Source organism: Vulpes lagopus, chromosome X, assembly GCF_018345385.1.
Source record: "Vulpes lagopus strain Blue_001 chromosome X, ASM1834538v1, whole genome shotgun sequence".
NCBI lineage: Eukaryota > Metazoa > Chordata > Mammalia > Carnivora > Canidae > Vulpes > Vulpes lagopus.
Window position 1 is genome coordinate 33,731,068 of NC_054848.1, and position 72,089 is coordinate 33,803,156.

At 46.7% G+C, this 72,089-nt stretch overlaps 1 long non-coding RNA gene across 1 annotated transcript; it reads left to right on the forward strand.

The window, feature by feature from the left end:
* Positions 1–502: 502 nt before the first annotated feature.
* On the forward strand, positions 503–29,644 carry LOC121483585. The gene is made up of 3 exons (XR_005985749.1): positions 503–628; positions 21,403–22,852; positions 29,489–29,644. It is a non-coding gene; the product is annotated as an uncharacterized LOC121483585 (long non-coding RNA).
* Positions 29,645–72,089: the final 42,445 nt, after the last annotated feature.

A 72,089-nucleotide genomic window follows, 5' to 3' on the forward strand; every position in this document is an offset into this window, starting at 1 on the left:
ACTATGGTTATGCATTGAAATCTCTCGAGGTCTCCTCTGGTGCTGCCCCTGGGAGAGGGCCTTTAGAGATGATTGTTTCTGTTCACATAAGTATCCTTTCCTCATTGGAAAATTTATATTATTCCCTACTCAGGGCACCGCTGCTTTTTCCATTCCCAGGCCCACAAAGACAGCCATTGACAAGTGTTGCTTCATTGTGCCTTAATGCACCCATTGTCTCCAACATTTCATACCGTGCTTTATTTGAAACAAACAAACCCAAATCTGAAAAGGAAATTTGAAAAAGGCAAACTGAGCAAGTGGACTCCCTATTAACTGAATGCTATTTAACAGATATAAAAAAATAATTTAAACATGGAGATTTGGGTGGGTTCAATGAGTATAATTATACCAAAATCCAATAAGATTTGGAGACAGCGTTAGTTCCCAGCCTCAGCATGTTGTTATTCCAAATGACCTTTCCTCCCTTCCCATTCACCCCCTTCAGACTTGGAGGGTGGCTTTCATAACGCCAGCTGAGCTCAGGGGTGGAGTGGGCTCTCACTTGGGGCTGCGTAACCACAGCGTCTACTCTCCAGCCTGGGTTATTGCTAGTTACCATTTAATGCCGGTCAACAGAAGACAGATGGTAAGCAATTACTTTCTGATGACTTGTTCAGAAATAATCATTATATTTAAAATTTTAATCTATTATGGATTTTTTTTCCTAATTAAGCCTAGATCCTTGATCAGAAGGATTTACAGATTTTGATCAAGGACGTGATAGTGGCCAAAACAAAGGTACATTAAAATGTAATACTGGGCAAGCTTTCGAATGAATAAGGTGGTGTCAGACAGCATAGGAGGCGCTGTTAATGAAATGCAGATGAGCGCAGGGTTTGGTTGTGCTCTGTATAGTTTGTATGCAGTATTCAAGGCGTCTGAATAATGGTCATTGGGAAAGCAAGCCCCTGTCTTAGTGTGCTTGGGCTGCTATAACAAAATGCCATCAAGTGTGTGTGTGTGTGGGGGGGGGTGGGGGTGGGGAGGCTTCAACAGCAGGCATTTCTCACAGTTTTGGAGTCTGGAGAAAGGGATCTGGTCTCTTTCTCCTCTTATAAGAGCATGAATGTCATCATGAGGGTTCTACTCCCACAACCTCATCTAAACCTAATTTTCCCCCAACGGCGCCCCCCCCAGCTCCAAATACCATCGTGTTGGGGATTAGGGTTGCAACAGGCATATTTGGGGAGACACAAACATTCAGTCTTTAACACCCTCAAAGGCAGGTCTTTATTGAGTGTCCACTAGCAAGGGTCTTGCCAGATTCCTGCCCACCAGCTAACTTCTCTGGTGCTGTGAACAGCCTTGAGCACACAAAGCCACTCTGTGCAAGTGAACCCAGACTGCCTCATATTCCTCTGGAAGAATTGTGTGGAAACTTCCAAACTCAAGTTACAGAACAAAAAAATGTCTATTGATAACAACAGTGGCCTTCTTAGGAGGGTGGGTCTCACTGAACCAGAACCAGGGCTGCTGTGGTGGCTTCTTACTTTTCTTTTATTGTAGTAAAATTTACATAAAATTCTCCATTTTGAACCCGGGTTTCTTCATCTTTTTTTGTGCCACGGTTCCCTTGGGCAGTCTAGTAAAATCTGTGGACCCCTTCTCAGAGCCATGTTTTTATTTATTTTTTTTAAGACATTTATTTATTTGTGAGAGACAAACAGAGAGAGGCAGAGACAGACAGAGGGAGAAGCAGGCTCCATGCAGGGAGCCCGACATGGGACTTGATCCTGGGACTCCAGGATCATAGCCTGGGCCGAAGGCAGGCACTAAATCGCTGAGCCACCCAGGCTGCCCAGAACCATGTTTTTAAATGTTTGAAATAAAATATGCTTGACCCCTGAACAATGTGGGGGTTGGGAGACCTACTTCCCAGGCAGTTGAAAATCCATGTACAACTTTTGAGTCTCCAAAAATGTAACTACTAAGAGCCTACTGTTGACTGGACGCCTTTCTGATAGCATAAACAAACGATGAACACCTATTTTGTATTTTATTTTATTTTAGTTCTTAAAGATTTTATTTATTCATGAGAGACACAGAAAGAGAGGCAGAGACACAGGCAGAGGGAGAAGCAGGCTCCCTGCAGGGAGCCTGATGTGGGACTCAATCCCAGGGCCTGGGGATCATGCCCTGAGCCGAAGGCAGATGCTCAACAATTGAGCCACCCAGGTGCACCCCCCCATTTTGTATTTTATATTTATCATACACTGTATTCTTATAAGAAAGTAAGCTAGAGAAGAGAAATGTTAAAAGAGAAAATACATTTCCAGACCTGTACTATATTTGTAAAAAAAAAAAATCTGTCTAGAAGTGGGCCTACACAGTTCAAACCCGGGTTTTTCAAGTGTTAACTATATGTAGACTCTCAAAGAAAGCCGGTTCCTTTGAATTTTTATTGTGAAATGTTTAAGGATCAAATATGCAGTCCAGTAATATATGTGTTTCTTAATTAATGCATGAATAGCAAGACCTAGCAGGCAGGACTGTAACTGGTATAATTCCTCTCGGGGGCAACGGTCTCAGGTACAGATTGATAACAGAAGCAAATCCTGACTGTTAGCTAGAAGGTAGTGAAAGTAAAGAGGTAACATTTTTCTCTCCATGCTCACCAGCAGGGCAAAAATAAGTGGCCTTGGGCCTTCGGGGAAGTTTTGGACTTCAGCTGCACATGCAGCTTAGCTTTACCTAGACTCCCAAGGAACAGAGGGGGTGTCAGCTAAAATCCAGGTATCCTCGGTTTCTACAGCACAGTCAGAACTACAGGAGGCATGAGTCTGGCCGATGGGACCCAGCACCCTCTTTCCCTCTTCAGCTGACTGCTGAAGCCTGGAGGTGCCCTGCTTTGTCATGGAGCCAACGGGTAGCAAGGAGGATTCTGACCGAGTAGCAGCACCTCATCTGTGCTGATCTTATGCTGGAGTTACCACTGGCCCTGCTATTTGCATCACTCTGATGACATTTGCTTGCCATCCCCTGTCACCGTATCGCAGACATGCCTGCAGATGAGAAAGATGGCGAAGCCACAAGTGCAGCTTTGCCATGGTTGGAGGGCCTGAGTGAGGTGCTGTGGGGGCAGTGGGCAAGCATTTGAACCCTCGTTCTGCTACTAACCTTGGGCAAGCCTGCTGACCCCTCCAAACAACAATCCTCTCTTACCTTAAGTGACGAAATCAGCCATGTGTGATTCATGTGGCTTGGGCGAAGGTTCAATCCAAGAAGGTGTGTAATATTTTTAGCGTGGTCTCTGACATATTAATAATGTAGTTATCATCATCATTATTATCGCTATTATTATATCAAGCTTCTCTTCATAAGGGAGGTCAGTCCTAGTTTTTAAAAAGAAATTTAGTAAACAATGAAGAAAGTCTTTCCATAAAGGCTTTAAATATTCACAACGATGCCATCTCTATTACCTATACGTATCGGCTCCATCATTTCACTTGACCTTCTACTCTTTGCTTTCCTTTGGGATAATACAGGTTAATTTTTTTTTTTTCAGAAGAATGGAAGATTCCTTGAGAAAGTATCCTCACCCTTTGCCCTCTACTTGCTACCACTGTAAACACACGCACGCACACACACACACACACACACACACACACACACACACACGCTCAGTCCTCTCTTTCTTCCTGCAGTAAGAGAATCAAATCCAGGCCTCCTGCCTGGAACTGTGGAACATTACCATCAGGCTGGTCCATTAAATATCATTTGAAAGTCAATTTTATCCCAGAGTGGTAAGTAGTATGCGTGCTTATGTCTTCATCTACCTTAATTAGGAAAAGCAATTTGCTGCACATTTCTTAAAAAAAGAAAAAAAAAGCTGATCAAATTTGAGCTCCTGATAGATTGAAACACATCGTATGTTGTGGTGGTGGTAAGAAGATGTGAAACCACTTCCCACATCTAAATTATGGCTTGGGTCTAAAAACAGTCCAGCCTTATGACTCGCATGTTTCCTAAGTAACTTGTACAATTGCCCGTAATTATGGAAATAGGGGCTGTCTCCTGAAAGGCAGCCCCTCCTCATTTTGTTTCTCGACCCAGAATAGAAAACTCCATTTTGAGTCTATCTGGAGATGTTTCCATCCCATCATATTTTCTGTGATTCTGTATCATTAACAATCTCAAGACCATTTTCGCACATCTCCTTTTGCCAAAATGGTTGGAGCGTCTGAGAAACTACAGCTCTGTTGAATGTAGGTGTCTGCTTTTCTAATTTCTTTTAACTAGGCCAGACCAATTTTAACTCTCATGGGTGCCTCCAAGTTGAGTCCTCCTGATACGCCGGTGGGGTGCCAATGACATCCGAGCTAGCACTCAGATACCCTGGGAGTGTCTGGAGGGGTGCAGAGATCAGCCCTTCAGAAGTCGTTGTGTTTGAGGAACTAAGGAGCCTCCTAAGAGGGCACAAGCCCTAAGAGAAGGATGAGCCAGGGAAGAAGCAGCCAGGCCTAAGAAGCTTGATCCAGTAAGAGAGCTCTGCACTTTAGAAGACAGTGTGACTATAAGTATCTGCCCTGTGGTCGTTGGCATTCAAAGCTGACCACTTGTGTACCTCTAAACTCACGTCTGGGTCTTGGCAAGAGGTGAGCTATCATTCTTGCCACTCCTCACCCTTGAATATTCCATTTGCCATACAGCAGCCAGACAAGTATTTTCAAATCATCTATCAGATCATGCCCTCCTCTGCTTGAAAATCTTCCATGGCTTTCCAGTCTGCAGAGTGGTAAATAAAAATCTCCTTCTGAGAACCTACAGGATCCTACCCGAGCAACTTTTGCCTGCTTCTCCTATCTCATCTTGTAATTCTCTCCCTTTTATCTATTTCAACCATGGGGCCGTCTTTCTCACCCTGAGCCTGGTCCAATCTTGCTCTACTGCCTTTATATCTGCTATTCCTCTGTTCCAAATACTCTTTCCTGGAGGACATCTTGTCCTCCAGCTCTCAATTTAAATATCACCTCCTTAAATCATCCTTTTCTGATCCCCCTGTCTAAAGTGGATACTCTTCTCATGCCTCATAAAACACTCTCATATCACCATATTTTGTTTTATTCCTAGAACTTATCCCAGGCTGACATGATCCTGTTTGGTTGCTAGTTTATTGTCTCTTTCCCTCTTAAGGACAGGGTCTGTCTTAGTTTGGCTTCTCTTTCGAAGGCAGAGCCTGAGACAAGGGTTTAGTACTAATAGTTTATGTTGGAAGACAGAGCTCTTCCAAGTATTATAGTGATGAAGAGGTTTAAAATAGGAATCAGAGCTTGCACAAATATGAGAAGATGTAAGAGAATGAAGGTCAAGAAGATTGATGCTGGAAGATCAGAGAATCACTGATGATCTCAGCCTGGAGCAAAGCGCTGGAATGGCTGGTTCTTAAAAGTTCACTGGGAAATTGTATCATGTCTAGCTCCTATAAATTCCCATAAGTAATCATCTCTTCCAATTTCTTCCTTTCCAATCTCACATAAATTCTTCTCCTTGGCAAATTATAGCCTGTACCCAGGCAGGTAAAATGGGATGAAGCCTGTGTGGAACTGTTCACTGTAGCCATGGCTGGGATCAACAATGAGGCTGAATGGATAAAAGGTGCCCGACACTGGAAAGCTCCGTGTCTTTTTATTTCTTTGTCTCAGACCCTGGAATATGCCTGGTATATCAAAGTTGTTCAATAAGAGCTTCTTGAGTGAGTGCATTGCAAAAGGGCTGTAAGAAAAAACTAACAGAGTTGTGACACCCAATTTGGGAACCCAGCAGCACATAAACCACATTGTTATGGGATCAAACTAGTAGAAGGTACCTCAAAAATCTGAGTGCATTCTCCGTCGATTGGTCAGAACGGCTGGGCTCCACCAGCATCTCAAGTTTCCAGGCTTTAATGGTGGTGCTCAGTGGGAAGTAATAGAAAAACAATAAGGCTCCCACCAAGGACCAGTGGATAGACACAGGGATATCTGAGCAAACCTGTCCAGGAGCACGTGTGAGACACCCCTGGGGCCTCCTAAGACTACTACAGATAAGGACAGGGGTGAGCGAAACCTTTGCTATTATTTGTGATATAAATCCATTAGTACCACTGACTTGGCTGGGGGGGATGCACATAATATCTGCAAGGAAACGTATCATGAACAAAGCACCCAAGGATGGGGCACATCACTTAAATGTTCAGAAGCTCCTAGAATAGGTTGGCTACCCATGGGATTCCATTAGCCAGTGAGAAATTGTACTGGCCAGGAGGAGAAAGGAGGATATGAATTTGTTTTAATAGTGTCATTCCTGTGTCTGTTGATAACACAGCCATAGAAGTCAGCATGAGTCCGTAGGCCTAGGGACTGGAAGAAATTAAGTGGTGGAGAGATGAATTAGAATTTAAATCAAACAAGCAAACCAAAGCACGGGTGGTGTACAGGGCAGTGCATTAAAAACCCCTATACCTCTACTCAGTCAGTATGAGCCTGCTGAGGTCTGGGGATTAGTTGATGAGGTAGATGAGTGCTGGTCCATGAATTCAATAATGGAAATAGATGCTGTCCCAGAAGGCATTCAGATAAGATTTTTTTATAAACATCTATGTAGCATATAGATAGTCTAATTCACAGCTTTCATTTGAGTCTTTCCAGGCATGAAGACCGGTCTTTATGGCTTTGAATAGGCTGCTTTTATGTTCATTCATTCAACAAGTATTTATTGAGATCTTACCGTGTGCCAAGCAATGAGCTAAGTGCTAAGAATATAAGCAAACAAAATGAAACACATTACACATTTATCCAAAGGAAACGAAGGTGTACATCCACACAAAGACCAGTATGCAAATGTTCATTGTGGCTTTATCCATAATGGACAAAAACGACCCAAATGTGGATCAACTGGAGAAGGAATCAACGAATACTCCGCATTTGAAGTGATACTCAGCAATAAAAAGGAACAAACTATCAATACCCACACCTCATGGGTGTATCTCAGGAGGTTTGATGTTAAGAGAAAGGAGGCATCCACAAAAGTTTACTTCATTTGCAGCATATCATCCTGGAATAGGCATATCATAAGCACAGAAAGCGGATAGGTTGCTGCCAGAGTCTATAGGGCTCCATCTGCAAAGAGGCGCAAAGAGACTTTTAGGGGTATCAGAATGTTTTATATTTTCACTGTAGTGGTAGCTATCTGACTGAATACTGTGGCCAAAACCATTGAGTTCTACCCTTGAAAAGGCTAGATATTACTAAATAGTACCTTTAAAAACTTGATTTAAAAAATAACAACAGCTTGGGGCACCTGGGTGGCTCAGTTAGGCATCTGCCTTCAGCTCAGGTCATGATCTCAGGGTCCTGGGATTAAGCCCAGCATTGGGCTCCCTGCCCGACGGGGAGTCTGCTTCTCTCTCTCCCTCTGCCACTCCTCCCTGCTCCTTCTCTCTCTCTTTGTCTCTCTGTCTCTGTCTCTGTCTCTCTTTCAAATAAATAAATAAAATCTTAAAACAAAACAATCCCAGCTCATATCCTAGTGGGGCAGCAGATATTAGTGAATAAATATAGCAAATAGAGCAGCCCCTTTTGGTACCCTACAACATTTCCTGTCAGCCCTCCTCTGATTTCACCTGCTGCTTCAGGGGACAGTTCCTTGTAAGCTCATTTTTCCCCCATGACACAGCGTCTCTTCTCAAGTGTGCACTCTACGTTTTTATTATTTTTGTTTTTTATTTTCTTCTCAAGTTTCTCCAATACCTTAGAACTTTTCAGCCCTCAAGTATATCCCCTGGCTATGTGGGGAAGTTAATTCTCAGGGGCACACTCAGTGCCTTGAGCCAAAAATTCTGGGAGGCATTCTGTATACTTCTCAGGGGGTCTCAATGAAACTGAGACCAAATGACCCCAGACCACAGTGGGCTGGATGGCAACCTTGATAGAGCACCTTTACATTGATTTTTCCTTCTCTTCCGTGTCTTGTTGTCCCTGTCATCTCACTCCTGCCTTGTGGGATGATCTCCTAAATAAACTACTTGTGCTGGATCCTTTGTCTCAGGCTCTGCTTTTGAGGGAACCAAAGTGAGACAGAATATAATGTCAGATGATATGAAGCAAAATAAAGCAAATAGGGGGGTGAGGAGATGGATTGTGACTGTGGATAAGGTTAGGAGAGATTTCTATGATGTGAGGACCTCTGAGTAGACATCTGGACTCAGCAAAGGAATGAGCCATGTGGCTATTTAGGGGAAGAGAATTTGGGGCTGGAGAAACAGTAAGCCTAAATATGGAATATTCTAGAAACGGCAAGGGGTTCAGTGTAGCTGGAACTGAGTGAGGAAAGATAAAGGCCTAGAGGTAGTAGGGCAGGCCACGTAGGATCATGTAGGCTACAGACAGGACCATGAGTTTCATTCCAAATGAAAGAGACCACTGGAGGATTTTGAGCAGAGGAATGAAATGATCTGAATTATGTGTTTAAAAGGACAACTCTGGCTTTGTGTTGAGATCAGAGTATAAGGATCAGTGATGGAAATAGGGAGAACAACCAGGAGCCTGTTGAACCATGCAGCCAAAAAAATGATGGCAAATGGATTCCTTGTGGTAGTGGTGATTTATGCTGAGGAGTGGTTAGATTTTGAATCTATTTTGCAGATATAACTAACAGGATTTACAGGTGGATTGAATGTAGGATATAAGAAAAAGGAGAAGATTTAGGGTTGACATCAAGAATTTTGTCCTGAGCTATTTGAAGAATGGTGTTACTGCCCTGGGGAAGACCCCAGGAGGAGCAAGGTTGGGTGAAGGGAACAGAGATTCTGGTTTAAGCTATGTTAAATCTGAGAAGCCTAATCGACATTCAAATTAGAGATGTTGAGAAAGCAATGGGACATATAAGCCTACTGTGTACAGGAGTGCACAAGGCTAGAGATTTAAATTTGGGAGTGGTCAGCAAGAGGATGATGCTTATGGTCCTGAGATCCAAGATGGGAGCACCTAGGGAGTCAGTGTAGATGGAGAAGAGAAGTCCAAGCACTGAATGCCAGTTTACCCCAACATTTAGAGGTCAGGAAGATGAAGAGCAACCAGCCGAAGAGACAGAAAGAACATCAAGAAAGGTTGGAAGAGATCCAAGAAGGTGTAGTATCTGTGAGGTCTAGAGAAGAAACTGTTTCCAGAAGGAGAATGGTACTGATGGGTCAAGTTAGGCTGAGGTCTGAGAATTGGTCTTGGACTTGATTGCAGGGGTCACTGGTGACCCTTTACAAGATCAGTTTCAGGAGATTGTGAGGATGAATGCCTTGCTATAACAAGCTTGAGAGAGAGAGAAGAGAAAGTAAACAAGTAGAAATAACTCAAGTTTTGCTATAGGGAGGAGTGTAGAAATGGGACAGTACTTGGAAAGGGATGTAGGGTTCTGGGTTTTGTTTAGATTCCTGACATCTGAGGAGGCTTGTGTGCAGATGGGGATGCTCTAGTTGGGTGGGCTAGCTTAATAATGCAGGAAAGGGCAGGAGGCAAGTCTTGAGTAGGCTGTAGCTGGGGTATCCAGTGCACATAGGTGCTGTTTTGGCTTCATACAGGAGCATGGATAGCTCCTCTACTGTGGCAGGAGAGAAATTAGAGGATCTGATCACAGTTGCAGAGAAGCTGGGAAAATCGGCACGGGTTCTGGAAGTTGACTTCGAATTACTTCTATTTTCTCTGTGAAGTAAGCAAGACCATCAGCCGAGAGTGAAGATGAAAAAGGGACTGTTAAAAAAAAGAAAAGAAAAGAAAAGGGGAGTGTTGCAGACTTGAGGAGAGATGAAAAAGAGCGGCATCATTGTTGCAGAAGACTAGAAGAGACTAAGTAGGAAAATGTCAAAAGATGCTAGCAGCCTTACAGACCTACTCGGAATTCATGGTCATGAATTGAACTCAAGACCAGTCATCATGGAGCTGCCTCAGATCCTCATGTGCGGGCGCCAGGCAAGTGGAGAGGTGGAATTACCCAGCACCAAGATGTGAAGGCAGGACAGATGGGTGAGGGACTGGGGTGGTTGAAGTGCTGAGAAAGGGAGTAGGAGTTATGATAGGATCAAAGCAGGTGAGGAGAGGAGTGAGGCTACAGGGTACTGATGGGAGTGAAGAGCTGGTAGGATCAGTGGATAAGAACTCCCAGGGAGATCCCAAAATTGCTTCACTCGAGCGATTCGAGAGGGTGATGTGGAAGAGTAGGAGGTAGCAGTTAGAGAACAGAACACTTAAAATTGGGGTTATGTTGGGGACACAGCCATGGGTAATGACCAGGTCTAGGGTGTGACAAGTCTAGGCATCTGAGACAGGACAGAGACACAATTGGCCAAGGAGAAGAAGTCCAAGATCTGAGAAGCTAGAGTTGGAAGGATTATCTATGTTGGACATTGAAATCATCAAGAGTGACACTCATTGCAGTGGTGGAGAGGTGAGCCAGGTGATAAAATATTCAGGAAATGAGAAGAGGGTGATGAGGTAACGTGCAACTTGGCGACAGCCAAAAGGCATTTTTTACGTTCTATGTGTGCCGCTCACTCTTTCGTGCACTCTTCTCATTCAACCTTTCCCTGCCCTCTTCCCAACTAAGGATGGAAAGGGAAAACCCATGTTGTTATTGGTTTCGTGGCTAAGCTGGTGCTTAGCCTAAAGATCCTGCTCACTTGATTGACAGAGAGAGCAAGATCTGTTTTCCCCAGTCCTGTTCTAGAATTTCTGAGATGCCAGATGGATGTCCAGATGCGTTGCAGCCCCGGTAGTAACTGCACTTGGAAGGACAGTACAAGCAAGTCCACATCCTGCTACCGGTCACGCTTGGGGCTCAGTCAGGGTCGGTGTCCAGGTTGAGGACATGGCTTCTTCAACTCTACACACACCTGGACCAAAGGCTGGGCCTGAGGGAAAGTGGGAAGCAATCAACGCTGTTTCTGATGCATCTTCATTTCAATGTGAATCGTCGCACCCGGGGCCCCACACTGGGGATCTGACCACTGCGTCACCTTGTTTAATTCCCGCTCAAGCAGTGCGTTTTGAACTGAGCTGGATCACGATCACACTGGGGAAGCACGAAAACCATTAAGTTCTGGTCCTTGCCCTAATGAATGGAGCCAGAGGCAAGGCCCAGGAATCAGCCTTTCCGATATTTGTCAGGTGCTTCCAGCGGCTCCAGTGGTGCTCGGCAAGTCCGACCTTTCCCAGGTGTTGTCAACAGGTGACCTCTTTTTTTTTTTAACAGGTGACCTCTTTAATGGGAGACCCCTCTGCAGCCCAAAGGAGCAGAATGCTAACGGGCGAATCTGGGGTGCCTGTCAGGATCCTAGTAAGAAGCAGAGGGCTCGTCTGTGGTGGTCTCATTTCGCCAGTCAAGCTAAAGAAGGTGATGCTACCAGGTGCAGTCAGGTTTTCCTAGTCTAATGGTTCTCAAAATCATGTGGTCTCCAGAGCAGCTACAGGAGTATCACCTGGAAACGTGTGAGAAATTCAGATTCTCAGGCCTCTCTCCATGCCTATTGAATTGGAAACTTGGGGAGGGGTGAGGCAGGGTTCTGTGTTTTCACAAACCCAACAGATGACTCTGATGCCCACTCACATTGGAGCACCATGCTTCTTCCAACCTGTGGAGCCCAAGCCACCACTTCCCACGTGACCCGACTCAACGTAGGCTGCACTCATTCACTCTCTGGATCCAGTGGCTCCCTATGTCTGGAGCTCTGGGGTGTTCCCAGTGTGGGAGGTGCTTTGCTCAGATGACCTATGCTAAGGCATGTGGCAGCAAGGACGTCTGTGTATTCTCTGATACCACCCTGAGTATTGTGGGATAAAGATCTTTGCATAGGGGACAGGTCTTCCTCTCCTGCAAACACCCTAAACTCTCCTCAAGGGGTGGTCATGCCATGTTTGTTCTCAAAGCAGGTCTCGGGTAACACCTTCTGCTGTGTCTATACAGCAAACCATTTGTTTCTACAAGGGTGGGAGTGTGCATTCTGATGAGCTTTGTGAATGCTTACCTCTTGGTTTGGATTTCCATGCTAAAGGCCAGTGGCTAACACCTCCCAGGTATCGCCCTGGCTCTCCTGGCACAGCCATCCTTTGCTTAAAGGAACTCAGTACTTGAAACAGACTCTTTAAGGAACACAGAAGTAGGAGTGTCCATCTTATGCAAAGTCACATACAAATGAGGTGGAATCACCTCTCTCACTGCCTCCTTCATTAGCCCAGAAAATAAGGGTTCGATTGAATTATACAGGAGCCTTACATTGGCTGTTGATTATTTTTAAACTTGTTCTATTATTTAAGAGTAATAGAGATTGTACAGTTTTATATGATCTGATTATTATTCAGATTTGAAAGTCATTCACGTCAAATTAAAATTCCTTTGGGCCCTTTAAAATGCCTTAAATTAAAGTTTATGATTTAATAACTAAAGGGTACAGAGGGAATGCGAACTGACTTTCTGAATCTTCAGTGATATGGAAATTTCCAGAAGATTCACAGTCTCTCCAAATTAACGTTTCCTGTGTTTAGCAGACGTGGTGGCGATGGGGGAGGATCTGGGACTGTGAGCCAAGATACCTGGGTGTCAGGCGAGGCTTTGCTGAAAGTGAGTTTAGTGCAGAGAAAAGAGCTAGAACACTTGGTCACTGTCTTTGAAGGACTTGGAAAAACCAGAAGGCAAACACAGCGGGAAAGGGGGAAGAAATCGGTATAGAAAAGGCTGGTAGTATCAAGCAAGTCACGGTGAACACAAACACAGTAACACAAATGATGCCCAATTCTAGGGGAAAGAGATTCCTATTTTTCTTTCCTGATCCTCTCCTTCCTTTCCTTCTCCCTCTCTTCACCCTTTCACGTTCCTTCCTCTCCCGCTCTTTTATCGAGCAACCCATATAACAGAGCAAGAGTTCATTAAACATCTCTTGGTCCCAGATGTATAGGAATTACCATCCACCCTTAGACCAGCGCCAGAGGGATGCCTGCCCTGGGTCCTCGGGCTTTAGACCCCTGCTACTCAGAGTGTGGTCCACAGACCAGCAGCATCACCGGGGTGCTTGTTAAAAGTGAGAACTTTTGGGGGTCTGGATGGCTCAGTGGTTGAGCGTCTGCCTTTGGCTCATGTCATGATCCCCAGGTGTTAGGATGGAGTCCCCGTAGGGCTCCCTGCTCAGCAGGAATCTGCTTCTCCTTTTCCCTCCACCTCTCCTCCTCGTTCATGTTCTCTCTCTCAAATAAATACATAAAATCTTAAAAAGAAAAAAAAAGAAAAAGAAGTGAGATCTCTTGGGCACTGCTCCAGACTTAAGGAACTAGGATCTGCATTTTCACCAACTCCCCAGGGGATGCGGGTGGGCATTAAAGTTTGAGAAACCCTGTTTAAGAGATTCTCTCCTCTGGCTCCTTCCCTCTCCCCCAAGCAAGATTCTGAAGGGCAAAGGGGATGTGTCCACTCAGGACTTGCCCTCCTAGAACACTCTCCGGATTCCTGGACTCCGGAATTCCCTGCTCAAAAGTCCTGAGGCTGCTTCCAGGGCCCACACAGGGCTGCCCGCACAGCCAGTATGCGTTGCTCTAGGCTGGAGGGGTGGCCAGGTGTGGCTGTTTAGAAGGTGGAAACAAGGAGGTCTGTAGAAGAAGCTTGGCGAGGTGGCTGAAACATCCACATCCATGTACCCACACTGTGGGTGGGGAAAGCAGGTGGGTGGCTGAGCTCCAGCTGTCTCGCTCTGCCCCCACCAAATTCCAGTGTAGAAGTCTAACGAGCCCCAGATTCTGAATTCACAGCTGGCCTTCCAAGTTGTCATGCGAGTTTGTCAAGATAGGAGGGAAGAAGCTTTTCAATGTAAACATTTGTTAGCTTGGTATATAACTTTCGAACATTCAGGCATATGGTATGTGGACCTCCATTTGTATGCTTGGCTCAGTCGTGTAGATGTTAGGGGCGAGCCTCCTGGCGACAGGGTGAAGGGGCATCTGAGCTTTTCCAGAGCAGTGTGCCCTCCTTGCCATCCGGGGATAAAGTCAGAGCACTACATTTGCGTAGCTCTCTCCCTAAAGCTGCACTCCATTGTGCACTTCCAGACTCTTCCTAAACCTGGAGGCCTTCTAGTTAGGGGATTTCCTTGGGAGCTCTGTGCCTGTCATTTAATCAAGCTTTCCTCTGGCCTCTCTTCAATCTCTCTCTCTCTCTGTCTCTCTCCCTCTCTTTAAAAAAAAGTAAATACAACGCCTTTGTTTGGCATTGGGTATCTCGACATTGGTTCATTACAGTTCCTTAGAAAACAACCCCTCAAAATCAGAATGAATTAATGAAAAATAAAGATCAAATGGTCCAATTTACTAGAATAGAGATAACCCAGGCTTCTCCCATGATTGCACGCCCCCTGGGAGACAGGTAAGGGGTTACTAAACTTTGGGGAGTACAGGGGACAGGTTCCACATTCCAGCAATTTTAAAACCACCCCCTCATGAAGTAAGGAAGTCTCATATGGACAGTGGGTCAGCGAGAGTGTGGTTGGCAGCTTTATTTTTCTTCTCGGGATGTTTCAGAAAATAACCCTGCATTTGGGAATGGACAGTGTCTTAGGTTCAATGAGATGTGCACTTTTTAGGTTCAAGCTTGTAACAGAAGTAGCATTTTCTCAAAAGTACCTGCCCAGGGCAGGGTATAGAGTATAGGTCTTCTTATTTAGCACCCACCATGAGGGGCTCTATCCCCTAAATTCTTATTTCCTAAGGGTGGGGGCACAGGGATCTGATTTTTAACAAATGCCCTGGTAATTCTGATGCAGTGGTTGGCAGGCCATACTTTGAGAAATCTTGGTATGGAAAGAAGGCGGCCTTACAGTCCCTATGTGGCCTAGTTCCATTTATATCCTGGGTCAGGCCTGTCAATTAGCTGTGTGGACGCCGGTGACTCACGAGTGGCTTGGAGCTCATGAAATCCCTGCATTCAATTTAACAAACATTTATTAGGGCAGCAGCTCTGCACGGAGGAATATAATGGGCCCTGGGAACCCACCAAACTATAGGACACAGCTCCGATCATGAGGAGCTTGGACTCCTCTCTATTTACATCAAGTCAAGACTATCATTAGTATAACTTAGGAATATCTTTCGTTTAGTGGGTAGAGTCCTGCGTCAGATTGGAAATGGGCACAGAACAGAATGCAAATGAATGACACGGCATGTTTTTATTTTAATTTTTTAAAGATTTTATTTGTTTGAGAGACACACAGAGAGAGAGAGAGAGAGAGAGAGAGAGAGAGAGCACGAGCAGGGGGAGGGCGGGAGGCAGAGGGAGAAGCAGTCTCTTCCCTGGGTGGGGAGCCCGACTTGGGGCTCAATCCCAGGTCCCTGGGACCAAAGCCGAAGGCAGATGCTTAACCAACTGAGCTATCCAGGCACCCCTGGGTTAAACAACATCTATTTGGTTAAGCATAGTGTATTGAATGTATCTATAATTACAAAAGAAAGCATTGGAACCATCGCAACTACAATAACAATAGATCTTGTCTTAATCCAAACCCATCAGTTTAAAGCCTACGGGGGGTGGGGGGGTGGGGGGGGTGGGAATTAAGCCACCGAATATGAAGTTTGGAGCTCATGTGGAAGAATGTTTTTTCATGCGTAAGAATTTATAAAAGGCACTGAAAGAGTCTGTATTGCTACAATGATGGCAAATGGAAAACTATCCATTTAGGCTGTATTTATTTGGATAAAAGAGGAAAGCCATTTCTCTTTTTTTAGCCTAGAACTATCCAACTCAATTATCTGCATGGTCTCCAAGATTCAGGGTAATCGTTTGGCCTTGGCTTTCTTTGATCTAGTTGGGTATGGATTACAGGTGTAAATTCCACATGAGGCTCGGAGGTCTAGTAGGCTGGCTGACATCCCTGGATGGAGCAGAGCGATAAACCCACCAGGACACTGTGGTCAAGGATTCTCTGACAGTTCACTGTGGAAGCTGTGAGCCTCTGAGGAAGGATTTGTGAATTAAAAATCTTTCAGTCATGGGACACCTGGGTGGCTCAGTTGGTTAAGTGTCCAACTCTTGGTTTCAGCTCAGGTCATGATCTCAGGGTTGTGGGATCGAGCCCTGCATCCGGCTCTGCGCTCAGCACAGAGTCCGCTTCAGATTCTCCCTTTTCCTCTGCCCCTCCCCCAGCTCTCTCTCTCTCTAATACATAAAATCTTTAAAAATAATAAATGCCTTTTAGTCATAAGGTTTAATAAGACCACTTTTAAGATGTATTTAGGGAATTAATAGAATATCTATCTTGTTTTCAAACTCTCCCCCGACACACACACACACACACACACACACACACACACCCCAGTCCCCAACTTCTTTCAGAAAACACAAAGCTGTGTTTGTGATTTATTATCAACCTGAAGCTAATGATTAAAAACCCCTCCCAGGGTGAAGTCTGGGGAGGAGGGACTCCGCCCTTGCTCACTAGGAGGGGAGGATGAATTTCTCATTTACAGAAATGTGCCTCAATTGTGGAAGATCTTTCACCCTTGACTGACACTCCCTACCTCCTGTCCTGCTGCTTTCCTCACCTCTATTCACCACCCACAAGAGACTCAAGTGACCTCAAGTTGAAATTCAGGGCCGCCAAAGCGATTCCAGAAAGCGCACCATCTTGTTTTGGAGATTTCAAGATAAAACTACCCTCGGCCCCTCCCACACAGGGGGCCTCTCTCTTGAACTCTCTGGAATTCGGGCCCTCATCACACCCAGCAGATTCTGTGGGACTTCAAGGGTGTGGAGTGAAGGCAGTCCCAGGGCTGGTGTTTCTCTGCTCTTTCCTTGACAGGGATCACCGTTGCGTCCTCGCTCTCCAGCCAGGAAGCCCCATCCTCAGGCTTCCAGGCTTGGCACGTGAACTCCCTGCACACAGCCTGGGCCTGACTCAGGGACAGGTGAGGCTGGTCTTCACTTGGCACCGCAGGTGGCCTTTTCTGGTTCACACCTGCCAACAAGGCAGCCAAGGGGGTGGTTTAGGAAGTAGAGAAAAGGTGAAAAGGCAGCAGTAAGCCAGCTGTCCCCTTTTTTTCCCTGCCCTTGATGACTTGCATTTTCTCCCAGACAGCGGCCATTTTGGTCTACCTACCACTCTTGAGATTAGAAGTGCAGCTTTGGCTAGGGCAACTTCTCTGGCATGGCAGAGGTGAGGGGAGATGAAAGGGGTGCTGGGGCCAAGTGCTGCCTCTCTAAGCAGTCATTCAACCCTGTGGTGTGAGTGGGGAGGGGTGTGGGGTTTGGGGGAAAGGTCCCATCAAAATGACCCAAAGTCAACATAAACCCTATTTTTCTTCCCTCGACTTTTATACTCCTTCTTTTCTTAGGTTGTGTATTATCTGTGTGCACACACATGCACACACACGTACACACACCACCATCACCTCCTCCCCTCCACACACACACTTTCCAGTGGAGGAATTCTCTCCACAATTCCATGATGCCCCTTGGCTATGGCCATTCAGACCCTGCCTTAAACGCTTCCAGTAATGGATATCTCGTTCCCTTGCACACTTGCCTGTTACGGTGCACTCTGCAGTAACTCAGGGATATTTGTAGACTTGTAGCGAATACGTTTAGTTGTGAGCTCAGCCATCCCGGCCCCTGTGAGGACCACAGGCTTGGGCCAGAAAGCCTTTGGCCTTTAAGATGAAATAAATGGTAAGCCCACTTGTCCTCCCGGTCTGCCTCTCTCTGGCCTCTGATAGCTGTTCATTCTCAGGGGGCCTGATCCTAGGACCTCCGTGTGTGTAACGGCAAAGACTCTATTGCACTTCAAGTTCTATTACAACCACATTTGGTTCTTATCTTTGCTCAAAGTTGTGTTCTCCTGGTCTTTTTGGGGGTCCAACTAGCCAAGGTGGGAAACCTTTAAGTACCTCTGAACAAGAAGGCTTATTTTTTTAAAGATTGTATTTATTTATTTATTTATTTTTTATATTTTATTTATTCATGAGAAACACACACACACACACACACACACACACACACACACACAGAGGCAGAGACACAGGCAGAGGGAGAAGCAGGCTCCATGCAGGGAGACTGATGTGGGACGCGATCCTGGGTCTTCAGGATCACGCCCTGGGCGGAAGGCGGCGCTAAACCGCTGAGCCACCGGGCTGCCCCAAGATTGTATTTATTTATTCATGAGAAACACAGAGGGAGAAAGGCAGAGACATAGGCATAGGGAGAAGCAGGCTCCATGCAGGGAGCTCGATGCGGGACTCGATCCCAGGACCCCGGGATCATGACCTGAGCCAAAGGCAGATGCTCAACCACTGAGCCACCCAGGTGCCCCAAGGAGGCACATTTTCAAAGGAAGGCATGTGGAAGCTGCAGTCATAGGAAGGACATTTAAATTGGATTTTCCTGGAGAGTCTTGGAGACAGTAACATCATGTTCCATGATTTCTGGTGAATTTTCCTCAGGCATTTGGTCTGCTCTGTTCTCGCCTAGGTTTTCTCAGCTATTTTTCACTAATGGTTCCAAGGACACTTCTGTTGCAAGGATTTAGGGGCTAGGACTCTTTCCAAGTGTCAAAAACCCCAACTTCTACTGTCTTAAGGGACAATTAGAGAAAGTGTGCTGGTTCACATCACAGGGTAATTCAGGGTCCGGGCTGGCTTTGGGGGAGGCTTGATTTCAGAGAGACTCTGGTGCATCACGAGACTCATTTCTCTCCCACTGGAGACTCTGGCCAGCTCTTCTCCAACCTCTGGCTTGATCCTCAGATCTCACATGGGGGGGGGGTAGGATACTGGCAGTGGCTTCTCATTATTTCCTCACTTCCAAATCTTGCTACTCCACTCAGGGGAAAGCTTGAGACTTTTACAGGAACTACCAGAAGGTGACCCCTTTTCTCTTTCTGTTTTCTACAGCCTGGTGTAGGGCGTGGAGCCTCACCTAGACCATTTGTGCTTAGGCTGGAGGGAGGGATCCCCGCCTGAGCAGAAATCTGGGGTGTTGCTGCAAGAGGGGGGCTAACAGCTACTGGGAGGCAAAACCAGACGTGTCTATAATGTGGATCCCTATCAATTTTCTTCTTGGAGGCTTCCACCCCATCAGTGGGACTCATATGTCCATATACTCAGGAAACAGCCAGCCATTGGCAGCTGCAGCCTCAAACACAAGAGGGATAAAACAGGAGCTCTCTTGGAATAGAACACCGAGTAGAGTTTTGCAATCAGGGCCAATATAAGGAGGGTGACAGAGGGAATTCCGCTCTGTGTGGTGGGAGAGGAGGGAAATAAGGAGACTCGGAGGGCACAGTGTGAAAGCAGTTTGGCCACAGGATCCTCTAAAACCATATAATAATAATAATACTTTGCAATAATGTATATTGAGTATAATGCCAGACATTATCTAGGCACTTTACAGGATAGCAGAGCTAGTAAGTGGCAGATGGAGAATTTAGACTCTAAAAGCACTTAACCCCCATATAGTGTCTCCAAGTGAATACACAGAAAGGGTGACACCCTTATGGCTCTAGAGACAGGAATGCGGCCGAGGGAGCGGCTAAGCCATTCCCTAGTGCTGGCAGCCTGGAGGCCATAGGGGAAGGACAGACGAAGGAGAGATGGACAACCTCATGTCTTCAGGACAGAGGTGCGAGGGAGTAACTGTGCCCGGCACGGTGCAAGGAAGCACCAGGGGTGCTGTATCTGAGGGGAAGTGCAGGGAGCGGCGGAGCTCTGGGCTTTTGCCAGGTGAACCACTAACTCGCAGTGTGACTGGGTACAGGTCACTTCACCTCTCCGTGCTTCAGTTTCCTCTTCTGTGAAATAAAGATGACTGCACCTTGTGTCCCCTGTAGTACCATTACAGAGATTAGACCAAACAATGTGAGATGAAACACTTTGTATAGAGAACTCTCAGCCATAATTATGCTTTCTATAGGCACTTAAAAGCTTATTTGCAATAATTTACAGCATTGTCGCTGAGGTACTGTTATTAGAGGAGAGCCTGTTTTTCTAAAGAGTATCAGGCAGTCCCTTCTAGAAATAACTTATATTTTAAAAATTACACGTTCAATGTAGATAATTTACAAAACAAAAATGAATCTGGGAAGAACACAATAAAATCTCCCAGAAAAATCTACTAGGTATTTTCATTAATATTTTTTTCAGTTGGCTTTCTATGCCCCTCTGTGCTTTCTTTTGAGCTAATAGTGTTTCGATTTAATATTTTATCTTACATACACACACCGTCTTTACTCTCACAACCCACTTCTTTCCATTTAATTTATTATGAGGCTATTTCCTAGTCATTAATCTTGTACAACAGTGATTTCCAATTTTTTTACTCCGATCCATAGTAAAAAATTTATTTACATCACTACTGAGTAAACACATATACACACATACATACAACTGCCCAATATTGTCCTTACTATATATTGTGCACTCTGATATTTTGTAGTCCACGTTATAATGAAATAGCACATAATAGAATACACTATTTCATGATTCAATAGTTGATTACGCGATCCACATAAAGATCACAATTTGTGGTTTGAAAAACACTAAGCCATGACATCAGTGTTAGTGGATAGACGGCAGCCCATTTGTAGAGATATACCATAATTTTTTCACATATCTTCAATGGTTGGACTTCTATATTATTCCTAATATTTTGCCATTTATTCTTCTGTTTATTAAAATTTTCAAGAAATATGTATCGAGTGTGTACTAGGAATATGGCAGTGACCTAGAAAGATGAGGTGCTCATGTTATTGCTCTTATATTCTTTGGGGGCAGGGAAACAGGCAATCCACATATCTATAGAGCAGGAAATATCGAGATAATGTGATGGGGAGGGATGAGGGTGGGAGCTCTCTTAAGCTATGGTCAGGAAAGTTCTCTCTGAGGGTTGGCATCTCAGCTGGTATTTCAACAACAAGAAGATATTGTTGAACTACTTCCCGAGAAGACTTGCGGTAAGAGAATCTGGGTTGGGAAGACAGTTAACAGAAAGGTCCTAAGGTGGTCAAGAGCTTGGCATATTTGTGGGACACCTGGGTGGCTCAGTGATTGAGTGTCTGCCTTCAGCTCAGGTCATGATCCCGGGGTCCTGGGATCGAGTCCCACATTGGGTTCCCTGTAGGGAGTCTGCTTCTCCCTCTGCCCATGTCCCTACTTCTCTCTGTGTGTCTCTCATGAATAAATAAATAAAATCTTTAAAACAAAAAAGAGCTTGGCACATTTGAAGATCAGAAAGATGCCCAGTGTGACCCTAGTACAATGAGCAAGGTAGAAGGGTGAGAGTCATAAGAGATGAGGTTAAAGAGGTTGAGGGGGTTCAGATCATCTAGAACCTTCTATCACAAACATGCTCCATCTTTGCTTACACCTCCAGGTATGTCTCAAGGGAAAATCTTGAGAAGCATTCTTGAGCAGCAGCAGCTGTGACCTTGGAACCGTGAGTTGATGGGGAGAGTAAGAAGTGGCATATTTTTTTGAAAGAAGGCTTCTGTGCTAAAGAAGATCCAAGTTTTGTTGGAGGAGCATGGCCCTGGCACAGCACCTGGTTGTGTTGCAAATAGATCTTTCGTAAGGGACTTTAAGGTCCCAGAAGATAGGATCTTTGTCTAATTCACTGCCATCTCCTCAGCATCTAGCACAATGCTTGACTCAAAGGAGATGTTCAAGAGATGTTTGCAAAGCAAACGACTAATAAGTGGACATCAACCCTAGCCTGTAGGCAAAGGAGAGATGTAATTTGCAACAAATCATTAGCGTACATTTACGTTTTCTTAAATGTGACCCTCTATCCCCATGCTAACAGAGAGAAAGGCCTTCCGTGTACTGAAGGGAGAGTATTTCTTTAGTAGCTTCTCTCTAGTGAAGTCGTAAATAATCTCTCAGAAGGCATTACTTATTTTACTCGGTCTTTTTTTTTTTTTTTTTAAATGAAATGGCATGACAACTCACCAGCTGCTTTTTGCAATGAAAAAAGATAACACATCACGATTGCCAGAAACAGATGTTGAAGAGGCCTAGAAATCTGATTTTTCCACATCAGGGACCCTGTTGTGTACTGAAATAAATTGACAGGGTTATTGGAAGCTAGACTGTTGGTTTCTTTGTGGTTACTCGCTCATTGTGTGGAAGAAGGGGTGGTAGAGAACATCACTGGAATGCGCTGGCCCTGGAGGGGGCACCAGAGGTGGCCCTCGTCGGCCAGAAGCTCTTGCTGCTTTGGTGCTGACTGGCTCCATGTAACACAGCCTTCTCCTGCCTGCTGATTTGTCACCACCACCAACCCATGCCCTGGCTGATCATGGATGGGCCCAGACATTTCATTCTAGTGGTTACTGAATGCCTCTATGGACTGCTTTCTGGTTCCTGGCTAAATGAGCTCCTAGGCTCAGTGCTTTGCAATACAGAGAACATTCTAGAAACCAATGTGGAGCAGAATATGAAGAGTAAGGAGAGATCTCTGAAGAGTAACTTAAAACCTCCCTCCAGAATTTGAACTTATAAGTGTGATCACTGGGTAGGAAAACTGCTTTAGTCCTCACTGAAATAATTCTTCTGGGGGAAAAAAAAAAAACAGCCCATCTATGGGAATTGAGCAGGAGGAGGCTTTCTCTCTCTTAACAAAATTGTCTTTTCTCATGTTCTTAGCTTTTTACTGAGATATATAGTATTCCTCCAGGAAGTACACAAGTCGCCCGTGTACAGTTTGGTGGATTTGCATCCAGTCAACACACAAATGAAACCAGCACCCAGATGGTGAAACAGAACGTGACCGGCACTCCAGAAGACACCCTCATGCCCCCTTCTGGGCACCTCCCTCACCAAAGGTAACTACTACTTTGTCTTCTAACACAATAGATCAATTTCACCTGTTGTTTTTCTTTTTTTAAGATTTTATTTATTCATGAGAGACACACAGAAAGCAGCAGAGACATAGGCAGGCTCCCCACAGAAGCCGCATGTAGGACTCGATCCCACGACCCCAGCATCACGCCCTGAGCCAAAGGCAGATGCTCAACCACTGAGCCACCCCAGCGTCCCAAGTTTGGTCTGGCTTTGAGCTTCATGTAAATGGAATCTTGCAGTATCTGCTCTTGTGGCTTCTGTTGTTCAATGTCACATGTGTGAGGGTCTTCCATATTTGTCTCTGTAGCTAGAGTTCTATGGGTCCCACTGCCACAGAGCTGTCCATTGTGCGCATCGACCCCAATTCATTTTTCCTTTCTACTTTCAATGTGCACTTGGGTAGTTTGCAGGGTTTGGCTATCACAGCAATGCTGCTTTGTTAAACATGTCTTTTGGGGGATCTCCTTTCTATTGCTGCAGCCCCACCCTATCCCCCCACTTTAGGTAACTCTCCGCAGCCAGCCACCACGGCGATTATGTGAAAGTGTGCTTTGACAGAATTTCACTTAGAAAGGGCTGTGCTCTGGAGCTTCTTTCCGACTCTCCCTTAAGTAGGATACTTTCTGTAGCCACAGCGGTGCAGACCGCTCAGCATCTGCTCAAGTATGAAATTAATCTTTACATAATGCTGGCTGGGATCGGAAGGCAGGGTGGGCGGTAGGTAGCAACTAGAGGAAACCATTCGGGTTATTGAGATTTGTTTTTCAGGATGATAGTTTCACAATGTCCCCGATTCCCTGGATATTAAAGCTTACAGAAGGAAAGAGGGAAAGCTGAACTTGCTTTCTGAACAGGAACACAAGCGGGTGTTAAAGAGAGGTATGAGAGTCAGCGTGGATTGCAATCGTGGTTGGACCAGCTGGGTTCGAATCTGACTCCATCGCTTACAGTGTGATGACACTGGGCAAACTGCTTGACACCTCTGTGCCTCAGTTGTCTCAGCTGCCAAGTGGAGATGTTGGTCACCTCGGCCTCACAGGGGTAGACTTGTAAGGACTCAATGGGATAATACACATGAAGCACTTAGAACTCCTGGCACGTGGCACGTGCCATGTGTGCGGTGGTTGTATTAGTGCCTCTCTTAAGTCTTGAACCCTAGAGGCAGTGCCTGAGACAGAGGTTCTTCCTCAAGTTCATTGGGACAGTATTCTCCAGAGATGGAGAGGGCAGGAAGCTAGACAAGGCAGGAGGAGCTAAGCGAGGACGTGGTCCAGCTGGAGTCCAGCGTTAGCCTACTTCCAAAGTGACTCTTGGAGTAGAAATGACACCAGAGCTGTCCCGCCTTGAAGCAAGGGGGTCAGCTTTTTATGCCCCCATTTTCAGTTGGTTATTGACTGTGGGCTGCCCGGGGTGGGGCCGGTGCTCCAGTTGGCTGGAGCCAGTCCTCCCAGCCCACAGCAGGGGATCCGAGCGGGGACACCTCTACTGTGTAGCATTCCTAACCAGCTTGCGTTTGTAATCATGTCAGAAGAGCCACAAAAGCAGCGGGGAAGAAAGCCTTTCAGAGGTAAGGCAGGTAGCTTCCTGAACATTCTTTGGCAGGAACAGGATGCCCATGTACCTGGGAGCTCTAGAAGTCTGTGCCTGCATGAGTGATGAGTGTGTGTATGTGTGTGTGTGTGTGTGTGTGTGTGCACTCCCACACCAGCAGTTGCCTGGGTACAGGCTTGAAGCATTAAGGCTGCCCTTGGAATCTGCCCCCGGGGGTCAGCCGGCCCCTCCCTCAGCCCGGCTTCTTGGGACACTCGCCATTCTAGACCACCACTTTTCATCTGAGTTTTTCCCTGCCTTCTGGCCATCTCTGTCCCTGTGGGAGAAATGAAAAGAAAGGTACAGAATGAAAAGAAATGTCATCTCTTTGAGGCTCCCTGGATCTGTGGAGCTTCAGAGTGAAATGTCGCCATACCAACAGCTCATGACTTCATCAGCATTTAGATAATCTGCCCCTCTCCGTGGGAGATGGGAACGAGTGAGCTCTGCCAGATGTGTGTTTGGTTTCTAGGAGGCGGCTCTGCCAGCCGAGGCTCTCGCAGCCAGATTTCCACTCGCACGGGACGAGGCAACATTAAGGGGAGATGAATCACCGTGTGGACGGGATAGGAGGCCGCTTGCCTCCCTGACTCTGCACCCGGGGAATTGCAAGGGGAGCCTGTGAACACCCCTGGGCGGATGGGGTGGGGCGTGAGGTCCCCGAGGGACCCCGCCTCACACTAACACTGGCATTTCGTAACCTCAGTCCAGCGGACTAGAGACGTACGTCTCAGCCTGCCGGGGAGGTGAGGTCTAGGAAAGGGGAAGAGAAGTGGAAAGAGACAGATTATACTAAACTGGAATCTGTAACACCTCCCAGCTCCAAGCACTGGTTTGTGAGGGAGTACGTGGTTCATTCATTCTCCATTCATTCATTCGTTCAGCTGGTGTTCATCAAGTGTCCTCTGTGTGCCAGTTTCTGTGCCCCGTGATGGACCAGTCAAGGAACTCGGCCACCGAATTGAATAGTCATAGTCGTGATGAGTGTAAAAGGGCCAAGGCCAGCACAGACTCAGAGTTTTGGCACAGACTGCGAGCTCCAGCACCTTGCTCACCCACCACTACCAGGAGCAGAGCTGGGAAGTCTCTCCAGCATGGGGCCTGCTGCTTCTGACACACGGGAAGCCCACGGGCCAAGCAGAAGGCCAAAGCTGAGAATAAATTAGATTTTGCATCCCAGTGCTGCGGAGGCAATGAACAGCTGCACGGATTCCTACCAGTCCATTCACACATTCATCTGACAGACACCCGAACCTCTCCAGTACACGGCCACTGGACTCATTTCTGACCCTTTGAGATTATTTCCATAATCTGCGTAGGGGCCATTCTGTACAAATCTACCAGAAGACCAGCTGGGACGGTGACAAGTTAAAAGGAAAGCCTGAGGGGCACTTGGGTGGCTCAGTGGCTCAGTGGTTGAGCATCTCTGCCTTCTGCTCAGTTGTGATCCTGGGGTCCCGGGATCGAGTCCCGCATCAGGATCCTCACAGGGGGCCTGCCTCTCCCTCTGGCTATGTCTCTGCCTTTCCCTGTGTGTCTCTGATGAAGGAAAGCCTGATGGAAAAATGAAATGATCCCATCAAGAAAAATTGCTAATTGCGGTTCCTAAGCCTTCCCTCCACCTCAACCCCCACTCCCCGAGGAGATTTTAAAGCAGGTTGTGAATTTTCATGGGCTGCACAGGAGCTTTTGTTGATAGCTTTACCCCCGAGGAATAACAGGGGAGCCTGCCAATGTTCCGTGTGATCGTTGGAAACTCTGTGACTCAGTGGTCAAAACAAAACCCACGGGGCCTGACTGCTGAGGCCCTAGCTTCACCACCAGCTGTAACTTCCTCATTTCTTCTTGTGGCTGGCGAGTTGGGCTCTTTTAGAATGGCAGCCGGTGAAGCTGGTGCAGCCATCGGGTCAGCCCCGGGGACAGACAGAGGCGGAGGCGGCTAAGGCAGCGCGATAACCATAGAAACCGAGATGGGAGGAAGAGGAGCGGGCCCACTAACCGGAGGCACCAGCCCTGCGTCGAGCACTTGTCTGATCAGCCCATTCCATCGTCCCAGCAGCTCCCAGTTGGAGGTTCTGGCATTGGGCTCCCGCCAGGCCCGCTCACTTGCCCGGGGTCACGGCCGTTTAAGTGGGAGACCCCGTCCGGCGGGAATCTAGGTCTAACTCTGCACCACCCATTCTCTTAAATATTTTGCTTACCTGTCTCTCAAGAAAGGGAGCTTTGGCATAAGAGAAAAATAAAGCTGCCAGTTAAAGCTCCCTGACCGTTGGTTGGCAGGGGCCTGCTTAACCACTTTGCCCTTTGAATTTCTTCCCTGGAAGATGTGCCCAGCCCAGAGGGGCTGTTGCCAGGATTGAGTGGGATTAATTAATTTCAAGTCTCTGGCACACAGTAGGCACTCAATAAATGAGAATTCCCTTTCTCTCTGCGACAGTCACTTGGATTCCTTGGCTGGATGAAAATCGGGGGAGCATGAACTCCAGGGGAAGCTTCCCAGAGGCCTGCAACTAACACTGCCTGAGTTTCCCAACCCCGGGAGGGAGGCATCTCCGAGCCCTCAGCCTGGTGCCACTCCTGACCCCTGATGGGACGTGGTGGCAGGGGACCACTGTTGTTAAATGGAGTAACCTGTGTGAAAATCCAAGCTGGTAGAGAGCCATGAAGATTTTATTCCACAACCATCTGATACTGTAGTTACTTTCAGAGAAGGGAGCTAAAAAAAAAAAAAAAAAAAAAAAAAAAAAGCTTTTGATGAAAGAGCCCCTGGCAGTTGGAGGGACTCCTTCCTTGATTGTTGAAGCTTCCAGAAAGTGAGCCCGGTGACCTCTGGGGTGCTGTGTTATTACTGGGCACCAAGTCACACTGCCACCCCCACCCCTGGCCCCCTATGGTACTCCCCAAGTGGCCTTCCCACCTGCTGGTCACATCCCCACAGAGCTGCCAAGGGTGGGCTGCACACAATAGCCGAGGCCCCTGAAGGAGGCTGAGGTCAAAGCCCGGGTTTAGGTCCAGACTCTGCCGCTGCTTCAAAGAACTGCCTTGGGCTTTGTAGAGAGTTTCTCCATTGTATGCAAATGTTCTTTTGATTGTCTTTACAATTTCCTTCCTTTGACTGGGACTTTAATTTGCTGTGTTTTCCCATCTTGAGATGAATTACCGACTTTCAGTTTTAATTTTTAGTTTATGAATTTGAGGCTATGAATTTCCACATAAAGCCTGGCTCTCGCTGTGTCCTACAACTTTTGCTATGAAATATCTTCATTCATTGTCACTTGGGCCAAAGTATTTTCGAATTTTTACTGTGATTTCTCCTTTTTACGTAAGCTTTATTTAGAAGTCTAATATTTAATTTCCAAGTATTTGATGATTTTCTAGTTATACATATTTTTATTTTTGTAAATATTTATTTGAGAGAGAGGGAGAGGGAGGAGGGGTGAAAGGAGAGAATTTTTCTCTTTTTTTGGGGTGGGGAGAGAGACTTTTTCAAGCAGACTCCCTACTAAGTGTAGAGCCCAACCAGCCAGATCCTACAACCCACGAGCCGGATGGGCCAAAACCAAGAGCCAGATGCCTAACTGACTGAACAACTCAGCTGCACATAGTTATACATATTTTAAAATTCACTGCTAGTGGGCAGCCCGGGTGGCTCAGCGGTTTAGTGCCGCCTTCAGCCCAGGGTGTGATCCTGGAGTCCCGGGATCGAGTCCCACGTCGGGCTCCCTGCATGGAGCCTGTTTCTCCCTCTGCCTGTGTCTCTGCCTCTCTCTCTCGCTCTCTGTGTCTCTCATGAATAAGTAAATAAAATCTTTAAAAAAATTCATTTCTAGCTTAATTGAACTATGATCAGGGAACATATTCTAAGTGATTTCAATTGTTTGAAATTTGTATTGATGTGCTTTATGGCCCAGAATTTTTAAATTTTGATAAATATCTCATGTACAGTTATAGTGTATATGTGTGTGTGTGTTACTTTTGTTGTTTGTGTGGTTCAAATCTGCTATATTGTGCCTCATTCTTTTTGCCTGTTTTTTTTCTATCAGTTATGGAGGAAAGTAACTAACAACACAGAAATTATACAAATGATTTAATTTTCCAAATGAACCACTCATGCCCACGTTTTTCATTCCTGGGAATCCCCTTGGATATGATCCCTGCTTGCCAGAACATATGTATTTGGGAAAGGGTGGTCCAGAGGCTTGCTGGTGGCCTTGGATCTTTAAAAATGAGGAAATCAGGTTAAAAGTCCTCACCAAGATTATGGATTTGTCTGTTTCCTCTTTTTTTTTTGTCATTGTTTTGCTTGGTATTTTGAGCTGTGTTATTATATACATGTAGAGTTCTCTTACTTTCCCAGTAGACTGGCCCTTTTTGTCAAATGTCCTTTGTCTTTCATAAGGCTTCTTAGCCTTAAGTCCACTTTATCTGCTATTGTGGTAGCTACGCCAGCTTTCTTTTGGTTAATAACGGTTGCATGGTATACCTTTTCCATCCTTTTGCTTTCAACCTTGCTGTATCTTTACACAGAGAGGAAGGGCACTGTGTCAAATGCCTCAAAGAATGTCGGGCTCACTTTAGTATGTTTCCCTTCTCTCTGAAATCTTGCCCCTCAAGTTCTGGCCTTGTAGGTAGCCCTGAACAGTTAAGTGCTGTCTCCCCAGGATGTGAGACTTCCAGAAGCTTCATGGGCTCTCCGGTGTCTTAGTACTTTGTACTTGGCTTCTTAGACTCTTGGCCTCAAGGGTCTTAGGAGTAAGCAGATGCCTCAAGGGGAGGACTGGGTACAGAATGCCAGATCCTCCTTCGTGTCCTTCCCTTCTCTCTGGGATCCTGGCTGCTACAGATTGTTTGTGTTCCCCCCACCACCACCACCAAATCCATATGCTGAAATCCTAATCCCCGATGTGATGACATTAGGAGGTTGGGGCCTTTGGGAGATGATTAAGTCTTAAGGGCAAAACCTTTGGGAATGGGATTAGTGTCTTTATAAAAGAGACCTCAGTGAGAACCCTCCCCTTTCACTATAGGAGGTTGCAGTGAGAAGATGGCCATCCACGAACAGGAAGTAGGTCGGACACCTCACCAGACACCAAATCTGTTGTTGCTCTGATGTTAGAATTCCCGGTCTCCAGGACTGTGAGAAAGAAACGTTTGTTGTTTAAACCACCTACCACTGGTTTTTGCTATGGTAGCCCAAGAGGACTAAGGTACTGGCCTTTCTTTTTTCTTCTTTCATTATTTATTTATGGGAGAGAGAGAGCACACACAAGGGAGAGAGAGAGAGAAAGAGAGGGAAAGAGAGAGAGAGAGAGAGACAGCAGGAGCAGGTACAGAGGAAGAGGGAGAAGCAGACTCCCCACTGAGCAGGGAGCTGAATGCAGGCACTTGATCCCAGGACCCTGAGATCATGACCTGAGCCGAAGGCAGATGCTCAACCAACTAAGCCACCCAGGCTCCCCGATACTGGCCTTTCAAGACCTCATTGCTTTGGAAGCTCTCTGAGGCCTTCAATCACATTCTTTGTTTTTCTGTCCCACTCATTCCCTGTGGAAAGGCTGGTCTGCAAACAAAAAAAACAAAAAACAAACAAAAAAAAACCCAAACAAACAAAAACAAAAAAACAAAACCTCCTCCAACATTGTCAGAAGTAGATGCCTAGGTGAACATTTTGAATGGTCATTTAATTTGGGTAAGCCTCAGTTTCCTCCTAAGTAAAATGAGGGCATATGAGACATACCTCATGGGATTGTTTTGAGGCTTAAATATATATTAAATAGACTTTGTAAGCCTAAAAAGTTATTTGAGCACAAGCTGCTATTATTAAGTCTTCACGTGATTGAGGTTGCTGATGAAGAATGGTGGGGGGTATCCATAACGGGGCAGTTTGTTGACGTGGCCAAATCTATCTGGGGGCGTGACTAGAAGTTACTTCTGCTGGGAACTTGAGTTGCTACAACTGCTGAATTTATCATTGTTTGGTGGAACAAGTTACCTCCTTGTGGTAAAATGCCCCAGAATTCCATTCCAAGTACTTTCTTTGTAAAACCTCAAGGCCATCGACAAGACTTCTGGAACACTCTTTCCCAAGTATGCATCTTTTTGGTAAGCAGGGGTTTGTCTAAAAGGACTCAAAGGATTGCGTGTTAACTATTCTTTGATTAAAAAAAAAAAAGAATTCAAAGGAGTGGAAACTACAAATATACGTGCTTCCTTCTGAGATTTCGGCCCCTATGATTGTTTCTGCCCTGTTCGTTACAATCTTAGGGTTTATCCACCTTCTCCCCTGAGCCAGTTGGGCTCAGCTCAGGTGGTTTAAGAGACTTGCACAACTTGTTGGTCTGTTCTGAGTAAATATTTGCATCGGCTGCAATCCATTCTCTTGGTGGCCTGCCAGTTCTACATTTGCCCACGGTCATGGAACTCTGGCCTTTTCTCCCCACTCAAGGTAAGAAGAAGCAGCCTGGCAGCATAAAGATGCATGTGTCCATCACTTTTTGAGAAGACCGCTTCACCTCTTTCCTGCTGAGTGCTGGATCATAAGACCGGCTTCCAGTTCATTCTGCTTGACATTTGAAATATCATCTTTTCATACCCATTATCATGTCCCAGGATCCTGATATCTTTTTTGTCTACAGGAACCTCACTGTACCTTGAATCTGGCATTAAGGGATGTACTGATCAGGCCTCAAACACACTTGGCCTACAAATGTTGGCTCACAGGGCTATCAGTGGGATTCAGAAAAAATCACCTATTCAAACCTGAGCTCCAACCCGCCTTTTGAATTGGCTAGCATGTTCCTTGCCTGCCCTGATGGAACAGAGCACCAGATACAATGGGGGTGAGAGAGAAGGAAAGTTCTAGATGCTAAAGCCATGGTTCTTACTTGGGAGGTAGGCACATCACTTTCAAAATGCAAATTCCATGGGATGTCTGGGTGGCTCAGTGGTTGAGCATCTGACTTTGGCTCTCAGTTCATGATCCTGAGGTCCTGGGATTGAGTCCCACATTGGGCTCTCCACAGGGAGCCTGCTTCTCCCTCTGTCTGTGTCTCTGCCTCTCTCTGTGTCTCTCATGAATAAATCAATAAGATCTTTTAAAAAGATACAAATTCCAGGCTACACCTTAGGTCCACTGAATCAGAACCCAGAGTGGAGGTAACCCTTCCCCTCTCCTTCTCCTTTCTCGACCCAAATAAAAGGCATGGTGTCGAAGCACAGAGGGTTTGAGGGCACTGGCATCTGTGGGTTGTGAGTCGGGTACCATTTTGGTTGTTCCATGGTTCAACAGACAGCCGAGAGTAAAATTAATGGACAACCAAAATCTTACGTACAAGAGGCCTGGCTCATCTACACTATTTATTCACTCTGCATCTGGAAGCAATCGACTTGATCTCTTAAACAACAATTTTTCAAATAGAAAATGAGCTAATGAGAATAGGTGCTTGATAAAAGTTTAGTGCTTGACTGGTTGGTTTTTGTTGTTGATGCCATTGATGCTATCAATGAAATGATGAAGAATTAGGTGTTATTATCTGCAGTACCTTTGGAGGTTCCAGAGGAATACGGGCAGGCTAGTTTAAGGTTGATTTATACCGAACACTTCCTCATTATGCTATGAATCTCATGGCCAAGTTGGTGCTGCTTTTCCCCATGCTCAAAATTCTAGGAATATATGTTTACAATTTTTTAACTCTCTTAGAAAGAAGTTGGGTAAGAGGTGCAAACAGGCTTCAAATTCCTGGATCAAGGAAATTTTTAGATAGCTATTCTAAAGAAATAAACTTCTTAATTTTTTTTCTGTATCTGGGATAGTTGTCAACACTATAATATTATTTAGATGAGGTCAGGGGTCTTTTTCTGCTCACCATTAAATTCTCAGGATCGCGCACAATGCCTGGCGCACAGAAGGTACTCAATAAATATTTGTTAAATGAATGGATTGATAATTAAATGCTACCTGCATGGCTGTGGATAAGTCATTAACTTGTCTTGCCCTCAATTTTCTCACCTATAAAATAACCCTCGGAGTGTCAGAAAGAAAAGAGTTAGAGTGGGCGCTGTGATTTGCCCCTCGATCTCCCTTATAGAATGAAGAACCCATTCTTCTAGCAGTTGGAAGTGTTGATAGCTGGCAGCCTTAGGCTGAGCCCCACTTTATGATTGGTCTTAGCTGCACAGAGCCATCTCACTCACCTCGCCCAAGCCCATGCTCTATCTGCAGAGCTTCCCATATCCAACCACTGTCTGGCACAAGATATAAGGGCTCGGCCTCCTTGCTCCAGCTCAGAACAACTATGATGAGCCATTTTAGCTCTAGAGCTTTCCAGTGGGGATCAATTGAGGCCTTCACTGGAACTGGACTGTAGTTCAAATTCTTAGTCTGGCCGCCCCTGTTTCTTGCCCCTCCTTTCCCCACATGTCAATCCCAAGAGCAAGGCCTACTGCATCTTCTGCCTCCTGATCTCTGAGTCTGGCTCCCCAGGAATCCAACCAGAGACAGTAAAACATAGTATATGCTAAATAAAACACTGGGTCTGGCAGTCAAAGTGAGGCAAGGATCCACTGCAACGTGTGGCTATTTCTCTAGTCCAAGAAATAGGCTCTTTTGAGACCTCTGATAGTCCTAATTAAAGTCCTAAATAAACTCTTGTGGATAATGTCAGGGAAGGAGTTGCAGGAGTGGCCCATACACCTGCATCCGTTCCAGTCAGCATTCCATTATTCTGCTCCCCCACCCCGGCTTTCCAAAGTTTTGCCATAGGCCACTTCACTTTTAGGAAATACCTACATTAGGGCCCATTTTTGCTAACTGAAAGAAATCTGAACAGGACTTTTGTCTTTGAAAAAAAAGGTGAAAGGAAAAATAGTTTGTTTTGCAGTGAGCCCTCAAAGAGCTGGCGTGCACCCCTAGAGCAGTGAGAGCGGCCCCATCAAGCTCCTTCCCCCAGAACTACACTCGGCATCTCAGCATCAAGCTGCAGAGCTTTGAACTATGTCTGTGAGCATCTGTGCTTTGTCTCAATTATTTTGTGCATCCGTTTGCAAGATGTGACCTAAGGTATCAGACAAGCCTAAGGGGTCTGGGAACACCCAACAACGTCTCCATGTAAAAGAACGGTTGGGACGCCTGGGTGGCTCAGTGGTTGAGCGTCTGCCTTCGGCTCAGGGCATGATCCTGGGGTCCCGGATAGAGTCCCACATTGGGCTCCCTGCATGGGGCCTGCTTCTCCCTCTGCCTGTGTGTCTGCCTCTCTCTCTGGGTCTCTCATGAATAAATAAATAACAAAATTTTTAAATAAATAAGTAAAAGAATGACAATTGCTTCTTTGCCTTATGCCATTGTGGTCCTAGAAGAGGTTTCACAGAGAACACCCTACTCGCAGGTAGGGGGCAAACCCACCATGTCATAGTTTAGAGAGTGGACTTTGGATTCAGACAGCCCTGAGTGCAGATGCCAACCACCATTCAACAGTGATATGTCCTTCGATGGGCCATCCTTCTTGCCCTCAGTTTCTTCATCTACAAAGTGGGGATTTACAGAATCTCTACCTCTTAGGGTTGTGAGGAGAATTAACAGAGAGTTAACTGAGCTGTAGGTACAGCTTGTAGCCTGGGGCTGGTTAGTGCCTAATAAGAGGAATTGTTATTAGGCCATGCTCAATGGAAATTCATAACCTGATCTGGGCTGGGGAGTGACTGCAGGGAGGTAGGGGGCTGGGCTGTGATCATGTGAGGGATTGCAGATCTCTGGTAGACTGAGAGACCCGTGGCCCAGATCCCCCTCCAAGGAAGGACTTCCTGCTGCAGCCTCAGCTGCAGGGAGCTCCCTCAGCCCAAGAGCACACCCTCGACTTTGCAAAGACCCAGTGGAAGGGACAATATATTCCCGACCATTTCGGCCCAATGCAGGAGCACTCTGAACTCTGCGGGGGAGGAGGGCTGCCTGGGACTCTGTCCAGCCTGCATCAGGGTTCAGCTTCTCCCTCTGCCCAGTCCCCACATGCCCCCCCAGCCCCGCCTCCTGCCTTCTGCAGCTGAGGGTCCAGCCCTCAGAAATAGCCTTCACCCTAAACCCCATTTCAGGGTCTGCTCCAGAGACTCCAGCCTGTGACAAAGTCTGAAAGCACAATGAAAGGGGCCGTCTTCAGGCCCCACCCCACAAGCCCCCCTCCACACTTCCTTTGTTCATCCCTTTATCTTTCAATCTTATCCCTTTGTCTGTGTTTTGTACTCTCCCTATTCAGAGCATTTCGTTTTAATGGCCTGTTGTACACAGCTTGTCCATGAGCTGTCAGGTCGTGGCAGAAGCCTATTTAGACAAGTTGTCAGGTTGAACGGGAGAGGAAAAAAAAAATCCCAAATCAATGTGTTTTCGCATGCAATCACACGTGAGCTAATTTATCTGCAGCCACGTTCTACCCCGCCAGTTTGGCATAAGGGTCCTCAGACAAGGGGGCTGCGTGTTGGCTGATTAACAGAGCGATTTTTATTGGGAGAAGGACAACACAATTGTTTTATGGTAATTATCACCATTTGAACCTGCGCACACGCTCCTGGGGAAGATTAAAGAAAAGGCTCTGTACGGATGATGAAGCAACTCGAAACATGTGCAGGCTAGAGAGGGCTAGAACTATTTAGAATATTAACATTCTCTACCTCCTGAAAAAGCCCCTGGGAGGCGCCAGATTGGCTAACTTTTTAAACAGCCCTCGTGCCTTATCTGTAGGACTGAACGCAAGTACGTTCCGTTTCTGGAGCTGGGGAAACATGAGGGGAGCTTGCTAGGAGGACTCCCCCAGGCTCAGCAGCCAAGTCCACTTCAAGGCTAAGTAAGGGCAGAGCCCGTCTTTCTGAAGGCCAGACCTGGGCCACGAAACATCCTCACGTTTATGCTTCACGAAGACAAAAAAAAAAAAAGTCAAAAAACTGAAAGAGAACACACACACATACACACACACCCTAATGCTCACACTCACACACAGAAGATATTTTTTTTTTTTTGTGACTGTCGTGGCCGTGGTGGTTTGAAACTTGAAACACACCACCAACTACAAAACACTTCCCAGGTGGATTGAAACCTCCGACTGGGAAAAACACAGACTTCGGCATTTTCTTCTTTGATATTTGATAATTCTCTTTGCATTTTTTTTGGTCCATCTGCACTGTCTTATCTGAGTTTAGGACAAGGACAGAGTGAGATAAGTCTGTCACCGCAAGGCAAAACAGACAAGCAGAGAGCTGTAAAGATGGTTTGCTAACCAGAATGGGGCTGTTTTAAAGGTTTGTGGCATGTGATTAGCTTAAAAGACTCTTGCTTAAATCGTGAAGAACGGACCCTTTTGGGTCTGCATCTGTACGGTGGCTAGAATTCGAAACCTGTGCTCCCGGAGGCTGACTTTTGGAGATCTTCCCAAAAGTCAGCCTCCATTTCTTCTGCTTTTTATTTTTATTCCCTTTTGCAGGTAAGAATCATTAACTGGTTACCTCTCTCCTTGTGGCTGGAGCAGGAGAGTGGAAGGGCAGGAGCGTTTCTGACAATCATTTTGTTAAGAAAACTCAGGCTCAGGAATCAATACAGCTCTCTTCCCCCGCCTCACAAACGAAGAAGACAGATGAAAAGTCTGGAAACTCCCACCCAATTAAGAAATGCTTGCCCCAGAATGGAACATTAGAAAGTTGAGCTGCTAAGAGCAATTTAGAGCCCGCAGCCAGGCTTCTATTCTGCTGCCATTTCTGGAATGTCTTAGAAAGACAGATTTTTATAATTGAAAATTAAAACATTTGACATGCAAATGTAAGAGTTAATTTTTCCCCTTTGTAAGGCCACTGAAAATTTTTGCTAAGGGAGAGAAAATCAATTCTCCATTAAAAGAAGATGCTCAAATGAAACAAGACATTACCATTTGTTTTGTAATTATGGACTTGGAGGGATGAGCCTGGCAACGGGATATGGAACGAGACATCTCTCAGCTGTGGCTTCACACCTGAGCTCTGTGTGTGTGTGTGCACGCGAGCCTGTGCGCTCACTCACACGCGTGTGTTTAATCATCAGCTGATTGCTCTCAATTTGCTGTGGTTTTCTAGAAAAACAGATTTTGGCCTCCGTTTGGTTTCTCTCCAAATCATAAAAGATCATTTCCTTATTCACCAAGTTATATGGGGGATAGCCAGCTAGTGTCAGGCACCGTGCTAGACACGAGAAGCAGAGCTACAGCCACAGCCTTTACTCTCAAATTGCAAGCAGTCTCATGGGGGAGCAGACAAAATGGTCGTTGCTGGGCAGTGTGAGGGTAATGAGACCAAATACGTTGACAGAGCTTATTGTCTGCCCGCTGGTAGTCTAAGTACTTACACGTATGAAGTCATTTTATCCTTACAACAACCCGGTGAGGTCGGTAACATTGCGAATCCCAGTTTTCACATGAGGAAACGTAGGAGTTACAGAGAGGTCGTTTGCCAAAAAGCATGCAGTGAAGTGACAGAGCCAGAATTTGAAGCCAGCGGGGTAGATTCAAAGTGTATGCTCTTCACCTTGACACTGGGGATGTGGCACCCAACTGGGGTTGGGTAGGATCGAGGTAGACTTGGGATGGGAAGAGGTGTTCCAGAAAACATGATATAAGGGCCTTAAAAATACTTCTGTTGGCCATTGGCCATTGACTTTTCTGGAGTCGGGATGAATATGCATGGAAATCTAAACAGTGTGCAAGTCGGAAAGCTGACCATAGGGAGAGAGAGATTCTAAGACATGGCTCCATGGCCATGACTCTACGATGGCAGTGCTGTGGGGGTAGTGTTTCTCTGCCTCTTGTCTTGGAACCTTAGTGCTCTCTGAGATGACAATGGGTGGTCTGCCAACAGGGTGCCAGGATCCAGTACGTTTGGGAAATAAGTTTGATTCAATAAGGGTGAATGGGTGTCTTCACCTCACATTTGCAAGACCCTTTAGCATGCTCACATATACTGTGAAACTCCAAGAGGAGACTAGAATTTCCACACATTTTCTTTCTTCATAGAAAGCCATGAAGATCTCATGGAACAGGAAGGTTCCAGAGAACACAGTCTAGGAAATGATGTCCTCCAGGAGGCACTGGGCTGAAGCTGGGTGGAACACCGAGGTCTGTTCTGACCCCCTGGCAACATGAAAAGAGAAGTCCTACATCGGGTGGTGGGTGGTGGGTGGTGGGCTTGATGTTTGGTTCCTTTCCCTCTGTCAGTGACCCAGCCCATGTCTGATCACTTGAGTCCTTTCCCTGGCTTCCTGCTCACTGGGTCTCTGGTGGTCTCCTCAAGGTTATGACCTCCTGCCTTACTTCATCTTCTAGGACCTGTGAAGTCAGCATGTTATGGCAGCAGGAGCCAACTTTTCTGGACTTGGCCTTTGAACATGGGGAAACTTACTCTTGACGTTCAGTTAGCTTAGCTTCTCCTGCTGGTTTCTCCTAACTAAATCCACCCCTCCCTTCCTCCTTTTCTTTTTCCCTCCCTCCCTTAAACCCTTTCCTCCTTCGACATTTATTATGCACATTCTATGGCAGCCACAGAGCTACAGGTTATAGGGCAGTCGCTCATGACTTCTGGTTCATATCAAAGTCCTTAACCAACTGGCCAAACTCCAGGCACCTGCCTGCCCTCTAACTGGTAGGTTGAGGGGACATAGTTATTGTAAGGGGCATGAGTGAGGGGCCTTGTGAAAGCTCCGATAGGTAACATGTCCTTCACATGCTTTACAAATTATGGACATCTTGTGATTAAAGGCATTCTGTGTAGGTACAATTGAAATTCATAAAATAGATGTTAATTTATATAGAATTAACATTGCTTTCATCATTATGGATATTTAAAAGTTTTTCAAAGATTTTATTTGAAAAAAAAATACCTGGGTAGCTCAGTGAAGCATCTGCCTTCAGCCTAGGGTCCTGGGATCAGGCCCTGCATCAGGCTGTCTGCTCAACAGGGAGGCTCTGTTGCTGCTCCCCCTGCTTATGCTCCCTGGCTCTCTCTCTCTCTGTCAAGTAAATAAATAACATCTTAAAAAAATATTATCTTTTTAAGATTTACTTATTTTAGAGAGAGAGAGAGAGAACTAGTGGGAGGGGCAGAGAGAATCTCAAGCAGACTGAGCATGGAGCCAGATGAAGAGCTTGATCTCAGGACTCTGAGATCATGACTTGAGCTGAAACCAATAGTTGGAGCTCAGCTGACTTTGCCACTCAGGTGCCTCTGAAGATTTTATTTTCAAGTAATCTCTACACCCAATATGGGGCTCAAACTTACAACCCTAAGATCAAGAATTTCATGCTCCACTGACTGAGCCAGCTGGGTGCTCCCTGTCACTACGTATTTTTAATCGATACAGACTGTGAGTACTATTATCTTATTGGTGCTATGTTTTTGTTTTTTTTTTTTTTTTTAACATTGAGAAGGAGTCCTTTATCCCACCTAAACCTCAGGCTTCGAAGTCAGCCAAACACTGACTCAGATCCCACTTCGGTCATACATTAGCTGGCTGACTTTGGGGAAGTTGCTTAACTTTTTTTTTTTTAAGTTGCTTAACTTTTAAAACCTTAATTGCTTTACCTGAAAATGGGAATCACCGTATGTGCTCCGAGGGTTTCCGTGGAGATGAAATGTTGAGTATAAACGGTCTACCAAACTGCACAGTTGCTCAACAAATGATTATAGACGTGGTTATGACAAAAGAGAAATGAGAAAAAGGAGGAGGGAGGGGAGGGTGACAGAAAGACACTAGCCAGGACCTGGGCAGAAATAACAGGACCAGAAATACTGAGGGAGATTAAAAACCAGGTTCTCAAAAAAAAATAAAAAAAAAAAAATAAAAAAAAAACCAGGTTCTCTGCCATTACAAATCTCCCACTGTATCTTTGACTCTTCCGGTTAAGTATAAACCCATTAACCGAAAGAACAGCCCACATACTGCCAAGCGTGCTGCCTGCTGCTGGGGAACACTTGTAATATTTTGGCTACTGCATATGTGAGCTTCCTTTCTGCGTTCCTAGATGGAGACTGACGGAAGACAAGGAGGTGGACGGCACCCACTGATCAGTGGGGATCTCCAGGGGTGGTGACGTTCAGAGGTGGCAGTGGGTGGGATACTCTCACCGGGCTGGTCTTGCAGCATGACCCTACCTTTGCTGGTGGTCACCAGCTTCTTTTTCTCATCCCCTTACATTTTTGTCAAGTCTGCAAGCTCTCCGATACCCTGCCAATGAATTCTCCTTCAACTTTAATTATCGGGGGTCAGTTTCTGGTGTCTGCAACCAAGAAAGCCGCCTGGCACACCCATGATGTGGACTCCACCTCATCTGGCTGGTCTTAGCTGGGCAGGCTCCCAATCTGATGACCAAACTGGACACTTTCGACACAGCCCCATTCACACTGCAGAGACTTCGCGAATGACGTTCTCGCCTGGTTTCACAGTCTGTCTGCCAGGGTGGTTGGTGGCCGAAGGCCCATCATGCCTCACTTCTCTGTCCCTCCGTGTCCGACTGTTTCCAGCTATCCTGTCCCATGGCTGAGTCACCTTTGCGGGCCGCTTCATCACAGAGACGATGACAGCAGTTCAACCCGCGCAGGGGTGGGTGGGTGGAGGGTTGGAGGGTAACTCTCCTTCTTCTGTCCTCTCCTCCCTCCCCACACATACTGCACCCCGGGGATCAGCTCTCCAGGGTGACCTACGGATGTGCCACCCCCAGCACACACTGTTGTTTATTGTGCAAAAGGACTGCCCTAAAATCCCAGTCTCCCTGAAAGTGCTCCACTGATCCCAGACGCCTGCAAAACGCTCTCGTTTTGTTTTCGCATTTCAGATGTTAATTATAAGGAAGAGAATTAGGCATATAAAACAAATTACATTGGCAGCATTTGCTTCACTTGTGCACCACGGGGCCCAGGCGCCCCTAATGAGATGTGACTACAGATCATCGTGCTTCCTGCAAACAGCCAATTGCTTCTAATGTGGCAGAGTCTTCCTTGTGTTGCCTGAGAATTAGCCACAGGTGTAGCACTTGACTCGTGGGAGCATCGCCCGCCCAGGGAAGTGTGGTTAGGTCAAGAGCGGCAAGAGGAAGGCGGGGAGGAAGAAGGAGAGAGAGGCAGAGCCCCAAGGCTCTCAGATCCTGCTCATAGTCTCCACTAGGGCTCCTCCTCCCACCACCACAGCCGCCCTAAATAAATGCACAGTCCAAGAGCAACCAGTGTTATCTCTGTCCTTTCCAGAGCAAGCAGTTCTGCAGCTGCCACGAGACGCAGGCAACAAATACTGCGTTTTATCAATGCTTAATAATATTAATGTCCGCAGCGAAGAACAAACAGGCGTTCTACCATGGGTCGAAAGCTGTTTGTGGGCTTAATTGGAAAACATTACTTAATGTTTCCCTTAATTAGAATTAATTACAAGACCCTAGTGAAGAAATAACTCCATATGTGAGATTCGAAGACCTCACACTGTGATGTGAAATTTCCCTTCGAGAGTTCGCCCCACCAGAAGTACCTCGAGCAATGTGCAGGATACGTGCACCTAAATATCCACACTCCTTGTGCATGCTGATCTTCAGCACAAATGACACTGGCTTATTGATAAACCAAAGCGAGAACCATGACGCTGAGTCTCAGGAGCCAGGGTAGGGAAGTGGTGTGGCTGCCTGGGCCCTTAGTTAGGGGGAGAGCTTGGAGTCTTCTCAAGTTCTCCAAGTTTGAGCGCTCTGGGTTTCTCATTTCCCAGCTCCCAGATTCTGTCTTGAGATTGAGAACTGTGAGACACGGAATTGAAACTAATGGCAGACTTTCATTTATTTATTTATTTAAAGGAAGGAAGGGGCAGAGAGAGAGAGAGAGAGAGAGAGAGAGAATCTTAAGCAGACTCCATGCCCAGTGAGGAATGAGACAGTCCCAGAGAAATGATGTTCATTGGATTTCCAGCTTTGCTTAGGGATAGTCAGTGCATCTCTCTGCAAAAACAGATTTTTTTTTTTTTTAAGAAGCAACGAAGTAATTATTGAGCTAAGTCAAAGGTGCAGTTTCTTTGAAGACAACTATTTGGCAACTCATGACTACGTACTAGTTTGAATGAATCAAACCATATTTTTGCAAAACCGTGTGCACATGTAGATACAGCCACAGTATGCTTTAAGAGTCTCTTGAACCATGTTCTGAAGACTGTAAGTGTCCTGTGATCCGTGAGCATGAGTACAGTGGAGAAGAGGGGAGGTCAATGATTAAATAAGCTTTGGAAATGCTGAAATCAAATAAAGTTATATAGGTTTCTTTATAACGGGATCCTCAGAGCATTGGTCATGCCAACGGCCTTTGTGACTTTCCTGGGACACACTGTTTGCAGTGTGATCTTATTTGATTTTGGAACTCCTTTTCATTGGCATGTCAACAATTCATGAAAGACCAGTGTTCTGGAGAATTAATTTAATATGCTTTAGAACACTTTATTTTAATATTTCAGCCGAAAGTCCAAGAAAAACAATCTTAGAAGAAGAATAAGCTAGGAAAATACGGAAAACTGTGGACTTGGATAAATTTCCTGAGTGATAGGATTCAAATTGGCATATGAAAGAATTCACCATTAAGAATCAGAATAATTGTTAAGTCAGATGAAGTACAATCAAATGATTTCTTATAAGTGGTGAATATAAAACCCAATGATATGTTAAATTTACTCTCTTTAAAAGAGGTACAATTCCATTTTGCTCTTAGATGATTTTCAAGTTGTATGATTTAAAGGGTTATAGCAAGATGGATGATTAACAGTGATTTTGTTTTCCCACTTTAATCGCTAGTGAATCTTCATCTATTAACATAAACACGGATTCTAGTTTCTTTGGGCTAAGAAAAGAATAGTGGGTAAATTTCTAAGTGCATAAGGTACTTGTGGCTGTAGCATTCTTGTTATTATTAACATGAGTATGATTTATCCAAGGAAAGTCTGTTTTGTAAGTGACCGTTACATAAGGCTTCCTCTAGAGAACAAAGACAAGCCTTGGAATATAGTTAGCAAGACACCAAACAGAGGTGTACGAGTCAGAAGTTCCCAGAATAAGGATATTTCTTACGTGAGTGGTAAATCATTTTCCCCCCACAAGTCATGAGCTCATGTATGCCCATCAACCGAATAGATGCCCTAGGAAGACATCTTAAAGTGAGGACAGGATTTCATTGTGAGCATAAAGCGTTTTTGTACATATTGTTAGTAATACCCTCCAAAACTCCATTTCTTATTTGCAATTTGGGTTAACAATAAGGTCTTTGTTCCTCTCTCTTCTTTCCTACGTTGCTGAGTGCACATTAGCAGGGATGGCAAAAATGGCAGGAGGGGAAATAAAAGGGGGATTACAAAATCGGATGGAACAATTAATCGGAAGGGGTACTTCCTGAATGCACTGTGATTTTGTTCTCCAGTAAGAATTTTAAATCTTTATTCTGTGAGTCTTTGCCTCCTGGGAAAAGGAGGTCTCCCTTCCTGTGTTGGTCAGAGCTCCAGTCTGCCTCGTGCCAGCCCATCCCTCATCGTAACGGCGACCGTTATGCTTCTAGTTGAAAAGACACCGGATTTATGCTGTACAGCATGTGCAAATGGGACATGAGACTGCAAAAGCTGATGGACGGAATTCGCAGTAGGCTGTAGGAGTGCTCCATGAGACGCATGGTAGGTGCTCCCTGGTGGTGCTCACACCAGCCGCGGGGCTGGGGATGGGCTGGGCCACTCCGGGCAGCACGCACTGCTCAACCTCACTCGGCTTAGCTGTGCTGACACAGGCCAGGGGCAGCTCAAGCTGTTTGGGGCTGTGTGCTAACCACGTCTGACAGACACCTTTGCGACTAGCTCCTGTTTGCTAGCAGTGGAATCTTCACTAGAAAACTGCTCTTCTCTTCCAGAGGAGCCCACATAGGTGAGGCCAGCCTTGTATTTCATATTATAATGAAAGGAGGGTTACATGGCAGCAGGATATTAAAACCATAAATACTATAAAAGATGAGTGTGCAAACACCGATCCCTCGGAGAAATCTTTTCTTCTGCCCCAGACTAGGTGAGGACCCTCTGTAATATAATGCCCTGAATTCCTCCTCTGTGGCACTCGCTGGTGTCGTCATGAATTAATGTACTCTTTGAGGAATTCTTTCGTATTGGTCCTCAAAATTTTAACGTTAATTCTATAAGGACAGAGCCCCCTCTGTTTTTCTCCCCAGCACCCAAGGCAAAATGGATTCTAGGCCTGCCCTTGCCCTCCTTCCCCCTCCCCATCCCTTCCCTCCGATTCATGAATAATTTAGTCCCCAAGCCATTAGGTTGGGCAGAACAGGGTAGGTGTCCAGGGTGGAAAGAGGAGGGGGTGTGGAAGCCTAGATTTGGATGCACTCATTTCACTTGTGTCCCAGTGTAGGAAACTCTTGGCCTACTCAGCCACTTTGGGAAGGGGGGAGACGGCCATCAAATTATGAGTGCAATTAGACAAAACATCTGTTAGATTGATTTTTTTTCATTGTTTCAACCAGTTCTTGTGGCATTGTAGAGACAGATCACTAGTTAATTTAGTTTGATGGCCAGTAGTGTCTGTGCTAATTGAATTTTTGACTGGATGTTTGGGAGTCATAAAAAGATATGTATATTTGTGTGTGTGTGCATGCGTGCACACGTGTGTATGATGTAGTAGAAAGATCATCACCTTTGAAATCAGGCAGATTCTGCTCTCATCCTCGGTTTCCTCATTTCTAATGTAGGATCAATGAGACATTTGCTTGTGGGGTTGTAGTGATTGTATAAAATAAGCTGTCCGTACTCATTCATTAAGACTCTTGACTTCAGATGTTCAGAGACAGGGGTGCTTCATACTTTTTTGCGCCATGGACCCCCTTGGCAGGCTTGTGAAGCCAACGCATTCCTTCTCAAAAGAGAGTTTTTAAGATGCATCAAAAATACATCAGATTAAAAAAGGGAGCCAATTATATTGAAATATAGTTATCAAAATATTAGTAAACACATTTGTGATATAGTAATTGATGTGTTTTATTGATATATTCAACAGCAAGTTCCAGTGACAGGTCTAATAGCTGGCATAATTTTGAAGCACAGATGAGAAGTGATAAATTGAGATATTCTGAACAACCACAACAATACAAACGGATGTGACATTTATCGGTGACAAAGACACAGTTGCCACTCATAAAACGGTGGTCTGTTTCCTACCTCCATGACCAAAGAAAGTGCTAAATTTCACTTTTTCCCCCCTCTTCAAATTTGTATTTAAATTCTAGTTAGTTACCACACAGGGCAATGTTGGCTCCGGGAGTAGAATTCAGTGATTCATCACTTCCAGACAGCACCCAGTGCTCCTGAAAAAGCTAAATTTTAATTAGAGGTCAGGGAGCCTAAAGATGCCAACCTTTCCCATCTCAATCCACAGACCTCTGAGTCTGAGGTCCTCCTTGGACCCCAGGTGAAAACCCCTAGTCTACTAAGGCTGACTCACGCCAGTCTTTCTCCACCTCTCCTCTTCTCCGAGAGCTGGCAAATCAAATCTGCACGTGATGGCTGTGGCCCATCCTGCCCTCCGGCTGCTGTCACGGGCTTGTCCTCGCCCGGGGATCCTGGAGGCGATGCCGATGGTCCCCTGCAGCCCCCTCAGTATAGGTTAGATGTGCCAGCGTGTGGCCCGGAGGAGCCCGTGTGCGCTCACACAAGGGGAGACCTCTGCAGTGTCCCGAGTGCGTTTCCTCAAGAAGGAAGCAGAGGAGAGCGTGTGCCCGGTGTCCTGTACACTTTCTAATTCCCATCACGGGCCATGGTGGCCAGGCTTGCTTCTGAGGGAACTCCAGCTTTGCCGGGGCCGGCCACTTGTGTTTGGAAACGATCTCCCTGGCCTCCTCCGGCCAGCCATTTGTCCCCTGAACTGTATTCATAAACCGCCCGTGGAGAAGGCACCTGTTGGTTCAGGTCAATGTCACGGGCGCCTGTCTTTCCACTGGTCCCCGGAGAGGGCTGCGACCCTGGGTCGTGGGCCAGCCGGGAGAAGCAGGTAGTGCCAGGTCCGGGCTGGGACGGCAAGGCTGGCCACAGCCCCCACCCCAGGGAATGGGCGGATGGAAATACATGCAGGGTACGGGGTGGGGGGCACCATCTCCTGAACCCACGTCCCAAAAGCCAGCCGGGCGTGATGGTGCCTCTGCTCAAGCATCCCAGGATCCGGGAAGCAAAGAAAAGCCCAGTTTCTATGGAGTTGGGGAATGGAGTGGGGGAGATGGGCGGCCAAAGAGGGGCGCAGTGTCTTCTTGCTTTTATCACGGGCAGGGGCCGCATCACACGCTACTGGCGTCCCACGGAGCCCAGGAGGAGAGATCCTGGAGAAGCAGCGCGGGCCTTGCAACTTCGCCGTTACGTTGCTGATTCTGTTCCCTTCTGTGTCCACTTGCTGAGCTTTTCACAAACTCCCTCCCGAAGTGTGGGAGGAAACTAGGTCGCTTGGAGTTGAAAACAAAGACAGGCGCCGAGAGTTTTGTGCTGACTTCTGAGGTGAGCCGGCCGTCACCAATGAACCGCCGGGAACGGCCTCCCCGAGGTGGCTCGTTGCCGTGTCACGTAACAGCTCAAAGTGTCCCCTGAGACAGAGCGGGGCTGTTCACAGGCACCAGAGCAATAGGATGGGGTGCTGGGCTTCGCTCTCTGACTGAGAGTTCCCCGCTCAGGCAGCAAGAGCTGGTGGCAGTTGCAGGCCTCGGGGTTAGCAGGGAGCAGAGGATGAGAGGATGATGGACTAAAAACCCAGCTTGAGGGACGCCTGGGTGGCTCAGCGGTTGAGCGTCTGCCTTTGGCTTGGGTCGTGATCCCGGGGTCCTGGGATCGAGTCCCGCAACAGGCCCCCCGCAGGGAGCCTGCTTCTCCCTCAGCCTCTGTCTCTGCCTCTCTCTCTCTCTCTGTGCCTCTCATGAATACATAAATATAATCTTTAAAAAGAAAAAAACAACAACCCCAGGTTGACCCTCAAACGCGCAAATGAGTAATAATGAAGCCCATCAGCCTCCCTGGCAGAAAAGGAATTACACTAAACGCTTAGAATCAGCATGAGGGCCCCTCTCAGGCTGGTTTCCTGATTTTCCTAGTTAGGCCGTAATCTTCCAGCTGATTTTCACTACACGGCGTGGTCAAACTGTGGGCCTCTGGGAACGCCAGTGTGTTTATCTGTGAGATAAACTTGCCCTGACGATAAGTTATAGCTCCACTGGGTCAAGGGCATGTTATGCAACAGACGTGTGGGTCTTCTGTGCTAGAGGAATGGAGAAGGACATTCTGTCCCCCTGATTCTGGGATCCTGCTTCTACTGTTGCCTTTGATCATGTTGTCCTGCTTCTCTCTGTGGGTTGTTAGGTACATACAGAAAGGACAAAGGGAAATTTGGCCTGCAGTTTTACCACCCAGAAATTCCCACCTGATGTTCTGTATTTCTTCTCTTTTCTTGGTCTTAGTTGCATCTGTGAAATGATAGATTGGACGCAATTTATTTAATAGCCATTTGTTGAAGGGTATTAGAGAGGCTGATGGAGACCAAGCCTTTGGCTCCTAGTAGCTCGCTGCTCAGTGGATCACTCGGTATGGTCAGTTGGTCGCTTGCCTGTCCTTCCCCACTGGACAATGAGCAACTTGATTGCCCCTGGCAGTTGGGCCCACTTGCTTGGCATTGCCTCACTGCTTTGGATGACCTTCTCTTATCACACTGCCAATTCCCTAAGCTGAGCACTCAGCACGATGCTTTTCAATGATAATTCTTTTAACCAACAGTTTCAAATCCCTACTTTGCATCGGGCCCAAGGCTGGGCTTTAACATACATTTCCCTCCGTTCTATTCATGAGTATATTGTGAGGACATGGCCAGTGGCTGGCACACAGGTTGGACAGCAAAAAGGGATTTGGGGCTGGGCGGGACGGGGGGAGGCGGGGAGGGTGGTGCGAGTGCTGGATTTAGACTGGGTCTGGGTCCCAGCCCTCTTGTCCAGCTGTGTGGCCTTGGGCCAGGGATTTAACCTCGCTAAGCCTCAATGCCCTCATTTGTAAGATGGATGTAGTAAAAGGCTTGTGATGAAGTGAAATGCTACATCGAAAATTCTGGCATATACTCCGCGTCCCACATATACAGAATGACTGAGTGATTAGAGTCCCTGAAACCAATGATGAATCAAGACTGAATCTTTGGGTCACAGGCCTTCATGCTCTCCCTTCAAATGTGGTCTCAGGAGAGCTCCTGACACGAGCCACTGACTTTCAGGTGTGAGTATAGGTTGACATACTCGCTCCCTCCTTGAGAAACATTTGCATCCTAAATCAAATTTCTAATCATCTGGTTTAAGTAATGTTTCCTATTATTTCAGAGGGTTCGCAGTTTCCCCTGGAGCCCATCTGTGAACCCTGAGCCACCCATTAAGAACCCCTTATGTTTCCACAAGTATTGATTGGGAGGTCACGGAGAAGTAGATAAGAGACTTGTCGGGTAGGATGCATTTTAATTGGAAGCAAATCAGGATACGATTTTAGTAATTGAGGCATGAAGCAATAATCGCCTGAACGCCGGCGGTGTCGGTATGAGTGGAAAGGAAAAACAGATTCCAGAGACCTTAAGTGGTGAGAAGTGAGCATCGTGAGGCCCAAGCAGATGTGAAGAGAGAGGAAGAAAGAACAGTGAGTGCAGAGAGCTCCAAGCCTCAAACTTGCACGGGGAAGGTGATGGCATCTCCCTCGGGGGCCATAAGGTGGCAGAGAAGGGAGCTGGCTCTCTGCGGGACATATGCTAAACCTGGCCTTAGCCAGAGTGAATTTGGGGTGGTTAAGAAGCAGCCAGGGTGGGGGTAGGGGTGCCTGGATGTCTACCAGGCAGTTGGAGATACAGAGTCCCCCAGGAAGATGGTTCCCTTCAACACCAACATGGTGATTATGTGATGATCAGGGGGAAAGACTGGGGCCAATACTTGGATTGGGGGATCTTCACCTTTGCTGTAAAGTCAGGGGAACCAGGAAGGTAGATAAAAATGTCTAAGGGAAATTATGCAGAAAAAAAATGCTATAGGACCAAGTCCTGGATCTTGAAAACAGCCCAGATTTAGACTAAGAGGAGTTTGGGGGGGCAGGGGGGGGAAGAGGGAGAGAGAGAGAAGGTATTATGCCAGAAAGGTGAGCATTTCAGCAGAGAATGGGCCATCCAACCAGGGAAGAACGAGGACACAGGCACATCTCAAAAGATGTGGACAGGTGGAGACCGCGAGGAGGGCCCCTCTTCCTGCTGCTCTTCAGACAACATTTGGGGACTACCGGAGCTGAGCGCCCGCCCAGGAGGAGGGGAGGCCATGCAGGGAATTGTGAGTTGGTTTGAGTTTCAATCTGGATGACTGAGAAAATCGCTGGAGTGTCTGACAGCCTATTAGTGATCACGCTATGTTTTCTGCAACAGACAGATGGGAGCCCGGGATAGAATTGAAGTCCGGTTTATGGGAGAGTTTTGAGAGTTACCACTTTGTATATTTGAGTTAGTGACTATAAAATTCATACCATCCAAGCCATAATAGCTTGAATGCACAAAGGCATTTATTGTCTTCTCTCTTGATGGGTGTATTGATGAGTCCTCCATTACCATATTTGATTCTACTCACGAGGCGGGTGAGGCAAGTGTCAAAGTTCCCATTTTACAGATGAAGCAACAGGCTTGGAGAGATAAAGGAATATTTCCAAAGTTGCAGAGCTAGTAAGTGGCCTTGCAAGAACCCTAACCTAGGATTTTGGACTCTTGATTCAATACTTCTTCTACTCCAGTCCTTCCTCTAAGGGATAGACTTACTATCCCCTTAGGAGTCTGTTTTGGTTTATATCTTCCACATTATATAACTCAAGTCCATGGGTTAATGTGCTGTTAATTTTGCTTCTTAATTGTAATGATATAGGAATGTGTTCTGTGCGTGTGTGTGTGCGCGCATTCCCCTATGCACACACTTTGGGCAGGGGACAATTCAAAGAGAATTTTGAAACACAGGCCTTTCAGCATTCTCAAAGTACAGGATCATGTGGCAACCAAAGCATGGACATAGGCAAGTTGGCTCCCTTCCTGTCACCTCAGCTCCTTACCCCTAAAATGAAGGTGATACTATCTTTTTGTAGGGAGGCTGAAGAGATTAAATGGGGTCATTTGTGTCAAGTGCCTGGCTCTCTAATCTTCCTTTTGTAAATGCATGACACAACGTGGCCATGGTCACCAACCCCAGCAGTACTCTATGGAGGGTGGCCCAAGATAATGTCAGGGACACTCGAGCTGCCCAGGTATATCCACTGTGGCCTGGGGCCTAGCTGTCCTCTCAGCCCCTTCTGCAGTCTTGAGGAAAAGCCAGTGAGGGCCAAACAGGGAAAGGCTGATGAAAAAGTGAGGCTTGTTACCTGGCACACCTGAAACTAATGTAACATCGTGTGTCAAATAAGGATTTAAAAAACCCCAGGGCTTGGGAAAGTTATGTGACATGCTCTGAGGGAGAACCTTGCCTCACAAAAGAAGGATTGTTTTAGAAAAATCAGTTACTGTCGCCTAAGAAAAACAGTCAGCAGTGAGGGCTGGGAGCTCCACCCTTTTAGACAAGCGCTATCCAAGGAGCGCCCAGGATTCTGCTCACACAGTGAGTCTGCAAGGCCAGAGAGCACAGGGAGGCTCAGGAAGAGATAAAGAGATAAAGAAGGAACCTGGATGCTGACAACCAGGCCAATGTGCAGGGAGCTGCCCCAGCCCTGGAGAGATAGGATAGACTCCAGAAGGGCCATCCAAGAACTTCAGGCATTCATAGAAGGGCTGGAAGGAGAGGTGTGTGGGAGGGAAGGATGAGGGGAGCAGAGGCATATGGGAGGCAGAAGGAAGTGGTAATATTTCCATCAGCGCTAGGTAAAATATAACAGATATTCCTGCATGACCTTAAATCTGGATCTGGGAGGCAGTGTTCAAAAGATGAACTTGGAAAACAGTTTGAGTAAAGCAAAGGGTGACCTTCCAAGAAGATATGCAGAGAAAGGTCAGCTCCTGAACTTCAGTCAAAACAGCCTCCTCATCACATCCTGGTTCATGGCAGGGGCCCAATAATACTTGTTGAAGGAACCAATGAATTATTTTATTTATTTATTTATTCAGGAGACACAGAGAGAGACAGAGACATAGGCAGGGGGAGAAGCTCCCCTTTGGGGAGCCCAATGTGGGACTCGATCCCAGGACCCCAGGATCATGACCTGAGCCAAAGGCAGACGCTCAACCGCTGAGCCACCCAGACGCCCCAAGAACCAATGAATTATGTACACACCTCACACTGGCCACCGGCAGAGAAAGCCTCAGTTTGGTTCACAGGCAGGGTGAAAGGCTGGGCCAGCCCTGCCAATTCTGCTTGAGCCAAATGTAACCATGTGCCAAGAAAGAAATGACTTAGAGAAACTGAAATGAGCACTATGCCCTTCATATCGCTCATCTTCGAGTGAATTAAGTCTCCCGGCTATGGTGGTCTTGACAGAGGTGGGAAATACACGAGGTTGGGTGGAGTGGGGTGGAGAACAGGATAGTCCCCTTCTCCTATCAAAATTCTCCTTTGCAGAGTGACCGATCAAATATGGTGTCAGTTTACATCTGTGATTCTTCTGGGGGCGTCTGCATTTGGGGTATCTTGCCATGAAAAGAAAAGTGTGTCCCCTGCTAAAGGAGTTTCTGACATCAGGAGGCAGGTTGGGAAGGTTTTTGTGAAGAGCATAGGAGCTTCTGGAGTCTTGGAGGATGGCCGTTGTCACCCACTGTACCCTCGTTACAGCTGGGCCTGGTTAGCACCCCTGTAATATTCTCTACACCCTAGCAGCCCTGAGCACAGCACATGGATCTTTCTATCACCAGCTGTGGCTAGAGAAAGACATTTCATCTGTCTCCTAACTGGTTAGCTGGGTGAGAATAACCAACTAGAATATAATTGAGAAGGTGCTGAATCCCCCAGACCAGTCACAGAGTACCTGGGTGCCCTTAGGAGACATAGTGCCTGTCCTGTGATCCGCTCAGTGCCATTCACCCTTCAGAAAGCAGAAACTGTGTGCCTTCTAGTTTCTCCTCGACCTCTGGCTTTCCCTGCTCCTTGTGAAGATCTCCTGTCTTTCATTTTAATGGTGTCTAGAGCCTGTATCAGCAATTTTCAAGCCTGGTTATACACCAGAATCAATCAAGAAACTTATACAGGGAAGGTAATAATAGTTCACGCTGATTATGTGCTGGGCACTGTTCTAAGGAATTTCTTTTTTTTTTTTTTTTAGGAATTTCTATATATTAATTCATTAGTTATCACAACAAGCCTAGGAAAGGAGGACAATTATTATCACCACGTTGCAGATTAGCAAACTGAGGCTTACAGTGTTGTAGTCATCTACTCACGGTCCTACAGCTATGATGGGGTCAAGATTCTGAACAAAGAATATGGCTCCAGGGTCCATGCTCTACTACATAACTACTCTACTCTGCTCCCCAGACTCTGCTTTTCAGAGACCCAACACTGACCTCCCTAATCAGGAACTCCCTGGGGGTAAAGCCAGACATGTATTTTTTTAAGCTCCACGAGAGACACTGACATGAACCAACCAAGGAGGCCAGAGTAGCTGGAGCCCAATAGTGAGAGGGGAATTGATAGGAAAGGAGTTCTTAGAAGAAGCCAAGGCAGGGTCATGCAGGGCTTTGCGGGTCTAGGTACAGATTTGTATTTTAGTGTTTGTGAGATGGGACAAGTTGAGATTCTGAGTAGAGAAGCAACTTGATCTGACTTGCCTTCTCAAAGGACCAGTCTGAAAGAGAATAGACCAGTGGGATGAGGGTGGAACCTATTGCAATAGTCTAGGCAAGAGACGAAGAGGGCTTGGAGCAGAATCGTAGCAGTGAGGGTGGGCAGAAATGGTTGGTTCTGGAGAGTTTTTGATCTCCTAGTGGATATTTTAAAGCTGAGGGACTGGATGAGCTCACTTAGGAATGTGTGAATAGCTAGAGTAGGCGAGGGACTCAGAGTGTTCCGAAAACTCTGAAGTTTAGGACAGGGAGAGGTGAGGGGACTCAAGGAGGAGACAGAGAAGGAGTGGCAAACGAGATGAGAGCTGTGCCAGAGGTTGCTGAGACGCAGGGCCAGAGAGCTCAAGTGCGGGTCACGGGGTTTGACAACATGGAAATCCCTGGTGACCTGGAGGAGGAAAATTTTGGTGGAGTAGGTGAGGCCTGATTGGAAAGGGATCTGGAAAGACAGGAGCAGAGAATGTAGAGACAGCAAGCTTGGACTTATTTCATGTTCGTTTAACTATGAAATGGAGCAGGGAAGCAGATTGGCAGCTGATGGTGGCCACCGGGTCAAGAGAGACCATTAAGGGTGGGCCACAGTTCCAAACATTTATATGCAGAGGGTGCTACCCAGTCGAGAGGGGTAATTGATGGGCGTAGGAGAAGCATCTTTGGAACCTCGAGAGCTGATGGGATTCCAGGGCACCAGGGGAGGACGTGGCCCTATGGCATTGTGGGAAGGTCCTGCACCAGGGAATGCGAAGTGGAGGGGAGGGAGGCAGGGAGGCAGGGGTAGTTGGTGGTAGGCTCACGTGGGATTTCACTTTTGATGACTTCAATTTTCTCAGTAAATAAGATGGAAGGCCGTGAGCTGAGAGCAAGGAAGGAGCCTTCTCCTTTATTCTACTATACTGCACAGCCAAGAATTTTAATTTAAAAGCTGTCCTTGCAGGTTTTTCTTTTAGAAACATCAGTTTTCTTTTATAACATATTTATGTGACTTTTTAAGCACAAGCTTTGGGGGGACTCGGCAATTTCAGGCATGCGTGGTCTTTGGGGATGTTCTCTTCATAATCAAAACACCATGCACTGGTCCCAACTGACTACAGATAGTTTTTCTGCTGAAAATCCACCTCCTCTCCCCCAAGGAAACATCAAATAGGGCCTTGTTAACATTAGAACATTAATTCGGAAAAGTAATTCTGTTTTTTCCTCTGGTCTACGGCCATTTTGCTTTTTTATTTTTTTTTAGCTATCGATAGCGTTCGTTTCAGAAATCACATAAGAAGTGACTATGAATCCTGCTGTTTCTATCCTTTTCTCTTACACACTTGAAAGATTCTCCTTCAGTTGACCCTCCAGATATCCCTACCTTGTTTTTCTTAATCTAGTGGTTCTCAAACTTGGGTGTGCATCCAAATCCCGGGAGGGCAAGTTCAAACACAGAGTGCTGGGCCTCATCCCAGAGTTTCTGACTCAGTAGGGCTGGGTGGGGCCTGAGAATCTGCATTTCTGACAAGTTCTCAAGTGCTGCTGCTGCCAGCCTGTGGACCACATTTTGAGAACCACTGTCCTAATCAATTTACTCTTTTCTGATAGTTTTTGAGGGAGGGCCGGGCAGCTGTGTGGCCTCTCTCCGGACCCCCAGGAGTGATGGGGTGGATGATATAAAGGAGGATGGCTGGCCAGCTTGCTCCACCCTTCTCTCTTTCCCATAGAAGCACCTGAGCCACCCCTGACAGAGGAGACCCCGGGCTGGGTGGACCTTTGGTCTCCCCTACAAGCATCTCAGATAATTCTCGTGTCTGTCCTTGCCCGAAAGCAGTCATGACTGCAACATCCCTAGGGTGCTTTCATCTTTCAAGTCCTGATCCCTAAGTGCCCCTTCCCACCCTCGGCTCACACACATCGCCTTCCCCTGCTCAGATCCCTGATCTCTGACTTTCCCCTGTCTGCTGCCACTTGCTCCCAGCGAGCTCTTGGTATAGGATGGATGGGCCTTCATAATAACCCTGGCAGGCAGCTGTGGGGCCAGGGCCTCCCCTTTGAGGCTGGTGTCTCTTTGATTTCTTGACAGATTAGCAGCACATAGAAGCAAAGCCCGCGTGAGAGGCCGGAGTGAAAGGACCAGCTCTCCGCATGACATATGCCTGTAGTACACGGTGACTGGCAGGTACGAGGAAAAGCTATTTGCAGCGCCCAGCAAGCTAGATGCTTGTTCTGAAGAGCCTGCATGGCCTAAAAATACCACAAAGGGTGGGAGGGAGAGAAAGGAGACTTTAGCATGGAATATTTTCAAAAAATTAAAAATAGAAAGGCCTTTGGGAAACGAGAGTCGCCAGTTGCTGTCCCGCTCACCTCCTACAGGGCTTTTAGGATTCCCAGCAGACAGCCAGTAGCCGGCATGACAGGAACAGTGAAATGATTTCGGGGAACGGAGTCAGGCCACCAAGAGACAGATGGCAGAAGCCGGGGCAGAAAGACGCAAGTGCCACGTGGTGAACGGCACTGATTGGCATTGACAATAAGGCGGTCTGGGAATTAATGAGATCCAATAGATGCGGGGTTCACCTCCAATCTGATGAACCACTTTGTCAGGCTTGCTTAACCTCGGTCTCAAATCAGTGAGATTGTAGAGTGTGCAACGAGAGTCTGTCTGATTTTACTCCTCTTCTCGTTAGGCTGCTAGGATGCGCCTTAGTTCTCTTGTGTGGCCTCCTCCCCCCGCCCCCCTCCCTGGAGCCTCTTCATTCATTCTAAGCTCTGGCAGATAGATGATTCGGTTTAGTTTCATTCTTATTGTCTCTCTTAGGAAATGTCTGGACTGCTGAGGTAAACAAATGTCCTCCCCATGAATGAGTTGCCCTGATCAAGGACCTCATATGGAGATAGATCTGGCCCAGCACTAGCAAGATCCCGGGGGGAGGGAAGCTGTAGCATGTTAGCAGGATCTAGAAGGTTTACCTTGCACTTCTGTCTAGTTTTAGGAGGAAAAAGAAATGGCACCTGAGAGGAGACCAGATGTATGCAGAGGAGGAAACTGATTTCTGCCCTCTAAGGAGCATAGCAATTCAGCCCATCAGGATGGACCCAGTTGGGAGATGCGGGAAATTGGGCACATGTTCTTGAAAACACACTGTCCTGGGAATACCCAGGGCAGAAGCGTAGGCTGCGGGCACTGGAGGCAATCGGACTCGTTTTCCAGTTCCCCTGTAACAGATGAGGCAGAGGGAACTCTAGATGGATGTTTCCTGATTTCAAACAAATGGGTGATGGCCTAGGTTGGCATTCATGCCTAACTATGAGACTTACTACCAAGGCTGTTGCATTTAGCTGGCATCATTTCAGTGAGGGGTACAGTGAATGTCTTGAGGTACTCTGAGGACTGGCTGGTTATTGCCCAACAGTGTCCAGGCCATACATTCCCAGCTGTCAAGTTAGCAACTGCATGTGAGGAGTCAGGGCTGGTTCCACCCGGAGAGACAGTTGGCAGGCTACTGTGTCAGCAACGTCACGTACAGAGCATGACCTTAGGCTGCTCTCACAGTCCAGCCCCACCCTGCTCAGCTCTTGGGCTCTGTTATCAGGTCTGTATGTACTCGAAAACCCTTCCTCTCAGAGATGAATTGTATAGATAAGTTTTAGAGGTTGCTGAGTTTCTGTGGAACTTCAACATTTCAGCATGCCCCATATCACGGATATTCTTAAGATGTCAAATGTTGGACCATAGAAGATGCATCAAAAACCGCTAGGGGTATATGGAGGGACTTAGATAAACAGATGATCTGGGCAAAAAAAAAAAAAAAAACCCTGCCTCTTATGGAGTTGACTTGGAGATGAAAGTCTTCGGGGGAAATTCTAATGTCCTTTGAATGGCTTTGTTGGCAGGGATTCAGGAAGATGGTATATTGGCTCTAAGTTTTTTAAAGGTATCCCTAAGACTAGGGAAACATCTAATTTAATATGTTTCAATATTGAAGATTCAGAGAAGCTAACTGACTTTCTCAAGGATCATCACTAGTTTAAGGCCCCATGGTATCAAAATTAGCACCATGGGCTTAGAATGGAAGACAATCTCATAGGTGTTTCCATGGTCCCATACTGCAGTTCTTCTTCATGACTGGATGTCCCTGATTTTAAATGCAGCTATGGGAGCAAGATTAGGGAAGAGAGTGCCATTGAGCACCTTTAGTGCATGGTGCCATGTGCTTCATATACGTTAGTGTGTCTAATTCTTTGACATTCTTTTGGGGTGGATATTAAGATGTGGATTCTGCAATAAATGAAACCAAGATGCATAGGAGTGGCTAGACTAGCACACTGATTTTTTGGCATATTAATTTTTTTACAAGGACCATGCTTAGTCTACATTACCACACACCAGACTGCCAACCAGATTAGCCCAGAGGGTTCAGTAGATCGGCCAGATCCTGCTCTGGTTTACTGCCAAAGTACAAGAGTTATGAGAAGGGAGATGTCACTGTGGCCTTGATACATAATAGAAGGCTGCACATTCCTTCTTTGCTAATCAGTGAAGCCATAGCAAGATTAAAAATAGAAATGTTACTGTGACATTAAAGCATGTTTGCCTTGTCCTGAGGCCCTAGCTGCTGCTTTCACCCTTCTTAAGTTCACCTGCTGAACGACAGCTTTCTTGAATATTGAAAGGGTTCCTCTAAATATTTGCAGAATGGCTAAATGGAAAAACAAATTCATTTTCAAGGTCCTCAGAGTGCAAAAAAGGGACTGATAGATGGAAATGAAAAGAAGGCGGCTTCAAGCTGAAAGGAAGAACTTTCTAGAAAATGGTTCCATGTGGCTATGGGATGGGTTGCTTTAGTATGAGCTAAGTTTTCTCCCTCAGACGTGCTTAAACAGAGGTTTGGAAATACTTTGGGGATTTGGCACTGGGTAAATGTTGGATTGGATGATCTCCAGGGGCTGTTAAGGATCTGAAAGTCCATGTCATGTGGCACCAAGAGTGAGATGATCAATAGTCGACCAGACCTTTTGACTTTTCTAACCGGTCATTGTGCAACACCTCTGCTTAGTTTGCTCATCATCACCATCAATACTGATGGAAGCTGTAGTGAACCTTAATCCATTTTGAATTGGAAACAGATTTCACTCCTCTCTGAGCCAACTCTGGTCCAGTGTTCAGTGCCAAAGAAGGATTTGGGAGTTGCAACCCAAGCCAAAGGAGTATGTATGGCTCTGCTTGAGGCATGTGGGATTTGAAGGGATGAGTGGGTGGAAGCCACAGGAGGCAGAAGTGTCCAAGTCCTTTGGAGATAGTGACTTCTGCTTACTGAAAGTGGCCCAGCTCAGGTCAGCTGTGACTGGAACTAGGGAAGGACTGGGATGTGGCATGGGAGGCCAGGTCATCGTCTCTTTCGGTTCTTTTCCAAAGACTCTGGTTTTTAATGAGGAGCAATTTAGAAACAGGAACTTTGCTCCCTGACAGCCTTTCCAGGTGAAGGAAACCCTTCTCTTTTTCACTAAGGTAATGTATCTATTAAAATGAATGATGTGCTAATCCTATGACCTAGTGAGCATATGTACCAAATAGAAATTGGGGTTTTATTTTCCAAAAGACACAATTAAAAATGTTTAGGGGCACCTGACTGGCTCAGTCAGAAGAGCACGTGACTCTTGATCTTTGGGTTGTGAGTCCAAGCCCCACACTGGGGGGTAGAGACTTCTAAATAAATAAAAGCTAAAAAAAAAAAAAAAAGACTGTTTATGGCAGCTTTATTCATAATAGCTGCAAACTGCAAATAACCTATAATGTCCATAACAGTAGAACGGGTAAGAGAGTTGTGATGTATTTATACAATGAAATGTCATGCATGGAGGAAAAAGGAGTGGCTGCTGATACATGCAACCTTGATGTGTTTCTCATAGACATAATACTGAGGGAAAGACGTTAGATGTCAAAAAATATGTATTTGTATGATTCCATATATATGAAGTTCCAAAATGGGAAAAAATAACCTAGGGCGTGAAAAGCACAAACAGTAATTCTCTTTGGTGAGATTCAGGCTGGGGATATTTGACTGAGATGAGTCGCAAAGACAATTCGGGACTAGGTGGAAATGTCCCATCTCTTAATCTGATGGTGAAAAAAATGTTAAAATCCAGGTAAGTGTGATCTTTCCATTTCACCATATCTACGTCACATCTCAATTAAAAAAAAAAAAAACTGGAAAAGAAAGAAAAAGAGAGAGTTTCTTTCCCCTGGAGACTGGGTTATATTCTAGATTCTGCTGACATTCCATGTCACAGGAAAATATCCCATCCTGTTGCTCTGGCGAACTGGTCCTTGGACAAATAAAAGTACTGAATGGCTACCATTGCAACCACTTATCTCCGCAGAGAACATAACACTGCTGTACGGATTTCAAAATGCACTGAGTCAAATTGGGGCTTCTATACCTGGGTTCTACTTCCAGGTCTACCACTAATTAATTAGCTGTGGGTACTGGATCTCTTATCTCTTGGGGCTCCAGTATTCTCATCAATACGATGGTGAGTCATTCGTTCATTTGATGTTTATTGAATGCCTCCTATGTGTAAAGCCCTGAGCTAGGTGCGTGGGGAGCAGAGGTGAATTAGACTGTCACAGAGTTGGGAGACTCACCTGCCTGATTCAGTGCAGGTAAGGTAATCCTTTACCCCAGGAAATGCATACTTTTGCTAAAGTATAATTCTCAGTCTTCTGTGTACACAAACATTTGCACCTCCTTGGAAAATGGACTCTGTGCTGGGATTTTTTTCAAGTTCAAAAGCACCTGTGGGTGTTAACGTGATATGAATTGAGAAAGATATAACCTAGAGGTCACAAGTCAGACACAACACAGTGGCCCACAGTTTGGGAACTGACTGTGTCTTGTGCCTGGTTACTTTTCCACGTGCCAGAAAGCTACAAAATGACTAAGTCACAAATGCAAAAAGCAAGTTTAGTATGAGATCCTTTATAGGGAAGTTTAAAACGTGCGAGAGAATGCATTGTCTGTGGGTGCGCGCAAGCATATACTAGTGAATGGAACGACCCCTTCCTATAAGTAATATAAAATTGCAGGAGAGCCATGTCTCAGATTGGGTCCCCACCCCCAGCAGAGCCTGAGACCAGGACTTCCGGCCAGGGCATTCACTGAGGGGCGGCTCCAAGGAGTAGGCGGGAAGAAGCAGAAAGAATAAGACAAAGGGAAAAGCCAGGAAAGGGAGCATTCTTGAGGCTGCTGCCTTAGGGTAAAGGGTCTCTAGGGCATTTTTTTTTCCCAAGGCTCTGTCGCCTTTGGTCGATGTTTTTCTGCAGGTGCTCACTCTCCCATATTTGGGTGATGCGCCTGTGAGGTTTGGGCACATGCTTGACGGTTTTGAAGAAAGCTTTCCAGTAAAGAAGCAGAGACCTGAGGGGGGGGGGTGCCTAAGGGTAGGACCCTGCCGTATAGCCCAGGGCTAAAACCACAGGTGGGCTGGGGGCATGAGACAATTCAGGGCTGTTTCTAGTTGCTCCTAGGAGAAGAGAGAATGGAAGGGGAGAAAGGGTTACACAGGGAGCTTCAGCTGGGCCTCTAACGTGTTATTTCTGAAGAGAATGGCTAAAGAAAATATGGCACTATGTGAATCTTCAAAACAGCTGGATGGCATTTGTATGGGTGTTCATTATATTATTCTTGTTACTCCTCTGTATTCTTGAACTATTTCAAAATAAAAAAAAATTAGGCTGCATCAGCATTAATTTGTTTCAGGGGAGCTCTGATTGAATAATTATGCAGAGCAGTAATGTGTCAAATAGTAATACAATTTGCCACTAGTTCTTAAATTAAGTTAATGTACCTAAGTATAATTTCGATGGAATTTGACTAACAAAATACTGAGTTTTATCCAAAATGTCATGGTTTAATTTTTCTTTTAGTTGAGAGATCTCACTTGATAAACTTTCGATTATATTTCCAGTTGTCTTACCAGAACACTTTGTAAACAGGGGGCGATTTCTCCATTTTCTGGTTGGGAAAGCTGTAACTCAGAAGAATTTTAGTAATTCATTCAAGATCACTCAGCAGTAGAAAAGCAGGAAAACAATGCAGGAGTTGTGCCCTTTTATTTTACTCTGTCGTGCCATCCCTGTTTGACACGAATCTTTGCAAAATGAGCACCAGAAGCATCTGAGGAGCACACAGTGGGAGTGGGGAGGATTGTGTAGATGTCTAGAGCACACTCCCATGGGATTCGGTCAACCTAGGGGCTTGAGGTGGGAGGGGCGGGAGATTACAGTCTCTGCATTCAAGGGGTTTAGAATCTAGGGAAGATATGAATAAACACAGCAGTTGTATCTGTCCGTCCGGCTCTCCTGAATGTGAGGAAGGACCCCAGTGGGTTTATGCCTACAGAGCATCAACAGGACATGACCGTGTACCGAATGGCTGTCTGCTGTGGACAGGGACCGTTGTTGGTGTTGTTCATTTCCAGACTAGACTAAAGTTACCTAGGTCCACTCAACCTTTCCTCTGGTTTGTATGCACTGTGCTTTGTTCCCTGGGGTCGACAGCCCCTTGTCCTAGGGCAATTTGTTTGCAGGAGATGTTTTGAAGGAGCGACCAAACTCAAACCAGACAACCGCAATCACAACCACAAAAACCACTACAGCCCCACCTTGAGTGAACTCCCCCTTTGTAAGGTTGCTTTTGAGACTTCATGGCTCCACTCAAGTCAAACATTTCAAGTGCTTGAACTTGGAACTTGGACTCAGAACCTTGTTTTCCGGAAGGAACTCGATCGGCTGTTTAAATGGTCACCCGGTAATACTGCAGAATAACAGCTGCAGACCTCTGGGCTTTTGACACTTATGACTGATGGAAAATGCCATTTGCACCCCTTGATTTACATTAAAAAAGCTCAGCGCAAAATTACAGCTGAAGGGTTTGTTTTTCTTTCTGCCTTTTCTAACTGAATGGCATTTTAATTGAGGCATTCTTGTGGCACAAAGGCGAGTGGCTTGGCCTCCTCTATATTCTTTCCAGACCCGTCACCCAACTCCTGAGTGTTTAAATATCCCCTTCAGTCCTGCCCTCCCACCCCACCCCAGGAGCTACATCCGAATTGCCCAAACTGCTCTCCAACAGTTGGCAAACCCAGCCTTCCATTTGGTCTTTGAGTCCTCAGAGCGGGCGGGGTCAGACCTGGGGAGCTGGGGAGAGTTGCCACAAGACAGCCCAGTTCACCGACAGCACTAAGTCCTCAGTGATTGCTCAGCAGCTCTGGGGTGGGGGGGGACCCTCGAAGGAAGCTTGGTCCCCTGGGTGGCTGGGTCTTGATCAGTTCCCGGTGTTGACGTGGCGTCATTGTGTTTTGATTGTTTGCCTACTTCTTTGGCTACATTCTCTGGCATCTTGGTGTTCCTTAGCTCTCTTGGGCAAAAATAAAAAATTGTTAACCAGGAAAGTACAAGTTCTGTGGCAGATGCAGGTAGTGGTGCCCTGGGGGGTGTCTTCTGGGCTCTCACTATCTGAGCCAATCAGATGGTTTCTTAGTGTACGTCTTTGCCTGAGGGTGTTCTCTGGCCATTGAACCTTGCCTGTGCGTTGTTCCTGAGCCTGCAGAAGTTAGAGACAGGGCAGAGAGTGGGTTGTAATGATCAGACAGGCCAGAGAGTTAATGCCTCCAGGGCAATGCTGAGCCAGTGAGGGATGGGAAACAGTAGAAGAACCCCCCAGCTTCCTTGCTGGGTGGGTGGGACAAATATAGGGTATACGCCACAGGTTTTCTCTGGGGGTGGTGGCAGCAAGATTGGGCCCCAGTTGCCTACTTGCCCACACTGATGTAGCTTTATTGGCTTTTCTCCCTTCCCTGCTCATTTCTCCCTCTCTCTCCACGTTTTTTGAGATCACCTCCCAGATTAACCTCTTGGCATTCAAATCTTTGTTCCAGGGTTTGCTTTGGGAGGAACTCATACCAAGACAAGTTTCTGAAATGTCATGCAAATTTGGGTGTAGAGTTGTGAGTGTAAAGAGCTTTCATCAACTTTTCAGAAGCTTCCACAACCCCAAAGAGACCAAGAACCTGTACCTAACACCTTTTCCCAGGGTTAGGGAATCTCATCTGCTCCTGACATCCAGACATCCAGACATGGAGAGCTTTCTGTGTGCCCCTCACTGCATGCTGCGCAGCATCTCACAGTTAAATGTCTACTTCAGATGCCGTCCTGTGCCAGCCAGAACCCGCATGATGACATGAGGGCCTACTCTCTGAGTTTCTGGAAAGCTCGTTGCCTGACGGCACTTCCAAGAAGTGCCTTCAGATGAAGGGAGCCATATCACCCAAGTTCAACGCTGTCCCCCAAGGAAATCTATGACCAATGGTTGAATGATATGGATGAAGTGAGGCCTGGGCCCCTCTCCCCTAGTCAGAGCAACTCACGCGGGGACTTGCTGGTTCCAAAGCTCCCTGTGAGGTGAGCTGAAGCCTCCATTGAGCTATATCACAGCCCAACTTCACTGCAATCCCCCTCCCCACACACACACAAAAAGAGTCAATCTTGAGAATGCTTTGCAATAAACTCCCTGCACTCTAATTTCCAAACAAAAGTCTGCTTCCTGGGGACCCGGATCTGTGACCATCCAGGAACCTCTCCTCTTCCTTAGCCATTCCCACACAGTGAAGCCCTTAATCAATCAAAACTTGAGTCTTAGGGATCCTGACTTTGGAATGTGACTTGAATGTGCCCATGTCCCCCTACTCCATCCTGATGAGCTCTTCTCAAGGATGGCCTGAATGTCTGAGACAGCCTCCTCACTGCTCCCAGACTCTCCTGCCTGTCTCAAACACATTCCTCCCATTGAAAACAGAGTGATATTTTTAAGCATAAAACTGGTCTCATCAGTACTGGGCTTATACCCCACCTCCCCAATGGCTCACTATTGTCCTGATGATCAAGTTCTTTTTTTTTTTTTTCTGATGATCAAGTTCTTGAAGTGACTTAGACGTTCAAGACCTCCACCCCTTTGGCACCCCTCCAGCCTCACGTCTCCCCACATCCTGGTGTGTATGCATTGTGCACCAGCCGAAGTGCACTGCTTGCTGTCTCTCAAATTTACCACAACTTGGGGCCTTGGGGCCAGCTCCTACCCCACTTACAGTTGGCTTTTCCACCTCCACCTAACACACATGTGCATGCACAGGCACGTAACAATGTTGCTCCTATTTAAAAGATTTCCCCCAGGGGTGCCTGGGTGGTTTAGTCAGTGGTTAAGTGGCAGCCTTCTTGGGTTATGACCCCAGGGTCCTGGGATTGAGCCTGGCTCAATCAGGCTCCCTGTTCAGCGGGGAGTCTTGCCTCTCCCCATGTTTGTTCTCTCTCTCTCTCTCTCTCTCTCTGTCAAATAAATAAAGTCTTTTTTTTTGAAGAAGAAGAAGAAGATTCCTCCCACCCCAGTGTCCCTGACAGGGGCCTCCACAGCCCCACCTTGGTGTTCCATAATCAGAGCATGCCCTAGGTCAGATTTCCCAGAAGCAGACCCTAAGGTGAGAATTTCTGGGGAAAGCAATTTCCTAGGAAGGATTTCCAGGAATAACCAGCAGGGAACGGGGACACAGGAGATGAAGGGAAGGAAGCTGGGCCAAGATGAAGTATTAAAACAAATCCCCCAGAAGGTAGGTAAAATGATTCTAGTACCAATTTCAACACGTGGGGTTTTCCCTCACGCCAAGCAATCCTCTGCCACCAGCTGGGTGTCCTATAATTCAACTCAATTCTGGCACGGTCTACCTAGAGAGAGCATCAGATCCCACAGGCTGAGGGCTCTTACCGCTCACCCCCTCACCCCCAAATTTCAGACACCAGTTGCAAGTCCAGGTTGTCACCTGTGCTTCTGACCTCAGAGGTTTCCAGGGCCCCCTTCTTAGATTTGGTGAATTTGCTAGAGCAGCTCACGGAACTCAGAGAAACATTTTACCATCTAGATCATTGGTTTATTACAAAAGGGGAGAACAGCCGGATGGCAGAGATGCTTAGGGCCAGGTAGGGGGAGAGGATGAGGAGCTCCCCCGCCCTCTCCAGGCCCGCCATTGCCCCCCCATCTGCACCTGTTCCCCAACCCGGAAACTCTCCCAATCCCACCTTTGTGAGTTTCAGTGGGAGGCGGCTTTACACGGGCTGATTGATTAAATAATCATTAGCCATTGGAGACTGAGTCAACCTCCAGCCCCTCGCCCCGCCCCCGGGGACGGAAACTTCCAGCCCTTCCACAGAGGGTTCGTTCCCCTGGCAACAGCCCCCAGCCTCAGGAGCTTTCTAGTCGCCTCATTAACATAACAAGAGACAAATTCTAAGGGATTTAGGAGTTCTCTGCCGGGAATGCGGACAAAGACCAAATGTAAATTTCTTATTGTAAATCACAGTGTCACTGAGTCCCGGAGCGGGCTCTGGAGACAGTGAAGGCCACTCTTCAGAACTGTCCCAAACAGGAGACGAGGGAGCTGGAGCCCTTATACTTTTTAAGATTGATTTATTTATTTATTTATTTATTTATTTATTTATTTATTTATTTATTTATGAGAGATATACAGAGAGAGAGAAAGAGGCACAGGCAGAGGGAGAAGCAGGCTCCATGCAGGGAGCCCGACGTGGGACTAGATCCCGGGTCTCCAGGATCACGCGTTACACCGCTGAGCCCCCTGGGCTGCCCGCCCTTATACTTTAATGTACCTCATACTTCAGAAGCATTTGTACTTGAATGAGTTACCGGGGAAGGGGAAAGGGAAGGGGAGGGGAGAGGGGAGAGGGAAGGGGAAGGGGAAGGATAGCCCCCAGGCACTTTTGGCTGTCCCTGATGCAGGTGAATCTGGCTCCTTCAGCCTGGGGACAGCGCACTGACAAAAGGACACAGGTGATCCCTGTGGGAGTGAAGGCCTTGGAGGGCAGGTAGGTGTGTGGTGAAGAGGTCCAAGGGGATGTGGGCAGAGACTAGCTCCCACCACACTGGGCTGTACGCCTGCTCCACCCCCACCCCCCCCAGGCAGTGAGCTCTTGCTGTCAGGGCCCTCGTGTTCATCAAGGTAAGCCCAGCCCATAGCAGGTGCTCACTAGATGTTTGTGAAATGTTTGTGAATGAATGGGTGGGCGGATGGATGAATGAATGAATGAAGAACAAATGAGTGGGTGGCTGAATAACATCCACATCCAACAGCTTTGAAACAGGGAACTTCTGTAGTGAGAGCTCCGGCGGATAGGTACCAATTTCCCACATTGGAAAATAATTTGTCTTTCTTGTGAGAGAGGTGTGGCAACATACTTAGAAAAAGAGGATCTTCTTTCACAGGGAGGGACCCACGAGGAGTGGGGCTTATGCTTCATGCCAACCACATGCTTTACAGGAGTCTCCGCTTTCCCAGCTAGAGAGGCCTGGTGCCCACAGGCAGCAAGAACACTAGGCCTCACAATGAGAAAACAATAGGTAGTTCTGGATGTCCTCAGCACCGTGCGCTTGCAAACGCAGAGTGGCACTTCCGAGCCTAGGTGCTCTCAGAAGTTATGTGACTGCTCTGCGGCCATTGGATCATCCCAAGATTGCGCTTGCAAAATGTCTGTAAAATGGGCAGAATAAAACCTCTCGTGCGGGGCAGTCGCCAGCAGAAAGGGAGACAAGCATATATAAGAAAGCTCTTGGCAGGTCTGACCCATGGAGGCCGTCACTGAGCAGGGGTTACTGTCACTTCTATCGCTGCGGCTCATGGGTATGTTGCCTCAGCACTATTTGAATGCCATGCCAATGGCCTGGCCGGGGTTTTTTTGTTTTGTTTTGTTTTGTTTTTTGTTTTTTATAAAACTGTGCTGATGGTATGTGTTGATGGCTCTCTGCAAGCTCATTTGAACCTTTTTAAAAATAGGGCCTCTGCTATATTTGGCAGGTCACTGCTCTGGTATGAAGGGACTTTTAGGGCCATGCTGATGAAGCATGGCTCAGGAGTGGCCACCAGTGAGTGATGAGTCAGGACACCTTTGGCATGCTTCTTGGCAATATTTTAAAAATGAGTCCATGCGGGAACTTTCCACTTATTCTTGGGAACAGGCACAGATGGGAATTATGGGAAGGTCTTAGTCTTTGCTCTGACAGATCATGTGGTTGACATCATCTCCTCCGCAGCCCTCCACAAAATCAGATTGTACCCCTAAGTGTAATGAAATAGAGACAACTGGACAGAAGTGCTTATGGGTATATTTTAAGACTTATAGTTTTTAAAAAGATTTTATGTATTTATTTGAGAGAGAGAGAGAGATACAGAGCTCCAGCACGCACACTTTGGGCTGGGGGTAGCTGGGGGAGGGAGAGGGAGAGAGAGTCCCGAGCAGGGTTGATCTCATGACCCTGAGATCATGACCTGAGTCAAAATCAAGAGCCGGCCACTCAGCCAACTGTGCCACCCAGGTGCCCCAAGACTTAGTTTTACACCTTGGATTTACTTTCCTCCTAAACTTTATCTGTGCAGCTGAATACACTTTCTTTCCAGAACTGCTTCCGGAAAGTGATGTTTTACGAGTAGGAATTCTGATTGGGTGCCTGATTTGGTTAGTCATGTGTACACAGGGACAACACACAAGCCCATTAGTCAAGTTATGCCCCCTTCTGAGCCTCCATGTTCTCATCTGTAAAATGGGGATAATAATAATGCCTTATATATTTGTATGAGGATTAAAGTGGTTACTACAGATACTTTGGAGAGCGCCAGGCACATGGTAATAAGCACTCTAAGTGCTATCTACTATTATTGTTTTCACTTGAACTTGCTTTCTTCCTCCCTCTGTAAGTATGTGTACACACACGTTGAGTATCTGGGTGAGTGTTTGGGAAGGTCTTATCTGTACTTTAATTTTTTCTTTGATCGACTGAGTGTCTATTTCGGAAGTCCTTAAGTAGTAAGCAACTACCAATTAACAATAGCCAAGATTCCTCTTAGACTTTATTTTATGTACTAAAATTTTTCTTGTTTCAATGACATTTTGTGGCTTTCCTTCTCCACCCCAAGCAGTTTCTGGAGGGCTTTCGGAAATTTCAGTTGAGTGTTATCATAGGAACGGTAATTCCTGTCACATCCTGGTAAAAAGTACCTCTTCAGCGTCCTCAGTACTGTGTGTCCTCCTAGCCTGGCCCCATTCTCTTCATCTGGTCATCCAAGCCTAGCCCTCCTCCGCTCTGAATGCTATGCAAGTGATGGGCCCATGCAAGGAATTGGGGAAGTGGGGAAAGTTTAATTGTGCCCTAGAGATTGGTAGGGGGAGGAGGTCAGTGGTTTGACTCTGAAGTGTCGGAGGAGAGTAAGAGTTCTTACTCCATGCTATGTTCAAGAGAACATGCCCACGGCACTCTGAGCTTCAACTAGGGTCCTCTTACCCTGCCACCCCGCCCTGGTTCAGAAGCCACAGATCTCACCAAACACAGAGATGTCCAGCAGGACTGGCTCAGAAGTGCCTCGCACTTGGAGTTTAATGCTCTGTAGTGGCCACCTTGGAATTCTTAATAATTTTATCCCTGAATTTGTACTTTGTGAATGCAGTCCAATGGCACCATGGACGACAATGGTGTTGGGTGTTTGGAGTATCAGTTCACTGTGGTCCTGCCTCCTGCTGCCTTGCTACTTCCCAAGGACAGATTCCTGGCTGATTGCCACCCTGCCTCTACCTTGCAACAACTGCCACCTTCTGCCCTCTGCCCTTGTAGGGGGCCTGGGCACAGGCACAGGAGGAGTTGGGGCTGAGGGTGTGTGCCCTGCCCATGTTGGTGTGGGACATGGCTGTGGCCACTTCTGCCCTGGGCTTGCAGCACCATGGCTCATTTGGAGGGCCCCTAGGTAGGCTAGGGGTAGGCTAGGGGATAGGCTATGGGTCAGGGTGACCAGTTAAATCATCTCCAGCTGCTTTGGGGGCTTGCTTTTCCCCAAGTCTCAGCTGATGCAGAGGGCAAGGAAAGTACCATAAGGTCCCCTCAGTGTGTGAAGCTGCCAGCTGGCCTGGATGCCTATTGTTTCTATTCACAGTTCATTGGCCAGAACTCAATCTCAAGGACACTGCAAGAAGGAAAAGAAGATGTAGTCAGGTGGGATGTGGAGGCAGGAGAGGTGGGTGCCAGTGGCAGGGAGCACTGCTTATCTCTGCTACATTTCCCAGACACTGTTCTCCTGTTGGTCATGACACCATCCTCCACCTGATCACAAAGGCCAGTGGTCTCACAGGCCCTTGGCCCTGTCGCTTTATGGCCAATGCCTTCCCAAGCCCTGACGGTTTCATCTTTGCATTTTGCTTTGACCTGTCCACTTCTCTCCATTCCTGCCCCCACCATCCTAGCCGAAGCTTCCTGATTTCTCAAGGATTTCCAAACACTTTGACCATGCAGTACTGTAATTCACCAATTTGGAGCACAGGCCCAAAATATGGGTACCTTCTATTTAGAAATAACATCCATACACTCTGGTTTCTCTGAATGGTAGGTATGAGGAAAGCTTGATTTCTTTCTATGTCTTTAGAACAATCTAGGTTTGCATTTTTCCTCATGCCTCAATAGATGACCATCATTTCCTGGGATATGGGCCCCTCACACTGATGATCACTGGCCTTGAAACCTGTGAGAGATTTTGAGCTGTCCTTTTGCTTTTACCTTTAGCCATCCCCCTCACCGAACTGCCTCCCTGAAACCATACATTCATCCATCCCCAAATAGTTATTGAGACCATTGTGTACCCGCTGCTGTTCCCTGCGATGAGATACATGAGACTGACAAAGTCCCAGCTCAACTTGGAGTTTATTTTGATGACAGTGGTTGGGAGACAGAAATCAACAAAATAAATCTGTTGGGTACTGGTGAGTGCTTTGAAGAAAAACGAAACAGGGAAAGGGAATAGAGAGTGACTAAGGATGGGAATGGCATGGCGCTATTTTAGAAAAGGCTTTGCGGATGAGGTGACATTTGAGTCCCAAATGAATAGAGGTAGAGAGCCACACAGCAATCTGGGAAGGCAGAGGACCCTGTAAGTGCAAATACTCCGCAGTGGGAGCACACACAGCTTGGGCAGGGGACAGCGAGGAGACCCAAGGCTGGAGCGCAGTGAGCAAAGGAGAGGAGGAGTGGGGAGTTGCACAAGGGTCACTTCCTGCAGAACCTTGTAGACCATGGTACAGACTTTTTAATTGTGTTCTGAGGATGGTGGGAAGACACTGGGTGGTATTGAGTAGAGGGAGGGCATAGTCAATTTTACACTTTTGAAGGATCACTATGGCCATTGTATGAACAACAGACTGTTGGGGTAGGTAGGGGCAGGGATGGAAACAGGGGTCCACTTGGAAAGTGATTTCAGAGATCAGGTGAGAAGTGATAGTAGGGTTGCAATAGGCTGGTGGGAGTGGGGAGGTGGTCAGATTTGAATGTTTTCGAGGGTAAGGGTTAATTCTGATAATGTCTCCTTCATATTCAAAACACTTCCATGGTGCCCTTGCTCTTAAGAGAAAGTCTCAAATCACTAACCAGGTCTATAGAGCCCCCTCAGGGCCCAGCCTACCTACCTCTCTACCAAGTACAGCACTACCTCTCAATTCTCTATTCTAGACCTGATTTTTATTGCTCAACCCACATACTGGTCTCTCCACCTGGGATGTTCTCCCCCTCCCCCTACTTAAGTCTTACTCTCTTTTCAGACCCCTTCGCCATCATCAGTGCCTCGGGGGACAGTCCTATGACCTTCCTTACTGCTGGATGGCATCTTGAGCCTTTCCGTTCCTTTGTGTGATTGTGGGACCATCTGTCTGCCCTAGCAGACTGCAAGCTCCAAGAAGGCCAGGGCTCTATTGCTCTGGTTATTGTACCTCTTGCCTCAGTGCAGGGCCCAGGCATTGATTGTAAACTCAACAACTGTTGTTGAATAGATATGCAAATGAGGCAGTGGAGATGGAAAACAGAGATGGTTCTCCCGGAGCAGGAGGGCACACATGAGTCCTTGCCATGGGGAACCCACCGCAATAGCTCGAGAGAGGCAGCACTTTCAAGGGCACCCATTCTTGCAATTGGATTGGTACGGGTCTGTGCCCTGTAGTGAATATAAGGCCGGGCGCCGATCCCCTTTGAAGTCACAAGCACTCATACCTTACATTTGACTTGTACCTCGACTTGTGTAGGAACACAGGTGCAATCTAATTTCACTGCATAAAATGTCCCATCCTGTCTGGCCTGGAAAACTTGAATCTTTTATTAAATTTCAAGCACCTTCCCTGCCTGTCACCAGCTCCAGCCTGCCTCAGACTGGGATGTGTGCAGCGGGGAGGGAAAGGCACGGTGATGTCATCTGTCCTCCCTTTTTGTCCTCCCACTGTCTCCTCTGGTCTCTAGCCACCCTGTTCAGTCCTTCCAGAGTCGATGCACAGGAAGGGGTAGAGGACGAGGATGGAGCCCCTCACTAGACTCGTGAAGCTGCTACTGGCGGAGGAACTTCCGGGATGTGGAGGATGTTCAAAGCTGGCTCTTAGTTTGGCAGCTCTTCTGGTCCCTCAGGAACTTTGCATTGCTGGGAATCTCTCACCTAAGAGGCTGCTCAGAAGAGTCAGCATCCTCTGGCTGGCTCTTCCTCAGCCCCTGGCTTGGGTACAGTCTATACCTTGATGAGATTGGCTGCCCTCCCCTGGGTCTTCTGGGTAGAGTCATCTTGGGAACACTCAATCCAGGTCCCTTCCAGGGTCCACATGAGGCTTGTGGAAATGCACACGCAGCCCAGACCCTTCCAACAGTGGTTCTGTGGGCAGTCACCTCTCTTTATGCTGCGTCCAGCTGCTCGGCCACAGGCTCACACCTTTGTGCTTTCCCATGAGGGAGTCAGATGGCTGCCTTCATGTCCCTGAAGTGATCTCCGTGGTTCTCATAAAGCCCTGACCAGCTGGTGTAAGGTGAAGGGAAAGCACCCCACTGCTCCCCTCACAGTGCTGGGGACACCAGCACTCCAACCCACTCCCCCACAACCTTCAACTTTGAATGGAGTTGTCTTCACTTGGCTTCTCTTACTTGGCGGGGAGTTGGGCAAATATCAGGGGGACCTTATAATTGGTTATCCAGAAAGGGTCACCTTTCTTTGGTGTGTAGTTGTTTTTCTCACTTCTTGTCAACTTTTTCGTGAAGTAGAACATTCATTCCACAACAGGGACAAATCACAAGTGTCTGGCCTGATGAGTTTTCACCAAGTGAACATACCTGAACATTCCTTGCACCTAGTAGCGGCTTCATGTTCCTGCCAGTCATCACTCTTCCCTCGGGGGTAGGCACTGTCCTGCCTTTTTGAACTACAGATTTATTTTGCAAACTGGGAACAGTTTGAGAGGGAAAGGGGCCACATGGTACCCGCTTGCCCACAATGGCTGCCATCAGTTCCTTCTCTTTGTGTCTCCGTTAAGAGGAGGTAACCATTTCTTACCCTGTCCTCCCCCACTTGGATCTGGGCTCATCTGTGACTACTTTGACCCACAGAATATTGCAGGTAGGATGCTTTCCCAGTTCTGGGCCTAGACTTTAAGAGGACTGGTAGTTTCTAATTCCAGCCCTGACCCTGAGTGTCCATTAAAAAAAGTTCTGGAGAGAGAGGCCGTGCAGAGGAGCACTGGGATGTCAGACATGTGAGTGCAGGAGCCAACCTTGAATGCTCAGTCCAGGAAAACCTTCAGATGACTCCTGCCCCAGCTGCCATCTGACTACAAATGCCGAGATTCTCACCCTTGGATCTTTAAACAGAAAGTCTCTTTGGTCATCAGCTCCTATAGCCCAGCCATGTGTAGACA